This window comes from Pempheris klunzingeri, chromosome 21 (genome assembly GCF_042242105.1).
Source record: "Pempheris klunzingeri isolate RE-2024b chromosome 21, fPemKlu1.hap1, whole genome shotgun sequence".
Taxonomy (NCBI): domain Eukaryota; kingdom Metazoa; phylum Chordata; class Actinopteri; order Acropomatiformes; family Pempheridae; genus Pempheris; species Pempheris klunzingeri.
Window position 1 is genome coordinate 1,211,595 of NC_092032.1, and position 72,089 is coordinate 1,283,683.

General features: G+C 42.1%; 3 protein-coding genes across 4 annotated transcripts in view; 1 reads left to right on the plus strand and 2 right to left on the minus strand.

Annotated features, from left to right (window-relative positions):
• Positions 1–1,891: 1,891 nt before the first annotated feature.
• LOC139221383 (CBY1-interacting BAR domain-containing protein 2-like) lies at positions 1,892–5,499 on the minus strand. The gene is made up of 9 exons (XM_070853321.1): positions 5,480–5,499; positions 5,097–5,331; positions 4,955–5,023; positions 4,644–4,745; positions 4,276–4,281; positions 4,057–4,161; positions 3,849–3,962; positions 2,237–2,443; positions 1,892–2,104 (listed from the first exon to the last, which is right to left on the minus strand). Exons 1-9 carry the CDS (start codon positions 5,497–5,499, stop codon positions 1,892–1,894), a joined length of 1,071 nt encoding a protein of 356 aa, XP_070709422.1.
• Positions 5,500–9,094: 3,595 nt separating this feature from the next.
• frrs1b (ferric-chelate reductase 1b) lies at positions 9,095–27,661 on the plus strand. 2 transcript variants are annotated; one of them, XM_070853269.1, is made up of 16 exons: positions 9,095–9,172; positions 11,565–11,766; positions 11,863–12,014; positions 13,677–13,771; positions 14,170–14,305; positions 15,694–15,882; positions 16,712–16,810; positions 16,892–17,039; positions 17,735–17,848; positions 18,241–18,356; positions 18,539–18,625; positions 22,581–22,678; positions 22,809–22,867; positions 24,049–24,192; positions 26,451–26,518; positions 26,626–27,661. In XM_070853269.1, exons 2-16 carry the CDS (start codon positions 11,574–11,576, stop codon positions 26,716–26,718), a joined length of 1,791 nt encoding a protein of 596 aa, XP_070709370.1. In that variant the 5' UTR covers positions 9,095–9,172; positions 11,565–11,573; the 3' UTR covers positions 26,719–27,661. The 2 variants fall into 2 exon arrangements, with proteins under 2 accessions (XP_070709370.1, XP_070709371.1); XM_070853270.1 differs by lacking the exon at positions 24,049–24,192.
• Positions 27,662–54,559: 26,898 nt separating this feature from the next.
• LOC139221385 (palmdelphin-like) overlaps positions 54,560–72,089 on the minus strand; it is a 22,357-nt gene continuing 4,827 nt past the window's right edge. The window contains exons 2-8 of the mRNA XM_070853322.1: positions 68,334–68,384; positions 65,470–65,550; positions 64,258–64,388; positions 59,899–60,013; positions 58,401–58,425; positions 57,146–57,256; positions 54,560–55,797 (exon numbers count right to left, since the gene is read on the minus strand). Coding sequence (XP_070709423.1) covers positions 54,560–55,797; positions 57,146–57,256; positions 58,401–58,425; positions 59,899–60,013; positions 64,258–64,388; positions 65,470–65,550; positions 68,334–68,378 — 1,746 coding nt within the window. The 5' untranslated portion in view covers positions 68,379–68,384. The remainder of the gene's footprint in view (positions 55,798–57,145; positions 57,257–58,400; positions 58,426–59,898; positions 60,014–64,257; positions 64,389–65,469; positions 65,551–68,333; positions 68,385–72,089) is intronic.

Sequence of the window (72,089 nt, forward strand, 5' to 3'; positions counted from 1 at the left end):
GAGGCAACTTTGATTTACTGTAAATTAGGGGAAAATGCCAAGCAATGACATTTACAGACTAAATCACCACAGAGTAACAAACTGAGAGACTCATATTCTCTCTGGAAACTCCACCACCTCCCAGCTTCCATCAGCTGGTCAACTGGAGCTGAATAACTGAAGGATAACAAGAGAACAGGCTGTTTGATGTGACATAGATGTTCCTCTGTCCATGTTGTGATGCAGACAGGAGATCTTCATACACACCTCAGAAGTAGGCCAGTGGGCCGAGGCCTGACAACTCTTTCATATGAGTTAGATCTGATTTCATTTGCAACACCCAGAAGTAGGTAAGAGTGTGCCCTTCACTGCTGAGCAGCTCCTGATGATGAGCCACTTATGGACTATAGACACAGAAAACAACAAAATACATCTCAACATCTCTTTTATGTCTCCCAGGAAGTCATTCTAATACCTGCTGCATAAGTCAAGCTGTCAGGTGATGTGCAGATAGCATCTGGTGAACAGAAACCTGCTTTTTCTGGTTTCTGTTCACCAGATGTCACAGTTTCTGTGTTTCAGTCATAACTCAGCTCGTGTACTTGAATGGTGTAATTAAATGGGAAATGGCTGAACTTAAATAGTGCTCATTCACCGATTGGAACAGCCAACCTGCTCTATTTCCTGATCCACAGCCACCCTCAGTTTATCACAAGAAGACCTCCACACCTGGGATATGATGTTTGCATTCACAGACATGCTAGAAGGATACACCAAAAGCTATGTGTTCAACTTGCAAGACTACGGAAAAAGGTGGTAGATGCCGTTCACTCTTAACTCAGCTGCAGTTGATATTTTATTTTGTACATCTGCTCTCTATACTTCCACTCCAGACCTGTCCAGTGTGAAACTGAAAGATAAATTACACGAGTAATGCACTTAGCTTTAGTGCCTAAACCCAACCAAACTGCCATTAACCGCATGTTTTTTATTGTTACCATGACAACGAATGTCCAGTATGCCTGAGGCAATATTAGACTGTCAAGGGCATCAGTATTGAAGAAACTGGTCCTGATAAGCTCTTATTGATAACTAACCCTGGAAGATGCTCAGAGCAACTTGTACACGTTGGCACTGAACATAATCCAGGACAGAACAGTGACGTCTGCCAGTATGGCTGTGGAATAAAACATATGAATATAATGTAGAGAAGCACACATTAAATGTCACATACAAGAAAAACATCAGAGAGCTTGCATTCAAATTAAATAATAAATCTACATCTGAGATAGATCATATTTCTGAGTTTGATATTTGGATTTATTTATAACAAGAATCACAAGGGAAACAACACAACATGTGCATTTGGGTACATATATTCACTGTATGTATTGACAAGAAAGGTTTCCATGAAAATATAACTATGCGTTCCTGCCACCATCTTACACAAGGTCTCCTTTTCCAACATATTATAAATCCAGTTTGAGCCTACAGAGGCCTCTCTCAGCTATAGATGATCTTTATGGACTTGAACTCTGCGCCCACTTTGGCTGATCTGTGGACAGTTAATTAAAGCCTCTATCTTTAGCTGCCTCATTCTAACAGATGTGAGTTTTCCGTCACATCTCAAACTTGCAACCTGTGATCTAAAACAGGAAATATCATTAAACAGATTCAGTTGATCCATCTCAGCTTTTTTTCTGCTGAACTGACTCTGTTCTGGCAGCGAGTATAAATCAAACAGAGTAAATACTAGTAAACCTGGACAAAACATCTTTTTCAGTGTGTTAAATGCATTATTAATAGTGTACAAACATACTGAATGAGCATATCTATATCAGCAGTGAGAAAACAACCAACAGTTGCAGCACTATGTTCAAGAAGCTGAGTCTGTGTTTTCATGCACAGCCTGCTACTTTTGCCATCTGTGCATCTGGACATATTGAGCAGCATACGACTGTCTGCTGGTGTGCTGACCCTCCTCTTTCTCTGGTCCATACATCTCCTCCTCCTCCTCCTCCTCCTCTTCCTCCTCCTCCTCCTCTTCTTCTTCTTCATCTTCTTCTTCCCCCTCCTGCTCTTCCTCCTCCTCCATGCCCCTCTGGCGCTGGAAGGTGCCACGAGACTGAAAATGAAATAAGGTGAGTATTCTCACAATGGCAGTTCAAAAATGATCAGAGCATAGCTGAAGTTTCTGTCTTAATATCAGGAGGCACTGTCATTCCATCACTATGGTAACAAAGACAGGGGGGCTCACCCTCCTGGCCGTGTCTGGATACTGGTGGTGTTGCTGACTGTGGTTCTGGCTGGCTGTCCGGGCCAGTGTTGACCTGAGGCTTTGGCCTTTGGGCGAGGCCAGAGGAGGACTGGGGTAGCGGCGCCCAGGGGGAAAAGAGTAGCTGCTGAGTGGGGTGTCCGGACGTCCAACCAGAGAGTCGGACATCTTGATCCGTCCACTGAACAGCTATGGAGTGAGAAAGACAGTCAGACTTTTAAGCTTCATTGCTATCACCTGTGGAGACTAAAACTATGACTCAGGCCTTTCCAGGAATAACTCTGCTATCATACTGTCTATTGTAAATATCAGTGAATCTTCTGGAGACTTGTGATTATGAAACTCTTTCTTGATGAACCACAGTGTGTTCATCCACTCAGGGCTTCTGTGCAGCGTCTCCAGCTGTAGGGTTGATTGCCCCATACAGAGGAGACTTTTGGTCCTGTTTCTGTGACAAGACTTATGGAAGCTGTCATTCACCAAGACATAGGTCCAATGTGTAACCCCCCCTAAAACATTTCTGTTTGTGGACAAAGACCATACAACATGTTAATGAGCACTGGAGGTGTTGGTGGGTGTATTTTTGACCCCAGTTTTCAGTCTTCTTAACGAATAAATGCTGGTCTGAAGACATGCAGGTTAGGTTCCGTGGTACCTGTAGATATGAATGAGAGTGTGAATGGTTGTCTGATGTGGTCTGGTGTGCCCCATCTCTGGCCCTGTCAAGTGGGATTGGTTCCAACCCCCCCGTGTGATAACATTTTACGTATCTGTCCATCTGTGCATTTGTCCCATTCTCGTGAATACAAGGGAATTTCTTCAAAGTTGGCACAAACGTCCTCTTGTACTCAAGGATCAACTGATAAGACTTTGGAGGTCAAAGGTCACTGAGCACATTTTTGGCCATTACATAAACTCAAAGACTAAATATGACAGAATGTTCCAGAAATGTCTAATAGGTCAAATTATGACATGATTACATTTAATATCCAAAAGGTCAGGCCAACCTGACTGTGACAACATACAGTTCTGTAAAAACACTTTTCTGGCTGTTATTCAAAGTCACAGCTGAGGAGCAGACGAGGAGATTGTGACCATATTTCACTTTTGGTTGGATGCTGAACCGCTGCCACTCATCTCGGGTCTGGACAGGCTTGAACGGAAACTGCAGCGTGACTGGTCTGCAGAGGCCAAATGTCTTAATTCTAGTTTCCATTAGTTTGGGTGGGCAGACTGCTGTAAATATAACACCCATGTTGACCTTAATACCTCCATGTCAAGACTTACCTGTTACTCACCTACACTATCAGCTGTGTTTAATTTAACAGATCACAATATTGAAGTGTATTTACTGCAGCACTGATTAATATATAGGTCTTTACGGCCAGCAGAACAAGATGTAAAACACATCACCTCACATATTGACAGCTTATGAGGATGATCTGCCAAATGTGGCAGCAAACAGTTGTCCTTTTAGCTTTTGGCTCTTTCACTGCTAAATACTCCAATGTTGACCAGCCAATCATTAACTTTGTCTGTTGATAGAATACAGTAGTTACATCAGTAATCACACGCTGTTATCGGCTCTATCTACCTCCAGATCCTTTTGGGTGTTCATTGCCTCCAGGTTGTGGTGTGTGTGCGTGTAGATTTCCAGTGCTTTGGAATGGAAGAGCATCTCCACTGTGATGAAGTCTGTGAAAATCCTCTGCCAAAAAACAAAGTAATGGTTGTTGTTAGTGCAGCTTTGATGCTTTGCCCGCTCGAGGTCTGTATGTCTGTACAGCATACGTGAGACTGACTTTGACATCCTCCAGCTTCTGTCTCTGGAAATCTGTCATGATCTCCTCCAGTTGTTTGACGCTGCGCTGGGCATTGCTGGAAGCCTTCTGAGCGTTTACCTCTGCCTGACAATTAACACACAATACAGGACATGGATATCTACCTCACAGTCTGTACGAGCTGCTTTGAAGAGTAATGTGATGATATTTCGGAGATAATCACAAAATAATTTACATTACCTGAGACTAAAAGCTTTTGTCAAGAAAATGTTCTCCAGTGTCATTGGTAACGATTCAGGAATTCAACATTAAGGATTCAAGAATCCCCACATGAGCAGCATCAGATATTATATTAGGAAACAGTGGCAGGAAGAACTCCCCTTTAACAGGAAGAAACCTGGAACAGACCCAGGATCAGAGGGGGGCTTCAGTACTTTAGGTACTTGAGTACCTCTAGTTTATGTTACTTGATACTAATACTATATGACATTACACAAGTCAGATTTGGTGTTTTTGGAAACTTTGGTGTCTGCCTCAGGTTTAATCTAGAAAACAAAATTCTCATGAATCAGGGTGAAAAGAGTCAAATGTCCATATGTGAAGGATACAATGCTTTGCCGGTCTGCTGGATTCCTCAGTCTGATTTTCTCCAGTTTCTGCAGCTCCTTCAGCTCTTTGTTCAGATCAGTGCTGAACTTCTTCAGATCTGTCTGAATGGCAGATACACTGTCAGCCCACACAACACACATGTTTCATGTACTGTTCTATGTGTTACACTGCGCTCACAAGACAGAAGAGGGCACAGCTCAAGGACCGAATACGTAATAGGTAGGGTCATCTTATATTCAGGCCGATGTGGTAATCAGCTAATATTAGCTTCCTGCAGGTAATATCAGCACACATCTGCATCCAAACTCACCCTTTTATTTTTGACTATATCTCCATAGGCTTTTAGAGGAGCCACGACTCTCGTCTCCAGTCTCTCTACCTGTAACAGCACAGCGTTCATTATGACAGCAACCACATGTTAAAAAGACACTGGTGTGTGGAGTGTCTCTGACCTGAGCCTGTCTGTAGTCCTGCACCATGGCCAGGTCTTCAGCAAGGTTTTTCAGGCCAATCTGGAGCTCTGGGTCCTCTGTGCTGGAGAAGTCAAAGAGCTGGACCACCAGCAGGTCTGCCTTGTCTCTGAGCTTGGCTGTCTTCCTGGTGTAGGAGGCCAGCAGGGAGCAGATCACACCCAGGTACTTCTCAGCATGTTTCACCGTCTGCTCCATGCTCTTCACCTGGACATCCCTGCTGGGACAAATCAAATTGACAATATGGTGTGTTTCATTCTAACACCTTGGGAAGAAGACATCTTAACGTTCTGTCCCCCGCTTACAGAGGAGAATGTCAACAAGCCTCTCTGGATGATGTGAAACAGGAAAGCAGTGACTCCTACCTGGAGAAGAGGCTGTTCATGTCTGTCCTGCTGTCCTCCCCGCAGATCTTCTGCTCTGTTGTTTCCTGAGGCTGGTTCTCACCTGCACCAGGTAACAGAAGGCTGTTGCCATGGAGACACCAACAACAGGTGCCTGTGTGACAGCTGTGGTGAGGCTGTAAGTGATGCTCTCTACCACATGATGGCAGCAGAGTATTACTATGGCGTTTATTAAGGAGTCTGTCTGTCCCTGATGACAGAAACGCGACATAATGCAAAGGAAAATGATCTTTTCACCACTCAGTTCATTCTCTGTTCACAAGAGATGACAAGAAACCCAGGGACTGTCCAGGCCTGGAGGCAAAGTAGGTTAGATAAGATAACGTTTGTTGATCCCTCAGTGGGGAAAGTTTGCTGTTACAGCAGCTCAAGGGGACAGACGAAGCACACAGTTAAAGAATAGAAAATTAAATAAACATAATATATACAGAAAAAACCTTATATACACAAAAAGAAACATTATGTACACAGAATACAATAATTACAAAGAAACAACAACAGGGTGGGATGGGATGGAAACATGATGTGGATTATTGCACAGTTGCCCATGATTGGGTAATAATAAAGTGCATTAGGTAGTGGTTCTGCCTGTGACTGGTGTAGCAGGCTATAATGCCGCATTATACAGTCGGACTGCAGTTGGAATGAAAGCCCTTAGGGTGTATCAGTCTGTCACTGAAGGAGCTGCTGAAGGCCCCCACAGTCTGATGCAGAGGGTGGGAGGTGTTGTCCATGATGGAGGACAGTTTGGTCAAGATCCTCCTCTCCCCCACCACCTCTATGGAGTCCACGGGGGGGCCACAGACTGAGCTGGCTCTCTTTATCAGTCCCCCCCCTTCCCAACACACCACTGCATAAGAGACCACAGATGCCACCACAGTCTCATAGAAGGTCCTCAGCAGTGGTCTGCTCACTCAAAGGATCCTAGCCTCTTCAGCAGGTGTAGACGACACTGACCCTGCTTATAAAGAGAGTCAGTGTTGTCTGTCCAGTCCAGTTTGTCGTTTAGGTGAACACCCAGGTACTTATATGTCCTCACTCTGTCGAGTGTCAAGTCCCTGGATGTTCACTGGTGCAGTGATGGAGGGTTTCCTGTGGAAGTTGACCACCATCTCCTTTATTATGTACACTGACTGTCACTAAATGGAGTGGGTTTCATGTGTTTATTTCAATTTTTAATTTTAATTTTTTTCCATTTATTTATGAACATTACATGTCTGAGGTTCACTGTCAATTGTCCAGGTAGTCTGGGCCCCACTGTGCTTCTTTCTTCTTCTCCAAAATACCTCCATGGCTCAGACTGTGTCGAACTGCTTCCATCCTCTGGCAGACCAGGCTGACTCAGCTGAGCCAGCAAGCTCCACATATTCTGCTCTTTCCTCTGACCCAGTCTGACCGTACTGCTCCCCAGATATCTATCTATTCAATTCAATTCAATTTATTTTGTATAGCCCAATATCACAACAGAGTGTCTCACAGTGCTTTACACAGTTCACTGAAATAAACAAGTGTAAGCGAACAAACAATCTAATAAAGAGTCCAGCATCACCTGCCCTTTAAGACCCTCCTTCTTCGGGAAGGAAAAACTCAAAAAACCCCAGTGGGAAAAGAGAAACCTCCGGGAGCACCACAGTGAAGGAGAGATCCAGCTCCCAAGGACGGACAGGCTGTAGCCTTGGACAGACGCACATCCATTGGTTGATGGAGAACCACATCAGCGGGGCCAGGACCAGGATCCATAGGAACCAGGGAACCACATCAGCAGAACCAGGACCAGGATCCACAGGAACCAGGGAACCACATCAGCAGGGCCAGGGCCAGGACCAGGATCCACAGGATCCACAGGAACCTGAGAGATGAGAAAGCACAGAAAGGCTCCGGGGAAGATACCAAGTTAGAGGCAGACATTTGACTGACATGGGACATAATGATGGAGAGGAAGAGGAGGAGAGAGAATAGAGGAGCTCAGTGCACCATAGGAGTCCCCCGGCAGTCTGAGCCTATAGCAGCATAACTAGGGGCTGGTCCAAGGCCTGATCCAGCCCTAAACTATAGGCTTTATCACTAAGGAAGGTTTTTAGTCTACTCTTAAATGTAGAGAGGGTGTCTGCCCCCCGAACCCAAACTGGAAGGAGATTCCACAGGAGAGGAGCCTGATAGCTGAAAGCTCTGGCTCCATCACTACTTTAGAGGACTTTAGGAACCACCAGTAGGCCTGCAGTCTGGGAGCACAGTGCTCTAGTGGGGTAGTACGGTAATATGAGCTCTTTAAGATATGATGGAGCCTGAACATTAAGAACCTTGTAGGTGAGGAGAAGGATTTTAAACTCTATTCTAGATTTTACTGGAAGCCAGTGAAGACATACAGCATGCCAATTATTGGATAACACTAAAAGGTACTTTAAAATATTACAGGCAGTGCTCCACTCTCACCCTGCTGCTTTCATTAAACCATTTTTCTCCAACTGGAGTACTTTTTGAGAGAGTCAGCTGGAATACAGCACAATAGATGTCTAACATCATGGTGATTTTGAGGGAGCACTATGCCTTCCATATAGCAGTGATGTGGTTTGGGACTAGATTAAAGAGGAAACGAACAAACTCCTCTAGTCAGATAGTCACCTTACATCACACTCACACAGCTCTGTGAGCATGCTTACATTACAGCAAAACAACAGTCTTGTTTGTCAGGTCCTCCCTGTCCTAGATCGTTCTACTTGCTCCCTAAGAAACATAAGCTACGTATAGTCAGTATTTGTGGCTCTGAATCTTTCTGTATAACAGAATATATGATTTTGTGAATATAACCAGGTGTGTTCCTAAATATGCATTTGTTTTCAGAATCATGTATCATATATATATATATATATATATATATATATATATATATATATATGGTTAATCATACACCTGACTATGATTGTACAACATCCCTGACTTTGTGTAAGTGTACCTGAAGAACTGATGCTGTTTTGAAGGTGAAGGGTGGTCACACCACATATTGATGTGATTCAGATTTTTCTTCTGTTCGCTCACTTTGCATTTTGTAAATGAAAATAAATGATTACATGTTAGATCTTTGAAAGCACACATACTTTGCAGCATTTCTTCACACAGCCTAAAAACTTTTTTTGTGTGGTTTGGTGGATTGTTCATTTCTCTAATGCCAGAGGTAAACATTTTCCTAGGGTTTGAATATTTGACATGTATTGTTTCTTATTTGATGTTTTTCTTCATATCTTTTTGTATATTAACATTAATTTTTATAAATGTAGTGCAATCACCATATTGTATTTCCCAATCCCAGTATTTTTATCAGTCCATGAAATACTATTACATTGTTTGGATTATTACTTACTCACCTAAATGCAAGGGTAAGTGTTAAATATAAATATAAGTATATAAGTGTTAAAATATAATCTAACATGAATATATCACTCCTTGTGGAAATTTCAAGCGTCACTTACTAGAACAATATGAATCCCTCTTATCTAAACAAAAGGAAGCTGGTGGAAATGGAATTCTTTGACAGAAAATCATATGTCTGATTTTCTTGTGTGGGAAGTGAAGGCAGCAGAAGCACTGCCTCTTGAGGGCCAACACAACGTCCTGCACTCAGAAAGAGGACAGAGACACAGCCAGCACAGAGCAGAGGTAAGCCCAAAAACTCTGATGTAGATGAGATTGAGACTATTTCACCTCTCCCTGCTGTGTGACAACAGAAATGTCACAAGTGTTGGAGGGTCTTTGTTTCACAGGAACATAGTGTGAGCCTATATTCAACTACAAAGTTAACTTATGTACCTGGGAGACAGCCTCCTAAACTTCAACAATGCTGGTAACACAACCTTTGGCTGATTAAGAAATATAAATATATATATATATATTTCTGTCCACAGTATTATGCTACTCATGATAGCAGTGTAGTGACAGTCATCAAAAAATAGAGGATGTGAAGAAGATGCCTGAATACAATAGTCAGTGGATAGCCAAAGAAAAGCTTTAAGCTTCATCTCATTTGATAATATGATGGGACTTTTGACTGAACATTGTTTTCACTTTAAGAAAGCAAAGCAGACGTTGCATTGTTTAAGACCCCCCACCCCCACCCCCCCACCGCGTAAGCTGTCAGTTCGCAGCTTCCTCCCACACAGAAGCTGGACTTGAGGTCTCAGATGAAGCTGGTCTGTTATCTCAGAGAGCCTGTTGAACCCCGCCTGGTCTGGGGGCCACTGATGACAGTGTGCAGCTGATGACAGTGTGTCATCCTCCATCCTGCCTCCCTCTGCTGTCTGTGCAGAGATAATTTCAGCCAGTGACTCAGCTGCACATTGGAGGTGACTTCCCATTTATCCTTGGAGTCTGAAATTCTGAAATCTGTTTTTTCCAAGTCATGCTATATCCCCTTTAACTCTTCACTTCTTTAATCCTCATGTCTCTATAGTGCACACTATATATTGATCTTTTATTAAATCATTCATTGTTTTTCTGCTCTAACTGTTCACTTGATTCTCACATTATATGTACGGCAAGGCAGAACACATGCGCTCTGATAACATGTCAGTTGGGTAGCTGGATATGTGCATGTGGTGGAGAGTAACTAGTACAGCACTTTATTGGAGTATTTGCATTTTATGTTACTTGTTCAAGATTAAATCCACAAACTGTTTTGTCTTGTGATTCCTCACTAAAATAATTGTCTATTTGGGGACATTTCAGATGTCAGAGTACCCTTTTGAGGGGGCCATAGGTTGGGGACCATGTAACTATTTAACGTAACATAATTAAACGTAGATCCACCTTGAACAGCTACAACAGTGAAATGATACTTACACTTTGTTGCATCAGTATTAGTAACCTGATAAAGAAGTATATTATATTACGGCAGGCCTAGAATCTGACTTTCTGCAGAACGAGCTCTTCTACTTCTCATACTTTAAGTAAATGCTGCTAATAATATTTTGTACTTCTATTTAAGTAGAATTTTGAATGCAGGACTTTAAGTTGCAATGGATTATTTTTACATTGTGGTGCTTTAGCTTCAGTTAAGGATCAGAATAATTCTTCCACCGGTGGTGAGGACAATATGCCCAGTTTTTCAATTGCTCGAAGTGATCAAACCATACCCAAGAGTCCCCTAAGGGTGCCATCAACAGTCCCTACAAGAAGGCTGCTGCACACCCACAAACACTGGGCACTGTGTCCTCATCTTTGTGGCAGCAGGCAGCAGCCCACCTAGTGGGACTCCACCTGCCTCTGACACTGTCATCAATAACACAAAGACAAGAAGAGCAAAAATGTAAAATATATATAAATCTGCAAGGTAAGTCCCTCTCCAGCTTAACAAGTGATGTTTGAGCTTCACCGTGCAGAATGATGCATCATGGGTTTGTTTTCACTTCCATCTGCTTAAAGGGGAAAGTTTCTGCATTTGTTCAAATCTCAGGTCAACATGAGCGTAATGATATCACAGCTGGGCTGGAAGCCAATCATGGCTCAGCACACATGTGACGTGGTGATGAGATGAGCACACACTGAGGCCATCCTCACTTCGCAGTGAAGCAGGATTTTACAAAAAGGGAGAGGGAGGAGGTGTCAGTTTATGAATTTTTTAATTAGGTCAAATATATTTCATAACTTGTGGAAAAGCAGAGTACTTTTACATGTCACAAAACATGTCCAGAGGGGGTCTTTCACATATCAAGAACTTATTAATGAAAATAGGTCTAGCTAAGAAAATGATGGTTGGAAATGTAGTCAGGCAAATCCATACATACATACATGCATATTAAAAGCTCTGCTCCTTTATACACATCCTTCATAACACATAACCCAATAAATGTATAAAACATGGAGAGATCTGAGGAATACTACACAAATACACAAAATACAATGGGGTCTTAAAAATGTTCATGTTTAATTGGACGGTGTAAATTGAGCATAACTCATCCCACAAGAAGCTTATTTGAACTTCTAATAATGTGGGGAATAAGTGTATGTGCATGGGTTCAGCCAGTGCTGTATGTCCTCTCTCCTTTTGCTGTAGGCATCAGCGATGTGGCGGTCCTACTCTGTGCTAGCAGTGCTGACAGGGTGTGTCTACACAGTCTTAGGGTACAGTAATGGGAAGGTGAGTGTTGCCTGTGGAGACATGGTGCCTCAGCATGGTTATGAGCCCAGCCAAGACCCTCCTCCATACATCGTCACTGTGGATAAATCCACTTTCAGTCCAGGTGACAACATCACAGGTGGGCTGTCACACTTTAGTTTTGCAGTCCACTATGGAGGCTTGTCGTCTGTCCCGTCAGCTGACAGACCTCTTTCTTCTCTTTCTTCATCCACAGTATCTTTACAAGTGGCCTCCCCTTACCCCACATTCTTCAAGGGATTCCTGCTAGAAGCTTGGGATGCTGGGAAATTGGACTTCCCAGCAATAGGGGTCTTCATCCTGACTGACCCAGATGAGTCCCAGCTGCTACAATGTGCTCACACTCAGGTATGGAGGGGTTTTACCTCCTGAACATCATTTCTCTTAACCCTTGTATGGTGTTTTCAATTTTTTATCAAGAGCAAAATGATACGATTAATTATTTTTTCAAACTCAGATTTATTGGCCTTGGCTCATATTGATTAGTCTGAGTTTGAAAAAATGATGAATCGTATCATTTTTCTTTTGTTAAAGAACATGAAAATGGATTAAATCGGGTCCACAAACCCGAACACCATACAAGGGTTGATGTCTCCATCAAATCTGTCCTGAACTAGCTTCACAGTTAGTAGATCATCTTTTCACACTGTATGCCAGTGTGACACATGCATGGCTGAATGACCAATCGGGCACCTCCCTCAGACCAACGGGGGCCCAAATGTCTCTTCTTGTCTCTACTTGTCTTGCCTGTCATGTATGAGTCCTGTGTGAAAAATGATATGATGCCTATTCCTAAATAAGTAGCTGTTTAACCCTTTAACCTCCTCATCAAGAAAAAAGCAATGAAAAAAGGTATTCTTTATATATTTTATTTCCTTGGGGCACTAATTACAAAAGTCTATGTTTTTTTATGAACAGACCCCACATTTTTTGAAATATTGGCCTCTACCAAACGGTTGAGATGTCGTAAGTAAAACATGTTTTCAATAAGATATAGTGAGTCAAAATGTGCTCTACCATATGGTTAAACAGGTTTCTACAAAGTGGGTCACTTTAGCCTGTAGATGGTTTTTACAGCTGGGCCTTCAGCGGCTCACTCTGGCCGTGCAGGTATATCAGACACTATACATCACTGTTATCCTGCAGACCTATTCCTCTGAGGCCTTTAGTAACCATGGGAGTACTGCAGACACAGGCCTGTGTTGGAGGCAGGCTTTTTATTCCTTATTTTATGTTCCATCCATTTGCTGTAGATACAAACTCAGCTCTTCCTCCACGGTTTCCTGCTGTTTTTCTAAGTTCAGGATAATGCATATTGTCACTGCAGCAGTTCCATCAGGACTGGTGAACTGTCGAGGGTGTACCCCTCCTTGCACCCAGTGCCAGCTGGGATTGCCTCCATTCCCCCCACGACCCTTTACATATAGCATAAGTGACTATATGGATGAATGGATGGTTATTACTGAATTTCATTGATGAAATGAATCAGTATTTCTGTTAAAGAAAGTGTTTTCAGCAGCGTAGTGAGCTCGTCATGACTGAAGTGAACTGATGCTGTGAAAAATCTACCTTATGCTGTATTTACCATGCTAACTATTATAATACCATGAATGAATGTTTTTATCAGTCCTTTATCAGGGATGAGCCCATATTTGTTTGGGCTGGCCATGGCTAGATATTATATGTTTGTACTCGGGCTGCCAGCCATATTGATCACCTACCGACAAACATTCCAGTGGTGCAAGTGGGTACTGAGTAAATATAAGATTTTTGTTAGGGCTGAAACAAAGGTTTCTGTGTACTGTAAATCCCCCTGTGTGCTCACGCAGACAAGTGGAGCCTCTTATTGCACTTAATCATTACTTACCGGTTGTAAGTGTAAGCTGAAGCAGGAGGTAAGAAGCTACCGGGCCCATCATTGATCCTGAGGATGGATGAACATCGCTTACATCACGGCTTGCTGAGGTCACTCTTCCTGTGTGTGGTGCTGTGAATGTGTGTCATTTGAAGGGGTCGGGGGTGAGCCACAGGAGAAGCACCAGAAAGACTCACGTTCAGGCTGTGTGGAAATCTCCAAAAAATCCTCCACAAAGAGTCCAGTTTCTGTGAGTCTGCTGTCCACCTCCGTTTACGTGTGAGGGCGTCTTTGCACTTAAACATACAGCTCCAGACACAGCAGTTATCTGTGATTCCCAACAACAATCATTTAAAACACATGATTGTCTTAGAAAACAGGTTTGTGTAGATGGACAACCTGATGGAATAATCCAGTGATTGTTTGTCATATTGACTTTTGCGCCTTCCTTTGACCCCCTGGGGGAAACTGGGTCAGCTTTCAGTTTCCCATTCAAGAACAGAAATATGTATTAGAAAATAAAATGCAACACATAAGAATATGTATATATGTAAAACTCTAACTAAACTCTAAAAACTAAAAACACTACAGTATTCTGGCCTGTGATGTTTTTGTCAGTTTCTAAGTTAAGCTTATGTGCTGTTGCAGTGTGACCGTGGTGCACGGATATAAGGTGTACTGGGTGAGGATTGCAGGTCCTGTGGTGTCTCTGAGAGGAGCGACTGCTGTTCCATCCACTGCTGTTCCTGCTCAGACCACCAGCTCCACTGCTCTGTCCACACCGGTGAGTGTCTGCCATCACTAGAAATATTAAGAAATAATAACCACACATTCATTTTGAGCCATGAGAATAATTCCCCTGAACAAGGAAACCACAGCTGACAGCTGCTCAGTCTCCCCTAACTCCTACGTGACCTTTTAGTGCAATACAAAAGTCACGGACTGATCCATTGGCCTCATCGACTGCTGGACTCTTTATTAGATTGTTTGTTCGCTTACACTTGTTTATTTCAGTGAACTTTGTAAAGCACTGTGAGACACTCTGTTGTGATATTGGGCTATACAAAATAAATTGAATTGAATTGAATTGAACGTAAGCAGAACGATTCAGTGATATTTTAAAACTCTGTGACACGGTCAGAAAGCTCTTTATTGAACTCTGTGGTCTGTACATGCATTGAAAGCTGTTTTCTAGTACTTTATTCACCTTCATTTAGAGACTGCATAAACCCCTTCCCTTCTTTCTCCCCCTCCAGCCTCAGACCACCCCCCCTTTCTTCTTCCCGTTTCATTGTACAAGAACCAGCAGTCTCCTTCTCTTGATTGCTGTTCTTCAAATGTGCCTGAACTAATCCATGCTGACATGCTGTTTTCAAGCTGAAATGATCATGTGCTAATTAATCAGTATTAGTGAACGCTGCTACACCGTGAGTGAGGGAGGGGCCACAATTTACCCTATTTGATAACATAACTTAATAAAATGAATGAACTATTATTCAGTCTTACTTACTTCTTATATTTTGTTTATATCCTCCATTTTCAGCTATTTTATCAAGTGTACCTGTGGGTTTTTAACTCTTGATTGAAGAAGTGAAAATGTGATAATGACACCGAACAGATCACTGTAGTTTCACAAAACCGTACGTGTTCTCATCTGAAATCATGATATATCTAAGAGAAGGAGTTATTTGTAAATGAAAATGGGTTCATAAATAGAGACTCACCATAAAAACTTGTTTATATACCTGTATTGTTATCAGTGAATCAAATACAGCCCCCCAGAAAAAGAAAAAGAAACCCCCCAAAACATTCAAATGAAGCAGTCTGTGAGGGCTAAAAAGGAAAGTCTATTAGGGGCATCTGCTCAGACACAGAGATTCATTTTTATTTTTCCACGCTTACAGAAATATGTCTCTGAGATTTCTGCCTCTAGCCCAATACCGTGGAGGTGAATGGCATTTAGTTTATGGTGCCATAAAAAAATGGCACAGTAGCATCATATCTTTCCAAAAATGGTGTCCCTGTTGCTCTAGATAAAATCCACCATCAGCATTGTATTTCCTTAGTTCCACAGTTGGAAGCCTGTTGTAGACTGACCAGAGTATCCAGATCATTGTCATTCAGAGTAAGAATGGCAGCCACATGTCTGAACTGTTGTGTTCTCCTCCTCAGTTTAGTTCAGTGGGGTGTGGCCACACTAAATCTTGCCTCAGAGACCCGGTGGACTGCTGCCCAGAGTCAGATCCCAAATGCTTCTTCCTGTCATTCATCACGGATCAGGAAGGACGGAGTGTGATGTTTGAACTCAGTGGGCCCGCAGAGGGCTACATGTCATTCGCCCTGTCTCTGGACAAGTGGATGGTGAGTTTTGTTGGATAATGTAGCCCACTGGCTTCAGCGGTTGACACCACTAAAAAAACCTTAAAACACAGAGAAGTGATGTATCGTATGTGTATCCCTTTGGTTGTACATCTGTCTGGTGAATTTGTGGAAGTGACTTGGCCGATAGCTACCTAAGGAAAGATCACGTCAGACATGCTACATTATTGTAACAGAGAGCTAACAGACAAAAAAAAGACCAAAACTAGTTAGAGCATCCACTGGGGAGAGGTCAGAGGTCATGGAACAGGAGAAACATCTGACACCAGAGACCATGTCTGACAGGGACAGGGACAGGAGGGGGCCCCGCAGTCTGATCAGGAGGGCCGGCTCTGTCCTGGACTGGCTGCTGGAGGTGGGTGAGAGGAGCGGGTGAGTTTGCCAAGCTGACATCCATCATGGACAACACCTCTCCCTCCCTGCATGAGACTGTGGGGGCCCCGAGCAGCTCCTCCAGCAGCAGACTGAGACACCCCCGGCCGTTCATCCCCTCTGCCATCAGGCTGTTTAACAGCAGCAGCGTTACATAAACCTCCAACTATGACAACATCACAGCACCACCTGCACTTTGTCTTGTGCTCTGCATACAAGTGAATACAAAGTCTGTCTTGACTTGTGATTGACAACCTGAGTTCTCTGAGAAAAATACAGCTCTTTGGTTTTGACAGATGATCTTGATTTTCTTGTGATGTGAAGCTCAGAGGGATCTTCTGGTGTGCCATCATTGGAGCCTTGTTTGCTGTGAATTGTTCAGTGTCAGAACAGTGTAAGAGCTGTAATTACATGTGTGTGAATGTTTCCACCACTGTAGGGTAATGATGACATCTATCTGTGTGTGAATGATGGAGGGACAGTTACCGTCAGTGCTGCGTATGCCTCTGGACGAACTCACCCTGAGCTGGCGACAGAGGTACACACTCAGACACACACTGATCCTGGTGGCTGCCTGTCGTACAGATAAAGTCTTCCCTGTTGACCTCTGTGTGTCCAGGAGGCTCTGTGGGGTCAGGCCTGGAGGTTGGCCGACGGGATCATCCAGTGCCGTTTCCAAAGAAACATCTTCCTCCCTCGGCTGGAAAACAGGTTCAACTTGAACCAGAGCTACTTCCTGTTTCTTGCACATGGCAGATATCACCAGGGTAAGGCCGTAGTGACTTTACATGTTTGCATGATGCTTAGACTGATATTTGAGTTTGTCGTAGCTGCAAGAAAATCTCGTACACATCAGGCTTCAGCATCAGCTGATCTAATTCAGTTTTTTAGGCTGTTTGCTGTAAAACAAGGGGGGAGTGAGAATCGTCTGCAGCCACAGAGCGGGGGCCTGTTCACGATTTGCAAATTCACTGTCTGTAAGCGTTTATTTAGCAGCTCTTTATTGAAAATGAGAGCAGCTGTATTTTCACCTGTTGTTTGAGATCAGATCCAGGATCAGGGTGTTATCAGTGTGAAGGGTCCAGTTCAAATGTAGCTAAGACTCGGGAGTGTTTCACTTATTTATAAGACTAAAGAATTACAGCCCCCTGCCCCCTCCCCACCCCAATAATTCATTGGGATCAGTCAGTGAGAGTGACTGACTCAGTTGTATTCAGGAAGACACTCTGAACGAGGCTTTGGCTGTTCACACCTTAGGTCATGTGGATTTCAGTCGACTAGTGACTGAGAATACTGTGAGTGAGTCACAGAGCTGAGAATAGCACACACGGCTTCCTCTTCAAGAACTGCTAGAAAACAATGAACTTAAACATGAACAGTCTTGTGTTAAACTGCTTGTATGTGTGAAGTTACATTCTGTGTAACTTCTGTGCAGAGCCCATGTTGTCTTTGCTCTACGCAGGTTTAATCCACAGACATGATCGCCAACCTCTCATCTCCACCAACCAGAAGATGATCACCGGACGTCCAGAAAATCTACGTGGCTCCCGCTCCCCCCTGCTGATCAAGTTCCACGGTTGGTTGACAAAGATTTACTGATATATGGGTCCAGGTTCTGTAGATTAACAAGACTAACTGCCTAAAACTCTATTACTCTAAACACTAAAGCCTTTTTTGTTAAATCCAAAGTTAAAATTGGCACCCCTATTTATGTTACACTGTTTTTTGTTTTTATGGTTGTAGAATTTATTTTGTTATCTAAATCTAAAAGACAAAACTGGTAGATTTAACTTTTGCTTTGAACTCAGGACAAACATATTATCATTCTATACAGGAGATTATGACATGGTCACAGATAGATCTAATTACACTCACGCTTCTGTTCTATACGAACTAAATCACAAAATTCAGATGTTGGCACAAAATATCTACAGACCAGGTGAAAGCACCTGTGTCCCGTCCTCTCAGGTGTGTTAATGCTGACTGCCTGGATGTGGACGGTGAGCACAGCTGTCGTCATTGCTCGCCATTACAAACACATGTGGCCTGACACGACTCTGCTGGGACAAAGGCTGTGGTTTCAGGTGAGAGCCCTAACACATCTGTTGGCCATGACTTTCAGAAACATGGGGTATGCTCTCAAATGTCTCTATTAACAGAAGAATCCACATTCTGCCTGTGCTCCCCTCTTGGATATAACACAATAGTAATCCGGTCCTCACCAAGTATTTAAATAGTCCACCTCCTGCTCTCCCTCTCTCTGTAGCTCCATCGAGCCATGATGCTCTTGGCTGTGATCCTAACTGGTGTGGCCTTCACCCTGCCTTTCATATACAGGAGAGGATGGAGCAAGGTATGTGTGTGTGTGTGTGTGTGTGTGTGTGTGTGTGCACGCGCCTGTACCCCCTCCATGCTGGTCCACCTGTCTCTCCATCTGTCTTACTGGCTCTAGGCATCTCTAAATCTATTGGCGTGTTCCAGTCCCACACACATATCTCCACGACAACTAATTGTGTCATCATGCCTTGTTCTTTTGTGGGTGGGCCTCAGACTGTGTGTGTGTGTGTGTGTACCAGCCATGTGCACTACAGTCCAATAGAATAGCGTTCTTTGTAAGTTATTCCTTATTATGAATTTTACAAACGTTCCTCTTTAAGAGAGGCAGCTAACAAACAGAAACAAGCCTGAGAGCGTCCATCCATGCTAGCAGCTTTGTGAGGTTGTACTTAGGCACAGCAGTGCTTTGAGCTGAATCAGCATGCACACACTGCTAACTCTAACATGCTATGGAGCAGATATAATGATCGTCATCTTAGTTCAGTATACTAGCATGCAAACATTGGATAATCCTGCTGGGAATGTCTGTAGTTCATCCTGGGGGGAACTTGAATGTCTGTATCAAATCCCATGGCAATCCTTGGCAATGATGAGGCTCTTCTGGCTGGACCGACGTGGTGTCTGTGTTAAATCACCTGACCTTATTCATGCTTATTGCTCAGTCACATGCTGCTCTGTGGTCCGAGCGACACTTAGGTGAATCCAGCCGAGGGACGAGTTATCGGTTCACATCTCAGGTAGCGGTTCCTACTGACATATTGATATCGTCATCATGAAAAGGCCCTGCGGCTTCCAGGAAGTGGAGAAAAGAGGAGGTGGAAAAGAGGTCCCAGTGTAGAGATATGTCGTCTTTTCCAACATTAAAAAATGCTGTTTGACTTTTCATCTGTACAGCTAGAGGCCAGCTAAGTTGAAATAAAGCAAAGTTGCCTAATAATGCTGCTGTAGATGCTGCAGCTACTGTGTAACTATAGAATTCTGGTGCAACCTCTTTAATTTTACTAATGCATCCTCACAACTAGATAATGATTCATGTTCTGTTGAACACATCAGTAGTCTGTCTGCTGCAGCTCCATGTTTTGCTTGTACTGTACATTCTAGTTTGCACATTCTGCTTCTATAAGGCCCTTTGTTACCAAGTACAAGTACAAAGTGTTCACTGACCGTAGCACCATCTCCATTTATGTTGTTGAAAGAAAAAAGGAAAAAATATTTGCCGTCACTGGGACTGACTTTGAGGTTTTTTTTGTATTCTGGTTTTATATTATATTGCACTGTTTTGTATTGTTTGAACATAGCATCTTTTTATCATTCATATTGTGGGAGCTGTCAGGACTTTCTAAATATTTGCACAAAACCTGAACAGGAACTCTGGTTTTATTTCATTTCATTATTTTTTATTGTTCTTTTATGTTATTTTAGTGTGTGTTTGTTTGTGTGTTTGATTAACAATTAAATCTTTAAGGTCTGTCATATGGCTGTTGTCCATTAATGACTGGGGTGGTGTGTGCGCGTGGAGGGGTGGGGGGCGCCAAACCATAATCTCACCTAGGGCACCAAAATGGCTAGAGCTCTGCAGCCGAGCGTTTGTTTCTCCTGACACCACAAGAACAGATCTGCAGGTTTTTCTGCTGGCTGAACTGCAGATCAGTGTGTCAGGCGATGAGAGGGTGTGAGCTATGGAGGTCTGTGGTGCTTCCTGTGAATGTGGCGGCTGTCCTGAAGGTGGACAGAGGAGCAGAAACACTGACAGCATGAATACTGACTTTGAAGACTCCCAGTTCTGAAGGTAGTCACACAGAGGGCTCGGGTCCAGTTGAATTCAACTGGGAGATTTGAGCTTTAGGTTTCTGTCTGGGTAGGCTGTAGTATTATAATATTGAATATTTTACTGCTTTATGTGTCTTGTGATGTTTAGAATTCAGTAAGTATCACCGAGGCAAAAATGCATGCCCCAAATCGTTAACCCATCAGATGTTTAAGTAAGGGTTCCAGTGTTTTTTATGGCTGCAGCATGGTCTGACAGTAATATATCTTATCTACCAATATCTAATCTAGCTTGTGATTCATCTCATGACTTATAAGTAGTTATATTGCATCAGCAACAGAACAGAAAACAGAAATTTGATTAAAATTGTAGTAAATTGGCTGACATGGACACAAACTAGAAATTCTCCTTTTGGTAGATGAGGTACATTAAAAACCCTATCCAAAGGAGAATTCAGTGTTCCAACAAGGCACACAACAGCAGCTTTATTCTTGTTTTAAGATAACAGCTTAAATAACAGAAGGAAGCAGCTCCTCTTTTTTCTTCAGCTAAGGCGCTGCTTCATGATCACTATTGTAATGTAACTTTCAAAACATGTCTTAGAGGGTCTCACCTCTGTTTCTGTGTTGCAGCCATCAAGGACCTGGGTTTTTAAACAGAAGTTTGATTAATAGCTTTCTGTGCGTGGGAGTAAAAGTGGCCGTGCTCTAGGATTTAGATAGCGTCCATACTCTGGAACAGAGATGCTGTTCTTGTTTTCAGCTCCTTGACACTGACAAATGCATCCTTCTGTTCCTGAACAGTGTTTTGAAGTGGCCTCTAGGTGTCTGTCTTTCCCCATCACATAGCATCAGAGCATCCAGGCTTGTTCAGCACCAATGAACCACGAGCTGCCACTACAGCAGGTTCAGTTCTTGGAGAGAAACTACACGTGTTATCTGCTAGATTCTTTTGCTCTGATGAATGCAAACACATCCAATGTAAAAATGTCTGCTGATTTCTTGTGCTCACCAACACTACCTAAGCAGCCACACAGTGTGCTGCAGTGGGGCCGAACTTGGTTAAAGATGTCATCACACTGTCCTGCTGTCTCTCAGACCTCCGGCTGGAACACTTGACTATATTACTTTAAACGTGTGTATCATGTCAGAGTGTTTCAGACATGAAGCGGACCGTTGCTTTGTGCTAACTGGCACTGCTTGTGTGCTTGTGACCGCACGAGTGTGGACCGAGGCAGATTTACTGACTTCCCTCAAACTCTGTCTTCTCTCTCTGATTGTGATGTGACATTGTTCACATACCACCTGCTGTGTGTCCTCCTGCTGCGAAATACTAATCACAGCTCGAACAAACTTTTCCTTTCATACACACACACACACACACACACACACATCATATATACACACACCACACCATCACATAATATCATATAGTATGTATATATGAGAAGAAAATGCTGTTAAGTAAGAATGCTTTCAAAAGTAGAACATTTTATTGTTTATTTTTATCAGTGAGCGAACAAAAAAAAAATCTAAATCAAATCAATACTTGGTGTGACCTCCCTGTGAAGGAAGTCAGCAGGAAGGTTGTTCCAAACATGTTGGAGAACTAACCACAGATCTTCTGAGGGGGGGGGGGGGGGGGGGGGGGCACACCATCACTTCCAGGACTCCTCGTTCTTCTCTATGCTGAAGATAGTTCCTGATGACATTATCTGTGTGTTTGGGCTCGTTGTCCTGCTGCAGAATCAATCTGGGGCCAATCAGACACCTCCCTGATGGTGTTGATGATGGATCAGTATCTGTCTGTATTTCCCAGCAGTGAGGACACCATTAACTCTGACCAAACCCCCAACTCCATCTGCAGCTTCACTGTTGCCTGCAGACACTCACCACTGTACCGCTCTCCAGCCCTTCAGTGAACAAACTGCCTCCTGCTGCAGCCAAATATTTCAGATTTTGACTCATCAGCCCAGAGCACCTGCTGCCATTTTTCTGCTCCCCATCTATCTATCTATCCATCTATCTATCTATCTATCTATCCATCTATCTATCTATCTATCTATCTATCTATCTATCTATCTATCTATCTATCTATCTATCTATCTATAGAGATGAATGTAGCAGCAGCTCCAGTAAAAGTGTTTGTTGGTATTTTCCACACTTAAAGCTTCTTCCTCTGTGTTTCCCTTCCTTCCTTGCAGCGTGCAGGCTCACACCCTTACGTAGGCTGCACTGTCATGGCTCTGTCTGTCATCCAACCAATTATGGCAGTTCTCAGACCAGCTCCGGAGTCCCCCAGGTATGACCTCAAACCAAATTTTAATAGCTCCTCGAATAAGTGATTTTAGTCTTGTTCAGTCCTGTGTGACGCAGCGTCTGGATTTTTAAACGTAGCCACATTAGCTGAGTTCTTATCTTATCATCTGCAGGAGGATCCTCTTCAGCTGGATGCACTTCACAGCAGGCTCTGTTGGCCAGATACTTGCTGGTAAGTATTTTCTGGAAAAAGTGCATGTGATTGATACAGGCTGCTGCTGCTGCTCAGAGTGTGGATGATGACACGAAGGCTTGTTTGCCATGATCGGGTACAAATTCACGGAGCACATGGTGGTAGCATTTGGTGGTAGATTTACTGTAGACGTTTTGGCCAGTGAGGTCCAGCTTTTTCAACAATTTCCATGAAAAGATCAAATAGTTTCTGAATTCCCTGCCCTGCTTGTGTGCCTCAGCTCCAAGCCCACTGGTTCCCAAGTTCTCAAGACATAAATCTTTAAAAACAGCTCCTAGATACATCGTTTCATTTTTTCTAAAGGCTCAACACTTTCCTAAAATCGCTGCTCACTGTAGTTTTTATCAAACAGGAGGAAATTGTGCATTTGTTAGGGATTATTTTCAGTGACGGATTAATCTACATTTGGTGAGAATTTAATGTGAGTGGGATTGAGGTAAAATAAACTACAGTGTGTGTGTGTGTGTGTGTGTTCATGGTAATGAGGGAACAGTGTGACTCACTGATGTGTTTCTGATAGTTTAGATAACAATGGAGGCTTTGGCCACACACACACACACACACACACATTCTTAGCAGATACATTCATTGTTGGTTCGGCTCTGCACTTGAGATTTGCTGACTATATGAAAATAGACAGTCTATTATGAAAGTATGAAGGTCATCTATTCATTTTTTACAACACAAGATGGCATCATTAAATGGAAGTTGTTGTCCCTTCATGCCACTCACACATTCTGCACAAATAATTACACAATGAATAGAATGAAGTGAAATAATTACATAAACATGGTTCAAATGCATGAAAAAATGAAACAACAACAAAATGTACAATTATTGAAGGAAACCATTCTGTAGAGCATTTTTAACGTAAACAGCAACAACAAGACAGAGCTGATCATGTGGTCTTCATCTATTCATTAGAGTCGAGCATCTGAAAACACTGTCCATCAGCTTTGTCTGCATCTGAGCACCAAGCTTCATTAATGTGGGCAGGCAACCCACCTGTCGACTCCAGTAGCACGGCACAGGATGTCCTCCGATGTCCCATTGCTGTTCCGTCCATTTCATTTTGCTGCCATGATCTAAATGTTTTTCTATACCCTGCCTGAGATTAGAATTCCAGACCAAATACTGACGGGTCCCCTGTCCCCCCCCAGTGGTGTGTGTGTTCCTGGGTGCTGCTCAGCAGGCGCTGCTGCTACCCAGCCCCTGGTCTCCTGCAGTGCTGATTGGATGGCTGCTGTGGATTATTCTGACAGACCTGCTGCTACTGACCTTGTCCTACAGACTCAGCAGTAGAGGTACTACCCCCCAGTACTGCTGTATGATGTCAGACTGAAAAATAGAGTCCAAAAATGTCAGCTTGTCAGACAGAGAGGCATTTTGACAAAGTTCATCTAAGTTGAGCTCAAGGTGACGGAGCAAGGTGACGACTTACTTGAACCCACCCCCAGATGAATCGCTCATCGTGGTGAGTGCATTGATAAGAAGTGATGTTTCACATGTGGCTGAGACTGGACTGCTGTAGTCACTAGTGCAGCAGCGTGATCCTCCAGTGGCTGTCCACCCTTGAACACTGCCAAATGGGTTCGTCAAATGCACCCATGCCACCTGTGCACTCTGTAAATGCTTTTAACTTCCTCTCCTGTTGGTTGTGGATTAGTTCTTAATGAATGGAGTAAACAGTTGGTTTTACTTGTTTGTTTCAATTAGCGATAAGAGCTGCTGCTGCCTGCAGCATCCAAATGACATTGTTCGGTCCTGACAAAACCAAAAGGATCATTTGTGTGTAGTGTGTGTGTGTGTGTGTATGTGTGTGTGTGTGTGTGTGTGTGTGTGTGTGTGTAGTGTGTGTGTGTGTGTGTGTGTGTGTGTGTGTGTGTGTATGTAGTGTGTGTGTGTGTGTGTGTGTGTGTGTGTGTGTGTGTGTGTGTGTAGTGTGTGTGTGTGTGTGTGTGTGTGTGTGTGTGTATGTAGTGTGTGTGTGTGTGTGTGTGAGAGAGAGAGAGTGGTGGGTATATTTATGTGTGTATATGTGTGTGTGGTGTATTTATGTGTGTGTGTGTGTATGTAGTGTGTGTGTGTGTGTGTGTGTGTGGTGTATTTATGTGTGTGTGTGTGTGTATGTGTATGTAGTGTGTGTGTGTGTGTGTGTGTGTGTGTGTGTGTGTGTGTGTGTGGTGTATTTATGTGTGTGTGTGTGTGTATGTGTATGTAGTGTGTGTGTATATGTGTGTGGGGTGTATTTATGTGTGTGTGTGTGTGTGTATATGTGTGTGTGGTGTATTTATGTGTGTGTGTGTGTGTGTGTGTATGTAGTGTGTGTGTATATGTGTGTGGTGTATTTATGTGGGTGTGTGTGTGTGTGTAGTGTGTGTGTATATGTGTGTGTGTGTGTGTGTGTGTGTGTGTGTGTGTAGTGTGTGTGTATCTGTGTGTGTGGTGTAATTATGTGTGTGTGTGTGTGTGTGTGTGTAGTGTGTGTGTATATGTGTGTGTGGTGTATTTATGTGTGTGTGTGTGTGTGTGTGTGTGTGTATGTAGTGTGTGTGTATATGTGTGTGTGGTGTATTTATGTGGGTGTGTGTGTGTGTAGTGTGTGTGTATATGTGTGTGTGGTGTATTTATGTGGGTGTGTGTGTGTGTAGTGTGTGTGTGTATATGTGTGTGTGGTGTAATTATGTGGGTGTGTGTGACTGTGAATTGTAAACATGTTGGAAATGTCTCCCCTGAATACGAGGCTTTTACTGACAGACCTAATGTGAACTCTTAAGAGCAGAGCAGAGGGAAGAGTGTCCTCTCACTATGCAGCGATGCTACAATGTTCCTGAAATACATTTGCATCAAAACCACATCTACCATTTAGCATTTCCCCAATCTCTACTCAACCACCATGTGTGACCTAATAAATTGATTATGGGCTGTGATTTTAAAGAAGATAAACAGTTGAACTCAGTAATCAAATCTAGCTTTTTTATACATCCCTTTATCTTGGTGTCAGCCAGACGTCTCTCACGCTTGCAGTTGGTCCGGAATGCAGCTGCTTGCCTTTTAACGTGAAGCGTGAGCACATTCCTCCTGTCCTGGCATCCCTTCACTGAGTCTGTGTACATGTTAGGATTGATTGTCAGATTTGCTTTGACCGTATGCTCACACAGCACTGAATGGGCCAGCTCTGACCTGTCCCTCCGACCTCTTTCAACCACACATCCCACTCAGAGCTGCTTCTGGTTGTTCCAGGATCACAGTTGAAGCACAGAAGAGGTCACGCTTTTACTGCTGTAGCCCCTAAACTGTGGAATGAGCTGCCTCTGCGTGTTAGGCTGGACCCTAAGCCTTTTTAAAACCCATCTATAAACACTTTTTTACTCCTGGGCTTTTGAATCAGTATGAAAGATTTTATTCTTCTTGTTGTCCTTCGTCCTTTAAATTGTTGAACTCATGGTGTTTCTATTGTGTAGTTTCTTGCTCTACTGATTGTGCAGCACTTTGGGTCAACTGCTGTTGCTTTTCGATGTGCTTTACTGGATGGGATAATATTGCATATGTATCTCCACAGGAAATGGCAACAGTGACGACAAAGAGAACATTTTGTCTGCTCAGTTAGAGAGGCGGCAGCATGGGGAGGTGAGATTGAAACCACAGTTTCTATTTTTGCTGCTTTATTAATTGTGGTGTTTAGTTTTTTCCATCTCTTCCTGTCTTAACTGATTCTTCAGAGCGATGTCTTTCAGATTTCCAAAGCAAAGAAGATGGTGTTAATGGTGTTTCTATCAGGAAACACGGGGTTCCTGACAGCATTTATAAAAGATATTGTAAGTTTATAATTACCACAAATGATCATCTATGATTATGTGTTGTCATTGTTCTAAATATATTTCTGCTATTCAAGGCATTTTTCACTGTTCACATTACTTCTGCAAATAGATTTAAAAATAATGACCTTTTCTGCCCTGGTGAATCACACTATAGTGTGTGTGTAGTGATAATATCCAACCTACTTACCTTAGTTGTGGCTTCAACTGACCCAGTGAAAGAATAATTCTGGTTTCAGGGAAATTGGTTTTGTAGTTTTGTTCATCTTTCCTATGAATAATAACTGTGAGGTCTGACATGGTGTCAGTGTGTTTGACACACTGAAATGATGTTCAACGGGGCAAAAACCAATCGTATGAGAAAGTATCACTGTAACAGTTTACAATAAGTCAGCTGAGCATGCACAACTTTCTAATGCATATCATTCAACATACATGGAGAACAGTTGAACACATGTTTACATGGAGCAGTTATTTCCTAATAATTCCTCATGAAATCAGTCGCTTTCTAAAAACAAAATGCAACACAATCAATCAGACTAGAATAATATAGGGGGAGTACATTGTTCTCTCCAGGAAACATTCAGAAATGACCAGGAAATTATTGGTGAGAATAAAAATAATGTTTGTAACCCCTTGACTTTTCATCCAGCACCACCATCAGGTCTAACCTTTCACTCTTCACACACTGGTCCATGACCACGTGTTTAAAATGTAATGGCCAGAAGATGGTCTCTTTTGGGTCTCTTTGAGGATATTCTGATCTTTTCTCTGGCACCACTGTTAAGTCTAAAGTTGCACATTTATGCTCCCCAGAGGATGAGCCATTTCCATTTTGGATAATCCAGCAACTTTCCTCTCGTGCCATCCTCAGGCTAAAATGTCATCTTTACACACGAGTAATCTCATCATTCCTTTATGCAGCCAAACAAATAAAGCTCGCAAATATTCTTCATATACATCTTTTATTGTTGCACGCACTAATCTCTTCAATACTTGCTTGAGGAATACAAAGTGAAAAGCCCCTGCACATCTAGTCATAACGAACCCAGTAAGCCCCAACAAGCCACGGCAGGGGCTTTTCACAGAATGTTTAAACATCACCAAGCAGTCCTTGAGATTTGTAAGCTACACTTTAACAATGAAGCATACAAACATGAAATGTAAAACAATGCTATTTAAGTCAGTTAATCTAAGGTCAAGAAAGTACCAAGCTCTTAGAAGCTGCTTTTCAGAGTAGCTGGAAATATCAAGGCTTTGTAAATATCGATAAACATTTATTTATAATTAAAATCATTTTATCAAAGTCAGCAGATACCAGTAAAAATCCCTTTTGGAGATGTCTTATATGTGGTCATGAAATTTACAATAAAGGGAAAGAAAAGTGCTGTGAAATAAATACTGGCCTACAAATACCCTGACACATAAAAATTGAAAGGATTGTTGGAAAATAAAGTCAGAATTTGAAAGAGCTTCACTCTATATAATTTCATTCATTTATAGTGTCATTATATAAAGAATAAAATACTTTCATTTGTGGAAACCTATTTCATTATTTGAAATTTCCAATGCACTGATGTGAGTTTTCAGACAATGGACATCCGCTTTCCACACAGAGTCACTCGATATGTAGTTTCGAGCACTGTGACAGCACCATTCACAAATACCTGCACTCACTAGATTGTCTTACGATCAGGCATACAGAATAATGTGGAACTAGTCCAGGCTGAATGGTTGAAATGGGTCTGTGTCCTCACGTATCACTCAGGGATTGAAACAACTGAAAAATGGAATCCATCCATCAGCTTATCCTTAGGAGGGTCGCAGGGGGCTGGAGCTGATCCCAGCTTACCCTGGGGCCTGGATTGGTAGCTAGTCAGTCACAGGGCTGATAGGACAACCATCCACACTCACATTCACGCCATTGCACGATTCTGAAGTTGACAATTTAGATAACCTGCATTGTCTTTGCACTGAGGCGAAGATGCAAACATGCAACACAGATCCACTGTGCCCAAAAAATGAGCTGTTTTTAGATGTATTCTGGCTTAAATCTTGACATTTACTTGTGCATAAGGAATGCAGTTACTTGTGCATTGTCTGAGTAAACTACATTTTTCAATTGAGAAGTATAATGTGTTTTGTATATTTTGCTGATCTACGCCCATCCAGCTCACCCTGAAATATCATTTACAGCAAGAAGCAGAGTATGAAAATACAATTAATATACACTGAGCAATGTATCATTTGCTTCATCAAGACAAACAATAACACCAAAATATGTTTTCAAATCTGATTAACATTTATAATGTCAAGAAAAGTTTAGCAAAGAGTGGACTCAACATGTGTCTAACATTCAAGCGTTCAGCAAGACATCTGTCTTACAAATACTTCCAGCTTACAGTCAGCAAGTTATCATCTTTTGTATAAAGGAGATGTTCGGAGTTTGTCAGGTGTATCTTTAATACAACAGCCATGAATGTTGAAAGAGATATTGGTTGCTGTAATCATTCCTCCTGTCTATACTGGCCATTAAGAATCTTCCCATAGCAAAGGACTGGATCCAAAAACACAGTCCTGTAAAAGTGCTTTATAATGTTCAGCTGAAGCTAAAATGAGACTAATTTCCTCTGGTGTGTTTCCCCGCTGAACTGCATCAGAAGGGTACATGTGAAGTCTGTAGGTGCAGGCAGCTTTGGTTTTGTTTTTGGTGCTAATTTGTAGTTCCCCTTACCTAAAAACTGCATGAACAGTTCTAAAATATTTCTAGAATAATTACGATGGATAAAATGACTATGTGTGATATGAAAGGTGTCACTCATAGTGAGGAACAAACAGGAATTTATCTCCATTTCAGAAGTTAAAATCCCCTGTACACTACCTGCCCAGCAACAAACAGCACACAGAGACAGTTAACGACTAGCTGGCGAGCATAGTAGAGTGCCAAATATTATTCATCAATAAGATGAAACACTGGAATTTAGATGGACAGTAACACCGAATACTAACTCCAAATGGATGATGATGTTGCTCTCTTTCAACTGGATGTGTAAATAGGTGAAAACCCCCAAAAATCTAAATGCAGTTTTAATCTCAACCTCCAATCCAACAATTCATCTTTGTGCCATCAACCCATAACAGCAGAGGGCAGCGCTGCAGATAATACTAATCAAAGGGAAAACATACTTCAACACAAGACAAATACAACACCACAGGCAGTACTATATTAGTAATAAACCTACACTCAACGGCCTCTCGTTATGTCTGACTCACACTGCTGAAGCATGTCGTGTGCATGTTGCCGAAAAAAATAGCCAAGTCCTGCTGCTCACGTGGGCTTTGTGTCTCCTCTAACCTGTTGATGTGGCTCCCTGGCATTATCACCTTCAGCTGAACTTTCTGATTATAGCAACCAGTCACTCTTTCAACGAACATATGGCATGTGAGTACTCTATTAAAATATTAACATGAAGTCTTATCATTTTTTAGAAGCCTAATAAATAAGGCCAAATCAGAAATCAGAGAATAATACTTTTGAAAACACAAATTTTTTTTGGATTATGTGCTTCTAGATTGGACCTTTTTAACAGTTTTTCAACAGGCAAGGTGTACAAGATGTCATGCAGCCATTGAAAATGATTGCATGACACATACACTGATAATGCGGGCTTGCCTCTGTAGAGTATCTTATTTCTGACACCTGCACGGAGCAGAGGGGATTGTCTTAGTCACACTATCGGCACTCGCCATAGTTCAAAATACTAGTATTGTTTGGTTTAAATAGAAAGTGTGTGTTGGCACTGTCTTTGTCATTCTTGTAATAAACATTACTTCACCACTATAAGTAGTAGAGGCTGTAGCCTAGTAAGAGCTGAAACCAGCAGCCTTCCAGCTATGAGGTTTTATTCTGAGGTGATTAGGACATTTCAGAAATGTGTGGTTTCTGAAAATCATTATCATGGCCAGAATCAAGTGTTATCTGCATCCATGGTACATTATAATCAGGTATGCATTAGTACATTGCATTTGTAGATTTCTTTTCAAACTACTGTGGCCACAAACATTCTCATTGTTTTGCTAATTTTACTGAAAGCATCACAGAAGCAGAGAGTTTAAGTTATGTCACAACATGAAACAAACAATTGCAACACTGCATCTAACTTGAATGAGTATAACACTGACAAGCGACGCCTTTTTATGGCAAACTGTTGACTTGTTCCTCTTCACTCGTTTTTTGTAAACTCGCCCGCCTCCCAGCGCAGAGCCATGGCACTCTTACGTCTTCCTCCTGCGTAGACTTCTGGAAACTGAGACAGAGAGCTGATTGTTTGTCGGTTTTTTAGGCACCTCCTCCACCACCTCCTTCACTTCCACTTTCTCTTTCAAGTTATTGAAAGTGGAATAAGCAAATCAGGTTTGGTAATATTACAGTGGCCCTGAGAGCCCAATGCAACTCAATGTGAGAAAATACATGTAAATAGACAAAACACAGGGAAATTAAGAAAACATTTTCATTTGACAACATTTGACAAGCTACATGCAGCATTTAGAAAACACTGCAAATACAGACAACACAACACATTACTGAGCTGTGTCTGAGCACCTATCTGTTATTGTGTTGTGTTGTCTGTATTTCAATCAATCAATCAATCAATCAATCTTTATTTATATAGCGCCAATTCATAACAGCATTATCTCAAGACTCTTTCCATAAAGAGCAGGTCTAGACCAAACTCTTTAATTAGAGAGAGACCCAACGATTCAGGAATTCAACATTAAGGATTCAAGAATCCCCACATGAGCAGCATCAGATATTATAGTAGACAACAGTGGCAGGAAGAACTTCCCTTTAACAGGAAGAAACCTGGAACAGAACCAGGCTCAGAGGGGGGCCTTTGGGTTTTGTCTATTTGCGTGTGCTTTCTTATGTTGCACAGCCACTGTATGATATTGAGTTGGGAAGCTACATTTTGCCACAATCCTTTCTTTTATTGAGAATTAGGACAAGGTACACTCTCAACATAGATGCATACAAATTTAAATGATAATTATGTGTAATGCTAATATTTCATTGGCAACACAAAATATAAAGCACATAAAACAATTTTTATTGTTATGTCTGTAAAATGGGATAGCAGAACTCACTCTGTGATCACAGGATAAAGCAGAACGATCCATCCTGTAGGCTGTTTTCATTGGTGATGATGGAGAGGACTTGCACTTCAGGGGTACATCAACTAATAACAAAGACCAAAGATCAACACAAGATTGATATTATATACACAAAAAGTAGAAAATGTATGTGTACAGAGTGTTGTAAATAATGTTGTTGTAAATAATCTTCTGCGGTCAGTATTTTTTGTTCATACCTGAATTGTCAAATGCCAAAGTGTCCATGTGATTTGACAGCATTTTTTCTGTATTAAACCTGTCTTTGCCATACAGATTCGCTCTCTCTTTCCTCAGCTCTTCCTCCCTATGCTTCACCACCTGAATCTCTTCATCCACCAGTGACATGGTACTTCTTGAACGCAGCTTGAAAAACGGATTGTTCAGGAACATTTTTTCCTGGGGCTGCTCATAGGCTTTGTTGAGGGAGAACTCAGAGGCACTGCGAATAATCAGATTGGATGTCTCTAGGATGACGAGATTGGAGCTGTTGTCCTCGGATCGCCACTCGCCAGCACGAGCTGCCACATTGTCATGTCTGGGGTTAGAGGTGAAATCATTGCTAGGGTCCAGAATGATAATGTTGTTTGCTGATACATCATGTTTCAGTGGTTCCTTGGTGGGTGAGGAGGTGATGATGAATGATGGTGTAAGTGGAGTGCTTATAGATCTGGGGATACTTCGTGATGGAGCACAATCAGTTGATTTGCCCATCCTGGAGAAGCCCCTCTCTCTCCTGAAGGTTTCCTCCCTCTCCATTGATATGCGAATTTCCCTTTCAACTGGTGTTTCTGGGTCATCGTAAGGGGACCTGTAACTGGAATCATCCAGGCCGGAATCCTCAGAGCAAGGACTGAATTGGGTATGAGGATAATTTCCAACCAGATTCAAGTTCTCCAGATCATGTACTTTCTTCTGGGGTCTTTCAATGTTGCGTACTGGTGTGTACATGAAGCTGTGGCTGCCATGGAAGCTGGGCTGCTTGGTTGTAGGTAAGACAATCTTGTTCATGGTTTGTTCTTCCATCTCCCTCCACTGTTTACGAGCAAGCTGGAAGTCCACATGCTCTGTGCTAACATTCTCGCTCTTGGTCTCCTGTATCACACAGAAGTCTTTAGGTAGCTTCTTGTTTGGATCTGCACTGATGTGCTGTTGGTGGCTGACATGGTTATGATTTCCATCCCTTCCATTTTCACTCTCATCTTCAGAGATTTTGGACAAACCTTGGATGCTTAAAGGGTTATATTTAACCTCTTGTGGAGGGTTGGGAAAAGACATTATATCCTCAGGTTGTTCCAGAACTTCTTCCACCTGTGGAACTTCAAAACTGACTTCTTCAAAGTTATTGTTGTCTTGTTCTTCAAAGTCTGTCGCCTCAACCTTCTGCACAAAGAGCTCCTGGGCACTCAACTGCAGACTGTCTAAATATGAGTCATCATCTTCTTTATTGATTGAAGAGGAGAATATTGTTCTCCATTTTTCGTCAGTGTCACTATCTGAAGAAGCTGCTGCAATCTCAACTCTCAGGCATTCGTCAGGGTCAAGGTCATGACAGGACTCATTGGACACATCTGACATCACCTCTTCTCTAATGCACTGTTCTAATATCGACTCCTCTGTAATTGGTGGTTCAAATAGGATGTCATGAACCTCTGGGTCTTCCTCTGTATCAATTGCCAGATTCTGATAGCCATCATCTTCTGGATTTAGGTCATTATTTTCAGCCTCAGGCTCTGGCTCAGGGTATAACTCTAAATCAGGGTACTGGTCTGGCTCAAGATCCTGTTCTGGCTCAGGGTAGTGCCCCAGCTCAAGCTCTTCCTCTGGCTCTGGGTATTGCTCTGGTTCAGGATCTCGTTCTGCTTCAGGGTATTGCTCGGGTTCAGAGTCTTGTTCTGCCTCAGGGTATTGCTCTGGGTCAGGGTTTTGTTCTGGTTCAGGGTATTGCTGTGGTTGAGAGTCTTGTTCTGGCTCAGGGAATTGCTCTGGTTCAGTGTCTTGCTCTTGCTCAGGATACTGCTCTGGCTCAGAGACTTGTCCTTGCTCAGGATCTTGTTCTGGTATGTCCTGCCTCTTACGATGGGCCTCATTCTCATAAACACTATCAGCACTGGAGAGTGTGGACACAGACGAGGTGATTGACTCATTCCTGTTGAGCTCTTCATGCCCTGGTTCCAATACCAAAGCTTCCTTTTGATCCTGATTAGGCATTTCAGGGCAAACACTAGTCTCAGAGCAATCAAGCTTGTCAATTTCACTTCTGTCAGTTGGCAGATTGGTTAATAATTTGTCAAGCATCGCCTTTTCCCCTGGGGAATCTGATGAGTCTGCCCCTAAACAAACTTGCTCATTTCCACTGAAATCCTTCCCCTGCTCAGGTGAAACTGCCATAGCGACCTTCACTTCACAATCCATCGCCAGCTCTGATTGTTCAGTGGTTTCCATGGTGACACAGAAAGAGTTGTGATTCTCAGTTGTGCTGCAACCTTCGTTCAGTTCTCTTCCATCTGCCTCTCTATCCACCGAGGTAGCTTTCTGAGAAAAGAGAGAATAAAGAAGAGAGACATTCATTTTCTAGGTTTGAGAAAAGGGAATTGTTAGTTTGTACCTTTGTTAAATGTATAATTGAGGTGGGCTCTTCTGCGAATAGGAATCAATAGCAGCAGTTTCACAATGTCCTTACTTCCCTCCTTGTTTTATCAATCAAATCTCTTCAACCTTATCTTCCTCCACTGTATCCCTGTATTTGAAATGTATTTTAATTTCCCTAATGATAAGTTTAGTCTTTGAATTTGCAATGTGTTGCATCCTCCAAAACAGAGCACACTAGAGGAATCAATGTATCATAGCTTGATATTTTTTGTCAATACAGAATTCATCACAGTAATCATTGTCATTGTCATCGACACAACAGACAAGACTGGACCAACTCAGTAGTACCAACTCAATAATCAAAATGACTCTGGCAAATCCTCCTGTCTTGAAGTGCAATAAGCACAGTCAAGTTGTCAGTGGACGGTGCATAAATGTTCTGTGTTAGGCAATGAAACGTTTTCAGAGGTGTGTGTGTGAGAGAGAGCTTGTTGTTGCTGTGCCCCCTAAGTGGGTTATGTGCTGTAAGAGAGGAAGCACATCAAAAGCAGCTGAATTAGATGGCATTATATCTGTTCTTATGTAAGACTGCGGGGCTGGGTCTGCCTCCCACACTCTGTTGGAGTGTCCCTGCAAGATGATTAGCTGAGCCCCACCGTCCCTGTGCTCACACATGCACACACATACTCAGAGACATTTAAATTACTGTAAGTAGTCAGTCTGATTCAGTTCCTTGACTTTTAAATTTTAACATACTGTCACTAAATGCCACTAATTCTTCCCAGCTCACTGTAGGTAACTGTGGTTACATAAATATAGAATTCAGCAAGATCTGAATTCATTAAGAATTTTATACACACACACCTTTAGATGTACTCATCTGTCACCTGCATACACCATGATGTACAAAACATCATCAATATCAATGGTTATGGATAAATAAACTTTTAGACTTTCCCTTATCCCACAATGATCTCTCAAGGGGATGAGGTAGAACTTTATATATTGACATACATGGAGTCATGTTGCTCAATAATTGAAATCAAACGCTGTACATACACAACTAAAATATCAAAATGATGAATAAATAAATGAATAAAATAACAAATATGTAAATTCATAAATGAAGATGTTCTGGTCAATATTCTATAGCTATTAAAATTCTCCATTATTTTGTAATTTATTGGAAGCTTGTGATAAATTTACAAAAATGAAATCCTAATCATTTATGCAAGCAAACCCAAACTCTGATAAAGTCTTCTTACTTCAGAGGATACTGCTTATTTAATGATCTTCATCAGAGATTGTCCTCAGTGTAGAAATATAAAATAATAAATAATCATTTTCACACTTGCACACATCCAAGGCGGGTCTTGGAAGGACTTGGTACGGTCTCCCAAGGAGGGAACTAAGAGCCTCCAGACAAAGAGCCAATAAAAAACCCCTGTATGAAGTGGAGCCAGGAGATTCAATTTCTGCGTTCATTCACTCTGGTTAGGGAAACCAGGGCGTCTGGTGGCCGGGCCTGGATCCACGGGTCTGGCTGGGCCTAACCTGAAGAAATAATATGGAGCCACTGCCCTGTGGGCTCACCACCCAATTTGTTGTTTTAGGAGTCAGGTGCGCAGCGAACTAGGCGACATGCTGAGCCAGGGTCAAGGGTGTGCAGACCACCGGCAGGGATAGGAGGGACATGGAACATTATCTCTCTAGTGGTGAAGAAGACGAAGCTGATGACTGAAGCTGGAGGAGCAGAGCTGTTAACCGATCACCACTTGGTGGTGAGTTGGATCAGGTTACAGGGAATGCTGCCGGACAGACCTGGTCAACCCAAATGTGTAGTGAGGGTGAACTGGAATCTTCTGGCAAACTGTTTGGCAGCTCAGGAAGGGAAAGCAGGGCTGGGCTCAGGCTGTGTTCAGCTGTGGAGGTGAACTGCTGACCTGGACTGGGGTTATCATCAGGCGGAGGAAAGAGTGCTTTGAAGAACTCCTGAACCCCACCAGCATGTCCTCTGTGGAGGAGGCAGAGTCTGAAGATATCCCTGGCAAAGGTCTCAGAGGTAGTTAAGAAGCTCCTTAGTGGCAAGGCACCAGGGGTGGAGATTCACCCTGAGATGCTGAAGGCTCTGGACATTGTTGGGCTGTTGTAGTTGACGTAAATCTTTAATGTCATGTGGAGGTCAGGGACAGCACCTGTGGATTGGCAAACCGGGGTGATGTGCTCAAATTATTGGGGTATCCATCCACTGCTCAACTCCCTGTGAAAGTCTACTCCAGGGTGCTGGAAAGCAGGCTCTGCCAATTGCCAAATCTCAGATTCAGGAGAAATAATGCGGATTCAGTCCTCGAACAGTGGACCAGCTTTTTACCCTTGTGGGGGTTGTTGGAGGGGTCATGGGAGTTCACCCATCTAGTCAACATGTGTTTTGTGGACTTGGAGAAGGCCTATGACTGTGTCCCTTGGCAAATCCAGTGGGGGGATACTGCAAGAGTATGAATTACCGGGTTCGTTACTATGAGCCATCCAGTCCCTGTATAACCAAAGTCTGGTTTTGGAACCTCAAAACTGTGTCTCTGATGTGCTGACAACGTGGTTCTGTTGGCTTCCTCGGCCCGTGACCTCCAGCATGCACTGGGACGGTTTGCAGCTGAGTGTGAAGCAGCTGCAATGATAGTCAGCACCTCTAGGTCTGAGGCCATGGTTCTCTTCTGGAAAAAAGTTGCTGCCCCAAGTGAGGGAGTTCAAGTATCTCTCAAGTATTTGAGATGGTGCGGGCATCTGGTCATGATGCCTCTTGGGTGCCTCCCCTTGGAGTTCTTCTGGGCATGTCCAACAGGAAGGAGACCCCGGAGCAGACCCAGAATGTATTATATCTCATCTGGCCAGGGAACATCACAGGATGCCCCAGAAGGGGCTGGAAAGTGTTGCTAGGGAGATGGATGTCTGGAGTGCCCTGGTTGACCTGTTGCCACAGCGACCCAACCCTGGATAAATGGAAGAAAATGAATGGATGACACTTGCACACGGAGTGTGGATTAGTGCCTCTGTTTTCCTCTGAGTAGAATGTCTCAGATATACAATGAAATAAAAAACAGGAGAATGATTACAGCAGAGCAGCACTCACTACATGCATTTATATTCAAGCTGCCAGTTTGCTGCCAGAACACCTTCTGAAGTTATTTAATTTGCTATCCTTTCCTACAGAAGCATAGTCTTAAGGCCTTCACTCATTATTATTATAGACATTCAAATATTGAATGAATAATGAACCATATGCTTGTATGTATCTATGTGGATTATATGGTCCATTCAAAGAATATTTCATCTGTGACCAATGAACTTAGAGGTCACATATCGCCACCATAACGTAACAATTATTCATGCAATCAACACAAAACATGATGTTCAAGAACAACAATAAGCAAGATGGCAATGGAATTTTGAATGCAATCAGTCAGAAGCACCACAAAGGCGTTTAACTGTTGAAAAGGTGAAATAGTGCAATCACTGCCTGGTTTTCCATATTAAGTATATGACCATGTAATAGTCAAAGTACAAAGTTTGTGCAAGATGGCTGTAGTCACTTTAACACATTAAGTCCTACACAGATACTAAGTGGACATTTAATGATTTTGATGTGCAGCATGTGATGCCACTTTTGCACACTGCACATGAAAAATTCTCCATAGAAGGACTTGTGAATGTAACTTTAGGTACCTTTGCTTGGTAACTTGGTCATTTTTGCATAATTCCAAAATTGTTCTTTTGAAACAAACTTTTTGTTCAGTTTGCCTTTAGCATTTTTAATGAACACGAGTGCTTGGTACCATGTGTGATACCTGATATGGTCTATAGTCTATGTCAAGAATCACTGAATGCAGATGTAGCAGATTTACCTAAATATATTCTGCAGTTTGTCAGCCACCTTGTCTCCTAGAAAGTAGATAATATATTGTACATTCAATATTATAAGTATTACTTCTAAATTGTTTTTCCAATCATGTTGTGCTGAAAAACATAATTGCTGCCAAGATTATGCTTCGAGTCAACTATTTCCTGAGTGAATGAAGCGCCACATTTAGGGTTGTATGGAGATAGTTACAGTGAGGGGGGGAGGGGTGAATGACAGGCATGCACAGAGTCAATCCAACGTCTGGGTTCAGTTTGTGGTTAGCTTTCAAGAACAAAAGCATTTTAGCTAAGGAAAAATCTAGGTTTAGGTTAAATGTTAATAAACACATTGTGTCTCCAGTCACTGCAGACTTGTATTAAACCATACCATGATGTTTCCCTGACCCTAAACATAACCATTACAATGTTCAGTGATGCTGTAGTGACTATCAGAGGATATTGTGTTGCAAATTTGGATATTTTGGTGGAAAACATTTTACTGAAATTATTACATTAAGTATCAACATTCTTGAAGGACATGCTAATTAACATTTCCTGTGCTGGCCCTGCCATGGCCCATCTGGCAATTCTTGGTGGCTGCACCTGTATACAGCTTTTGGTATATAGTGACAGTGCTTATGGTGTCAGCAAACCATAGTAGTGGCAGTGGAAGGTTCTGAAGACAAAATACTAAAGCTTGTTTGCAATGTGCTGAGATCCCAACATTAATTATATGAAAAGTGTGTGTTGCCATGTGTAATAGATAATGTGGTCAGAGACAGGAAAGTAGACATACTTTCTCAATCATGAACACACATACAGTACACACTTGTCTGTATGCCCATAGTGTTAAAATCAGATGTAGAAATGCTTTCATCCAGAGAGAGCTAAATCATGTTCTTGTTTGCACTCTAAGTGTCTGATCGACAATTCTGAGGTAAATACTGAATATCCTTTGATCAACAACAATAACTGGGTTTCAGTATTTTGTGTCTTTGTTTTTATCACTGTCCCGTTTGGAAAGCTCTGGTTGAATCCACCTCACCCTGCAGTTGATGTCATGTGCTCCTGCTGCCAAGTGTCGGGCCAGCAGCTCACCAGGGCCTGTGGGCTCTTTTCACGCCAAAGCTCAGAGTACTTAACAGGATACCCGCGGCTGCTGACTCCAAACATCAAATACTGCCAGCGCCCATCCACTCTCCACCAAGTTTCTAATCCTTTCGCCTTCCTCTTTTTCCTCATTTCTCTTTGGAACAGTCACAGTAGGCACATTCTTTTCATCATGCCTGCTCCTGCATAATGTGACCACGTTTACTCTAACCAGTCTAACCAGAGACTGGCATCAGACTTTGAGCTGCAGTGGCTGTTGTGACAATGGTTGAATTACTCACAAATCAATATAATCTTTTATTGTGTGAATTACTGCTGCAGGATGAACCAGTGTAGAGCGCTCTCTGCACAGACTAACTTGGCAGCTTTACAGCAGCACCAGGCACTATTTAAATGTAAGAAAACACCCGTCGTTAGCAACATCTCATTCTCTGCTAATTACAATACTGCAGATTCACTTTATGCTCTCACACATCATTCTGTAGTGAGGGTGGGTACTGGTGCAGTATTTGCACAGAGGACATTATGGATCAAGAAGGAAAAAAAAGCAAATTCCGACTAAACAAGATGAAGAAGAAATGCATAGAATATTCATATTCCAACCATGTCTCATTTTTTTCAAGTATCTGCAGATAAGTTGCCACAAAAAAGGAAAACAGATTGTAAACAAAGCAACTCAGATACGAAAAATGACAAATGACTTTTTCTTTTATTTATTTATCAAAAGCAAAACATACAATAGCCAAGTTTTTGAAATCAGACCAAGCTTACAAAAGTGGCTTCTATGTCTTGCTCTTGAAAACCTCACAATTATTATTATTAATATTATCATTAATTATGATTAAAGGAAAAGATATGGGGACCTTTTATGGAGATCTAGACAGGAAGAAGTGTGTTTGCCTTAGACCTACTGTCACTTACTAATCTCTGTAGACCTGTTCTGTTGTATTGCCCTGTCAAAGCCGAGTACAGTATTTGTTTGCTCATTTAAGTGTTTTTGGAGTAACCTGAAAGTCCAATTATTACATTTGTGAAAAAGTCACAGTGCTCTTTGCAAGAGTGCACTTTGATTTATTGTTTAAATTTTGAAAAAATGAACGCTTCCTCTCCTTTGCTGGAAGGCAGTGGGCCTCGTGCAAGGTTTCGTACCACTTCTCCTACTCAGATTTAGCAAACTCTCTTTATGGGACTTAAATAAATCACTTGCTTTAGTCTGCCACCTGTTCAGGAGGGTTGTTTGTGAGATTTCCTCAGATTTTACCATCACCACTAAACGTGCCATACAAGGTAGTTTTAGTGGTAAAAAAAAAATCCTTGTCTTCTCTTTACATGGGAAGGTTTCATCCAAAATAATTGTGACAAAAGATTAAAAAGAAGAATTTTTCACTGAGCTTCAGGAAGCAACTGAAACATTTAGACTATATTAATAAGATTACAGCAGAACAGAGCTGTACTGTGGCAGAAATAAAGAAGGAATGATTCGACATAATGCCTCAACTACACTAAAAAACAACTCTAACAACAGTGAAACAGTCAGTGACTAATATGAGAAGCGCTGAAGGGCTCTGATAGTTTCAGAGAGAATATAATAGCCGACAGTACATTGTGTGCTGCAACAGAGGACGATCCTGGACAGAAACCTGCAGAAAGACCCAGAGACTGAGGTGAGACAGTTTTCTTCCTAACTACTGAAACTGATATGCAGAAAAAAAATAAATGATGAAATGATGTAATAATATGGTGAAAAAGTGTGTTTCCCCGTGGAGAAAGGCGGACTAGCTGCACATGACTCATAAACTGTGTTTGCACCTACAGTAAGAGAAAACTCTTGAAAATGTGAAAATTCTCTTAGATATCTGTGGTAGCTGAATGACTTCATCAATATTTCATCAAGCCAACCATCCTTTCCTAACCAGGTGGTTCCCAAATGGAGGGTCACATGACCAGGGGAAGAACTTTTCCACATCACACATTAGAATTTTTTTACCCGCAGGTGTAACTTGTTCTTTGCTGCAGTTTGTAGAAAAGTACTAAGACACCTCTGGGGCTTTCACCAGAGACAGTGTTTTATCAAAGATATCTTTAAAGGGCACATACCTGACATTTCACACATGTTTTACTCTGGACATATCCACTCACTGATTTAGCTTGGCTTGATTCAAACCAACAAATGAGTGAACACTTTGACAGTAACATGTCTTGCTGCCTCTCAGAACCTTATAAAGAAATATTAAAGCCATGTGTCATGGATTTACAATGAAAATCTCAACCTGGCCTTTTTTTCACCTAACACGTATTCAGAAACTGATTTTGGTTGATGAATGAACATGGCATTCATTCTGGAAACATTTTTTTCCAGCTCAGGTTGAGGCAGGTTCATGGTTAAATCCAGCTGATGTGTTCATGGCTTTGTCAGACCACACAATGGTGTGTGTTGCTTGCTCACTTTAAGAGCACCAGTAAAATGATTTTCTCCTTTTCATCCACCACTGGCCAGCCACACTCCCTTGTTTGTCAGTGGAAGATTTCAGTAACATACACACATACACACACGCCTACAAGGACACGTGCATGCGACAGACTGGGCACCATGGTAACCATCAACAGGCCTGACACTTAGTGCACCGCTCAGCTGTCGCCTCCTCCACCTCCCCCTCACCACCTCATCAGCAGACTGCTAGATGTGACGGGGAGCAGTGCTGTGTTCATGTCGTATGGGAAATGTGGTAAATACACTACTACTAAAAATGTTCTTCTTGTCATATTGGAAACATTAGACGAATCTCAGTCATGTGTTTAACACACTGGAATTACCACATCAACGAGATGCACAAGCACAACTAACACAGTCTAAAGGTCCTCAGGTTGGGTCATGAGTTAATGCACTGTGCAAGTTCATTCTTTTAAGTTTAAGTTCTTCCAAAAGGCTGAGAGCAGAAAAAGTACATGATGCGGTTTTGATATTTTGTCATAAGAAAGGATGTTAAATGAGTCTGAGTGAATGTCCTTGTGTGGTCTTGATTATTAGCTTCAATACTGCCGTCCAAGCTTTTCATCATCATTCTCTCATCTTATTCAATGTCTGTCTCGTGCTTTTGGAGCTAGTTTATGAAAAATGCTTTGAATGCATCGCTGTGAGCGCTCAGTGCCGACTACAGCCTCTTCAGAAAATGAAGTGAAATTAAGTGCACCGTACATCAGTGTGCTAGTATACTGAGAGAACGCTACAAGCCAGCATTAGATCTTTGTTTGCACAATTGTTGAACTGATTCATTGAGTCTAATCCAACAGCACCCCCAGTCCCTACATTTCCTCCAAAACTCAACACATGAATTACTTTTATTTTAAGTTATTTAACATTTAAAAGGTTTTAAAATGTATCAAATTCATTAAATATTCAGTAGTTATCACTAGCACAGTGACATGTTCACTACAAGATGAATTCAGTAGACAGTAACATTTAGTCACATCATTTACTGAATTTACTGAAACATATGTCTCATGTACAGTACTGTGTTATCCATTATGCAATACCAGCAGGGAGGCCTGGCAGAGACCTTCCTGCTGCAGTAGAACCACCTGGTGTCTTGTTGCTGTGTTCAGTCTGAACATCATCAAGCTGTCTTCACCAACCTCACCTTGGTGGTAGAGTTTGGCTGTTCCTCACCCAGTTTTAATCCTCCTACAGCTCTTTCTGTTTCACTTAGTGACTGTTTCAACCTACATATGAAACTGAGGATCATCAGCACCTGTTTGGTATAACTGGTTAATAATACACCTGAATATGATTTTGACTTTGTGTAAGTGTACCTGAAGAACTGATGCTGTTTTGAAGGTGAAGGGTGGTCACACCAAATATTGATATGATTCAGATTTGTCTTCTGTTTTTTTTTTTTACATTTTTTTAGGCATTCTTACTTTAGCATTTGCCAAAAACCTGCCAAACCAAAGACTTTTGCACAGTACTGTACATTTGCATTTTGTAGTTTCAACTTTCTTTGTAATTGATTTTAAAGAAGTGTGGTGATGTGTATTTTACTCCAAGCATGTATCCTACCAACATTTATCATGTGTGTATCCAAAGCCTGATGTATTTTATGCCTCTGTGTCATAGAGCTACAATGTTGTCCAGAAACAATGAAGCCACACTGGGGGACATGTTCCTTCATTAAAATCAACATTAGAGTATCAAACGTGGATTAGTCTGCTGCTGAAAATAGCTCCCCACAGATGCAGTATTTCCTTTGTTTGAGTAACGTCGACAGTGACCATTTGTTTTAGGAGTCTTTTAAAAAAACTAAAACAATGACGATGATTTTAAATGAAGGGCTGGGAGCTTAGCCACAGACAGGATCAGAAGTCAGACAGCACTGAGAGACAGACCGTCACATTGTTTCATGGGATTTGTGGCAAATAAGAAAAAATAACCCAAACTTCTGAATGTTTTGAAGCTGGCCTTATCTTATCTAATTATCTAATCTGACTTTGAGTGGATGTCCTTTTTTACTATTTTAAACCTGATTTCAGTCCCCTGAAGGTGCATACAGCATGCTACATATAATGAAGCTCTTTTAGGTACAGGCGAACTGTAGAGGAGCAGCAGTTAACTGGTAGATGCCGTCACCCATAGCAATGATTCAGCTCAGAAATCATTCATATTTGATTTCTGTGATATTCATCTTAAGAATTATAGTTTTCAAATTAAATAAGAAGAGAGGTTAAAGTTCTATAGAATCTTAATTCAAGTACATGGCTGTACTTGTCAAGCCATTTTATTTCATCTGGTTAAAGCCAGACTATTCTATCATTGCTCCTCTACCCAACACAGCATAGAGCCAAGCTATACATACCGTCAACATGTAGTAGATCATCCACACAGAAATCATGTCCAGAGAACAGCATCCAAATACACACAGATAGAAACAAGCTACACTGCTGCTGTACGCCGTCCATATGGTGACACTTCGCCAGAGTGGTAACAGAGTGAAATCAAATGGGGCTTGTGTGTGGACAGTTGTGTTAAACCAACTAAAACAGACACAGGAGTATTGGCAGAACTGTCATTAAGATGAGGCAGAGAGTGGAGATGAGGCTCCCTGAGGCTCTTTCCTAATGACAGACCCACACGTTGTGTGTCAATCCCCATCAAAAGTGTGTGTCCAATAAGAGGTGTTGAGCCTGCTAATTGACTTTTGCGCCCCTTTTGCACATTTTCTGTCGGTCTGCAACTGTCCCAACGTGGCTTCAAGGAATAACTGGTGTGGTGGTAAAACAGTGTAAACATGCAGTGCATTAAATGCTATGAGGTAGGCAGGTTACAACCTGCTCTCTGCAGTAAGCTCATTTCTTAAATGTCATGTACACCAGAGCCCTGGGTTCTGTAATTAGGAAGGGGTTCTGGGAAACCTGAAATAAGGAAAGGGATGAGGGGCAAATATGGTAACAGCCCTGCTGCATGTATCCACAGATTCACGGTAATCAGATTACTACAATGCATACAAAGGAGTTCTCACTGCACAGCTTCCATCATTCTGTAAAAGCCCTGCTGACTGTGTACTCATTTTCAAAATGATACACTCTGGAGACTGTCCTGCAAAAACACCCTGTTGCTGGGCGAGAAAAGCGTTGGAGGAGGGAGGGCTGAGACGGAGACAAAAAGATGTGTTTCAAAATTTCACTGCATTCCTTCCAGACAAGTTTGTCACATCATGGCTGATAAAAACGACTCATTTCGACGTGGTTAATTGTGGCTACATGGTTACACGACAACAGTGTTGACTAGTGTCAAAGACTGACTGATTCATTCGTGGTGCTGATATCAGTGATGCAGCTCGTCGTGCTTGTTCCCAACACACAACATTCATTATTTACATGAGTACTAGAAAGTGGAAACATACTGTAAGTTGAGTTTGAACAAACAGCCAGTGCAGTTGTTTTTGTGGTGAGGAACATGACTTCAAGCGATATAAAAAGCCACCGTTTACTGTCGGTGACTGTATTACTACAGCCTGTTGGGTCAGTGCATAAACCAAGTGAAAAATCAGAATGTAAAATTAGAAAAGAAACAAAGAATCTTGTGAATTATGACTTGAATCGAATGTCTGAACTGAATATCTAAGGTCAGTGGTCAGTTGAAACATTTAGCTCTTCATAAAATGTCACGTTGAAGTTCTGAGACTTGACACATGCAGGCATTATAAACAGGCTTTAATCCTCCAAATCCAAGGACTGACATCTTTATGAAATGGTGAGTGATTGGTTTGGATCCTAGAATGAAAAGGACATTGAAGTGCCTCTTGTATCAGTGGTATGGAATTTATGTAACAGCAGTGGGAGCTTGAAATGTGCGACATGTTGAATTACACATGGTGTGTTTTTCTATCTACTGCACATGAAAAATCTCTCTCTAGTGATGTGCAGGGAAAATAAAGTACTGTCCAGTCTGTGATTATCGTGAGGTAGAAGGCGTCCAAACAGGACTAATGTTATTCTATTAAGATCTAGATAGGTCTACACAAAATTAAAAATAATGAATTCATTGAAGGTGTTTACCCTCCATTAAACATTGCCTGATTTCTTCTAAATATATTTCAACCTGTCAGCACTGACGGAATAGGTGAGGGCTATCGGGGCTTTCTTTGTCTTCAAAGCAGCAGAAAGTGAGAAAGAAAAAATCATTTCATTATAATCCTCTCACCCACCTACACACCTACACACACACACACACACACACACACACTGCATTCACTTGTATGCAAAGCTTCAGGTTAACAGATGAGACAAATGAGGCAGAGGCATCAGTGGAAGTTCACTCAGAGGGAAACAGGACTTTCAAAGGTATATAGATGATTTGTGTGTGCACAAGTGTGCGTGTGTGTGTGTGTGTGTGTGTGTTTGCACACATGCAAGTCTTTGTTGCAGCTCCACACATGCATGTGTAAGAGTTTTCATTTTGTGGTTGTGAAAGCCTTGAAAACACTCCGCGCTAAGAATCCACATGCAATCATTGCAGCAGACTGTGCAGGACAGCTGCAGACCAACCTGCAAATATAGTACCTTCATTTATGTTTTATCTATGAAACGCCACTGAGATGGCATTTATTCCTTCACGTTCATTAAGTATTAAAAGGTAAGGGTGTCAATGATTCCTGTTGTCCTCTCCCTTGTTGTCCAAAGCTCTAACAACCACATCAGTGGGCCACACTGTTGCACCAGCCGACATGTTCCCTCCTGACCACGAACACACACACTGTAGTTTATTTTCATCAGAGCATTTCACACTGAAAAAAGTACCAAACCAAAGCATTATTTCATTCTCTCTACAGTAAGCAGCTGTTTTAGGAAATGACTGCGTCTTTAACCCTAGAACACCAACCTCACAGTTAGCAACACCATCACTAACGTCGGGCATATTTTACCTGATAAAAAAATACTTCTCATCAAAATATATTAAAGTACAATTGAAATACTTTCAATTCTTTTATTTTCCCCTATACAACGTCTCATAATACGAATAAAAGGTATCATGGGGGGACCCTAGAAAAGGACTATACTATAAAAGAGAATCATTAACGAAAAATTCCTTAAAAAAAAGACACACAATGAAAATCTCGTGACCACAATCGTGTGGGTGAAAACCAGCCGACGTTCGTGCTCTAGGGTTAAAAGTGAAACTGTAAATCTGTGAGCTGTTCTCAAGGTTCACGTCTTCAGTGGGAATCAGTGGGCTTACTGGAGCCACAGACGGGGCAGGGAAGTCAGACAGTAACAGGAGACTGTGGTGTTTGAAATGAAAAAAGGAACATTAGTGTTACAGTTTAGAACTGGGTGCAACTGACTGATTGATTGGTTGGTTGACATGTTGCACTACACTACATGAATGGGCTTACAGATCTCACTGAAGACACTAGAAGGCAACAACCAAGATGATCATGTAACAGTTAATGGTGATGATGATGTGGAGGATGATGATGTACAGTTTTACTAATGCATCACAAAGATACCTGGGAATCTGTATGAGCTTTTGTACAGACAAACACCTCCTTATTAACAAGCCTCCACACAACTACAACTCATCAGGATTCTCCAACTTCTCTTTTCAGCTCACTGGACATTATCAGCACTAAAGACCACAAGCACACATGAATGCTGCTCATCAGGAATTCCTCTGTGTCTCCATAGACTGGTCATACTTGACAAAATGCTTGTTCGGTACAGAATGTTGTCTACATGCAAATGACAAAATAAACAAATCTTAAAGGCTCATTTCACAAATTACAAAAATATATTTTCTCTGCCTCTGGAGGCAAAAATGAGACCTGGATCTGGACAAATCCAGTCAAAGCAATCCGTATGGATTACCAGATACCACTAGTAGAATAAAATGTTTGAATTAGGCTTAAAATGTATTTATTCAACCAGCTAACAGCAGCTTCTCAAGTCAAATTTGGAAATATTATCTCATCAAAAAAGCATTTATGTACTCCTGACAAGGACAGTTTATCCTCACCGCTTCTTCACAGCCCACGTACAAGCACACACACACACACACACACACACACACACACACACACACAGACTACTGCAGCTAGTCGATACACAGCATATTATCAACCCAATAACTCTGCTCTGCTGGGAGGTTTGCAGCATCCCTCCGTCCACATCAATACCAAACACATGACGTGATTTCCATTTCAGCAGCTGCAGCACATAATGCAGTGTGAATCTATACCACAAAGGAAAATCTTTGCAAACTTTTGGATGCGTGTGTGTTTGCATGTGTGTGTGTGTGTTAATGGACCTACCTGAGACAGTGTGGCGGGCTAATGCAGAGGACTCTGCTCTGTTTCTGAGTGCAGCCTCAGACTAGCAGCTCTGCCGGCTGCTGCTGCCTCTGATTGGATGGCTGATGGAAGGGGGGGTGTACTGGAGACAGCCAATACTTGAGCTTTCTGTGATGAACACACTCTCAGGCAGAGAGGAGCTCATCTTGTGATCATACATGCATTCTATCCCATAGTGGGACTGATTTGACCCGCCTGCTTCTTCCTCCCTGCTCGGAGCGAGATCAGCGGGGGTTTTTTTTTTCTGAAGCTGCTCCAACATGTACATACTGGGTTGAAGAGTTTGGGTTACAGGTAATACTCGTCTTGTGTTTCGATATTGCTGTTTTCGTGCTGCTTATGAAACAGAACATCCACATAGATGTAGTGTCTGTCTCATGAAAGAGCCCGTGTGAAAGCGCCTGTACAATAATGTAGAAATCATTTCGTGTTACAATCATGTGTTTGGAGATTTGGTGGTGGATCACAGCCCTGCTTTAGTTTGGATCACAGATTTTTTCACATCTCACAATTTTTTTCCGATCAGTAAAAGACATTTCTCTAAATCATATCAGATGCACAACTGTAACCACAACCCCACAGCATTACAACGCTTATTCTCTTTTTTAACGAGGAAGGCAGGGATGTTACATGAAAAACACCAGCAGCAAAAGGCGATCGCTGCCATAACAATCAAATAATAATAATAATAATAATAATAATGAAAACATGAATAAAACCTAGACATCACAAGCACAACAACATATCACAAAAGCATAAAACAAACTAAATCAGCCTTTACAGTGGTCTGGGCCTATTGGATGGGACAGATTCAGATGAAACGCAGTGCCACAGGCCAATACAGATATCTCCACCCACACCCCACCACCACATAAAAAATAGTCAGAGCCAGTTTTTCCCCTATTTCATTTTGCTCAACAAAATTGAAAAATGGTCCCAAACCTCTTTAAACATATTTAGTTTACCTTGAACCATCTGATAGCTTTTCCATTGTTAGTTAAGACATTTCCCAAAGCCACAGGGCACACTGGTCACACTTTTCCAGGTGGGAGCTGGAACACTTGTCTATAAGTGTTTGTGCTGTGCTCTTTAGATGTGGACAGGTTGGGTAAAATGCCCAGGAGGGGGATGGAGAGTGCAAAGTTATGGACATTATTTGGAATATCATATTTATTCCTTCCAAAAATCTTTGTCCCACAGATAATGAAACAGAGTTACTGCACTTGTAGTATTTATGTGGATTAATACTAGTAAACTTGTTTAACTTTGCAGGAGTTACATCATCAGCCAACTGTAAAAGCAGGTTATTCACAGTATGTGTATGTGCCGCAGTATAATGCTACTCCATCATCCAATGATATATCCTCCTGAGTATCGTCCTTCCAAGAGGTCAGATATATCAATTATTTAAGAAAAATGTCATATCTTACTATGGGTTCTTCAGATATCATTCAAATCTTCATACAAGTCTAGAACTTTCCTTAATCCCCTGTTTGCTCCAAGTTGGTAACCCATATCATCTCTCTCAGGAGTAATATTTAGGATTCCCCATATAGGACTAAAGGCTGAAGTCTACGCTCCATACCAAATGTTGATCACGTTCAAAATAAAAAGATTTTTTTGACCTTTTGATAAAAAAGGGGGGAAAAAGCATTGACTAATTGTGTGTTCGTAGTGTTGCAGACAAATCCATCTATTATCTACACAGCTTCTCAATCAGGGGGAGCTGGAGCCAATCCCAGCTGACTTTGGGGCAAGAGGGGAGGTCACCCTGGACTGGTCAGCAGCCAATCACAGGGCCGACACACAGAGACAGACAAACACCCACATTCACACTTACGTGCAATTTAGAGTCACCAATTAACCTGCATGTCTTTGGGTTGTGGGAGGAAGTCGGAGAACCGGAGAAAACCCACACAAGCACGGGGAGAAAATGAGAACTCCACACAGAAAGACCCCAGCTTCAAACCTGGAACCTTGTTGCTGTGAGGCAACAGTGCTAACCACCTGCCCTGTATGAGAACTAATGCATTTTAAATGTGTTTTCATTCATTCATTTAGCATAAACAAGTTCACTTCTTAACTGCATGGATTGTGCCTCCTAACAGTAAGTGTCATGAATCAGAATCAGAAAAAAGCTTTTTTTGCAGACTAATTCCAAATGTACAAAATTCTACTAATGCAATACATGTACATACTTGTATGGGAGAGAGACAGATATGGAAATACAACAGTGCCTGGCAACCACAAGTACTCATCCACATCACACCCTCTGTCCTGTCCAGCAAAACACCTGAGGAAGAATCTCTCTGATCCAGCGCTGGCAAGAAGATATGTTAGGACATCCATTCATTGCATCCACGATAGACATCTAATCACGTCAGAAACCCTCCACTGCCATTAGGAAAGTCATTTCTCTAAGGGGTTGAGGGTTGGAGTGTAAAGTGCTCCCTTTCCTCACAAGTGTCCCTTAGAGGTCATCACAGAATGTAAATAATGTGCTCAGTGTCCCAGTTTGGGACAAAAGTAGTTTTGCTGGTTGAGTTTGAGTGAGAAGACAGTTCATGCAAAGACTTAACTGATCTTAATTGTAAAAAAAAAACTGTAAGTGTTCAACTTAAACCTTCACTAACAGCAGTGGAACCACGTTGTGAACGTAACAATGATGCTGTATCATCACATCTTTAGTTGATATGGTAAAACTTGCTCATGTACACATCCAACAGAGCAACATGAGCATTCATTTGGAGTTGTGTTCACCTGATGAATGGAATTCACTCTCTTTTAGCTCTGTTTTTGGTCTCCACTGACTCCTCAGGGAAGCATCGGCTCCGTGACTGCTAAATGCTCCACTGTGTTAAATTCCATCTGTGTCTGTCGGATGTTTGGGGACGAGCAGGTAGTGTGCAGTGAGTTTCTAGAGCTTTTCCTCCAACAACAGCTGCCTGAGAGTGACAGACTGGTTTGCTGTAAGGGTGGCAAGCCAGAGACATGAGAAGTGATCTTTAACCCTTTCAGCTCTTCAAAAGCTGCTTTCTTGTATATGCATGAGTTTTGATGGCATAGTTGCACATCAGCCACTACAGGCAAGTAACATCTAAGGAGTTGTGCAATTGCAAAATTTTCCAAGTATTGATTTTATCTTAGGAGGAAATTATGGTTAATCACATGTCCACTGAATTGTACATCATGCATCATGGATATCATAATTCATGCATGAAAGGGTTAAAAACATACTGTGCTTTATGAGGGTATCAAATGTTTTTTTCATGTAAAATCTAATGAGCAAGGTAAACTGACACTGTCAAACAGATGCAGTGTATTGCTACTATTGTCTGCAGTATGTAGCCTATGAATGCATTTTGCTGCCATGTCCACAGGCGGTAATGTTTGGACTGAGACCATACTGAGAAAGACAGTAGTGTGTTTCTGTCTGCCTGTTGTAGGGACAGGCCCTGCTGTAGAGAAGACCTGGCGATGTGGTTGACACGATGCAGTTTGTGGCAGATTTGAAAGACAAAGCAAAGCTGAACCAAAAAGCAAGTTTTATGTAAAACTTTTTAGCATCAATGTTTCTGTGAAAAAACAGACAACAAACTAATCCATTGCAGTAGCTCCTGTCCCCCATGGTTGACGTCATTACTTCTAGTGTTTTTCCAAATTAAGAACACATTCCAAAATGAGCCAACCATTCACCGAATGACTGCCACCCCTCCGTCCCTTCACCGAGCGGGATCCTGGGACTCCTGACTACAGTCAAAGCTGATTTCTTTTAAACATGAATACGATCTTTTCCTAACCTTAACCAAGTTGTTTTGTGCCTAAACCTACCCAAACTTTTACCAAACTGTAATCACAGGTTCTAATCAGAAAATTACTTATTGTCATTTAGTCTGGAGGATCAGCATCCTGCCTATGCAGTGGAGAGCAACCCATTTTTGCATGTGCTGCTCACGGTGTTGAAACAACACATGTAAAAAATGTCAACACCTCTGAAACAATGTGCTCATGACTGGATAATCTACAGCTGTGCTCCAAACGACCACAGAGCTTGAGGTCATGCTTTCTCCTGTATGTTTCTGTTTAGGAAGGAAATGCCAACCGCATCCACAATGTGTTACTGACATTAATCAGTCCATGATGAGAGGAATATCAGCCATCTTATCAATCCAGAAAATGCAGGTGCTTTCCTGTTGGATGAAGACAGTTGAATATATTCACACAGGGTTAAAGTACTCTCCAATCAAATGAGAAGACAGACAGACAGAAAATATTGAATTTCAGTGACAGTAATAACAACGGATGGCCCTGGGTTTTTGTCTTACATAAGAAGTTGCTGTTATATAACCGTATCCTTTAAGCAGGATGTCTAAAGTGCCACCTCGTTTTTTCCCACCCTCCTCCATGTTTTTCATAATGCCACAGAGAGACACAGAGAGGAAGAGACAGCAACCAAGGACAAGTGTTTCACATGAGGAGCAGAAAAACAACATTCGATTCACTGTTGGTCAGTCGTGCACACACACAGGACTCAGGGCAAACCTGCTGTCCTGGGTTAATGCACAGGAGCTTAGACACACTTGTTTATACACACAATCATGTGTCCTTCAATTAAATATCATCTATTTGATTTTAAATCATTCCCAGGTGGGATTTTTCATTCTTGTAATTGAACTGGTTTTAATGGTGAAAGTAGATCACTGCTATCGAACAGACCTCCGTTTAAATGACAGCAGTTAGTTTTATTAGCATAAAGGGAAGTCTTTTTTTGATGGACAGAATAAAATAATGAAATTAACAGTCAGGTAGCGCTGCGAAAAAAATACACTGTCGCCATTATTGATGAGGAAATCTTTTTAATCACAAAGGAATGAACAGCACACAGGACAGCTGGTTTACACAGTTACAGTAGACATTCAAACAAAACCACGTCTTGTTCACTGTGACATGATTTACAAATTCGTTTGGAATAAGGCACCTCTTTAGGAAAGAGGAATGTTTTAAAGACGTTTCAAATGGCTTTATTAATTATTATTATTATTATTATTAATGGTAAATAAATAATTACTGATGCTTTTTTAACTATATGACAAAGTATTTGAACACCTGACTGTTCCTATGTCAGGTGTTGTGACACCAAGGGCGTTTATGTGCTGTTACAGCATTAAACAGTCTAGCACTCTTTTTGATTCGGCCTGTCTATTAGGTGATGGAACTTGGCTGCAGAGATTTTCTCCAGTTCAGCCACAACAGCATGAATGAGGCTCAACACTGATGTTGGTGATCAGCTGTGCCTCACACTTGGTACTCCAGTTCATTCCAGAGGTGTTAGGTGGGGTTGAGGTCAGGACTGTGTAGGCCTCGGAAGCCATTTCTTTACAGTCACTGTATGCTATAGTGTTAAGCTTTCCCTCCATTTGAACCAAAGGGCCTAGAATAAACCATGATTGCCGGATTGTTAAACTCAGTAACGAGGCATTAATGAAGATGATGTTTGCTTTGCCAGGTTGCAGCATAACTGTCTCCCATAACTCCCTCATCTCTGCAAAGTGCTGCTGCTGTCAACCAGTTTCTTAACATCTACGATTTCAGAATTGATGATGAAGTAAGTAAGAATTAAGAAGTCAGTCAGCCATCAATAATTATGAATTTGACCATAAGGTTTACATTTTTAAGGTCATGGTTTATTCAACTTATATCAGGCGGCTGCCATGTACCTTTGTATGTTATTAATAAAAGCTTCCTCCACCACAATAAGTGGTCTAGCTTCTACCAAAGACATCAAAAATGCACCTGCCACTTGACTTTGACAAGCTCAGTGGCCACGTTAATGTGTGTAATAAACCTAATTTGCCAGGAGGTGGCAATAAAGCTTTCTGAATCACCTAGGCACCAGAACTGATGGGCACAATGTGTTTAGCTTCAGCTGCTCCCCAGAATCAGGACAACGCACAGCCATGTCACAATATAGCTTTTTGAAACAAATGGCACAGGGGGGAAAGTTGTCGCAGACCTATTGCATGTGAAATGCATCCAGAATAAAGCTGAGGAGCGCTGCAGGTTGAATTGGCAACAGGTTATGCATTTACACACAAGATATGTTCAAACCTATAAACCATGGACAAACATGGTGAGGGACTAGAGAAAAAAGAAAGGCAGAAAGAATGAATCACCGATAACAGTAAATCATTTGATACATTCTTTCTTCAGGGATCGAATTTCTTAGAAGCAGCTGAAGCTCCATCTTATCTTCCAGTTGAACAGAGCTTCATCTTCTCCATATTGATGCTGCCCGTGTTTGCAGACGCGTCCATCCCCTGTCCCTGTTGGTAGGAACTGTGTTTTCCAGGCTTGTGGATGAACGTCGGCTTGAGGAGCCCTAAATCATCCCAGTTAGTGAACGTATCTTCAATGTCTCTGCAGCCTGTGATCTTGGCTATACCCACTTTGGGTTGGAAGACTTTGCTCTTGTACCCCTCTGGGTGGTAAGAGAGGAACTCCTCTTCGTCACTTTCATTTTTAACATATTGGTCCTCGCCATTTTCATCATCACTGTTACCTATGATTACCAGCTCAGCCTGGATGTCTTCTTCCTCCTCATCCTCAGCTTTCTCATAGCCCATGAAGATCATGGTGATGGGCTCTGATTCAAACTCTTCTGGCAGGGTGTTGATGAGGTTCAAAGAGGCGACACTCTCTGCACAGAAAGGTGAGAGTCTATCAGAATCACCTGAGCCTTCTATCGAGGCACCGGGATCAACTTTGGGTTTATGGCTGGCTAGTGAAGGTCTATGGCTATCTACTGCCCTGTAGACCGGCTGTGTGGGTACTGGCATTCCTTCAGACCTGGCTTTGACTGACACAAGAGCTGCTGCATTTGGACTGCCCACATCCGCCTTGCTGTTGGTGAGTCCTCGTGGAGTTCTGGCTTCAAAATGAGGCTGTGGAATTAGATGCCTGTTGGTGTTGGATTGTGCAGGAACACGGACGTGGGGCAGCTTGGTTTCTTCTCCAGGTCTTTGGACTCTAGACATGGAGTCTTGATCGAGGCCAGGGCTAGGTGTTTTGCTTAGAGTTTTCTCTCCCTCCAGGTCTTGGCTTCTCTGGTTTTCCTCTTTGAGATTTGGGCTGGGTGTTGGGGTTTGCCTGGGTGTTTTAGTCGGTGTCCTGGGTGTTGAGGGCCTGCTGGTGCCTGTGTAGGGCACAGAGTAGACGGGCTGATGGTACTGCACCTCAGTGGGCACGTTCTTATCTGTGGCCTGATGCAGCAGCTCTTCTACGTCTGTGCACGTCATCTCTCCAACTGCTCCAGTACAGATTTGGCCTCCGTCTGGGTGCAGTGCATATACAGACTTGCGCCCATCATCGTATACCTTTAACCCCCTCTCCTGGATGGTTTCGGCAGTGATGGTTGCTGTAGAGACCACCTGACTTTTGCCTGTTCTCTTGTCATGCTCCACACTAATTTCCATTGCAAACGATGCTGGAATGAAGAAAAGACTTAGATGAAGGACTCTGGACAAGGACAAGGAAAGGAATACGGTTGAATGATTTCATCTCACTTTTTATGTTAGATTCCCATTTGAAACAATGTAAAACAAGGCTAAAACAATCTTATTCTAATTAAGATCGCATGAGACAGTTTTCTATCAAATAAGCATGTCTGTCTTGACCAGCATCAAAACTCCTGCTGAAATGTGGTTCACTGTGCATCTTCCAGCAATGTGCTGCTGAGATAAACTCAGGTGCTTTTTAGACAGCAAAGTTTAAAGGGGGAATGAATATTTTCTTGACACTATTTTGCTTTCATCAGATTCAAAATGTAGAGATATAGTGAACCCTAAAAAATATGTATATGTTTGTCTTTGGATAGTAGGCTCAGCAGAGCCTCATATCTATAGGATAATAATTCTTAATAAATAGTGGGACAAACTAAATAAGATGTGTATATCTGAACACAACACTGCAACACTCACAAAAAACGTGGCTTATGCTAAAAACTTCTGCAGCTATGCTAAGAGTATGTCCACAATAGGAGGGCTCCAGAGCGGCCTACAGAGCATAAATCTTGAAATGTTTCAGTGTGCACAGGATATACACACCATACCTTCTGTGAATGACACAAAATGTAAATGACGGCTCAGCGACAGACTGATGAGCTACCAGCAGGGAGCCGAAGGACAACGGCGAGCAGCTGCTGACAGGCTGTCGTTTAGAGGTTCAGCCTCTGAGCCCTCTGAGCTGAAGCTAACATTAGCCTAGCTTTAGCCTTTAAGGTGTGACTATAGTGAGTTGTGGCTATTGGTTTGGCCAACTCCTACACTTGGTTCCATTCCCCCACAGATTTGAAATCCTGTTGCACTTGCTCTCATATGACTGATGTACACCTGTGGTGGTTGTTTGCGTTAAGCCTGTTTGCACGATTGAAGGTGGAAAAATTGATCAATGTGTTCCAACAATTTTTACGTCTGATAAAAAACATTCTCAGATGAAAGTTCCAAAATGGCAGACATGGGAATGCTCTGTTCTCCTCACAGTGAAATATAATTGCTTCCTAATTTACATCCTGGTAAAATTACAGCTTTTAAAATAGCATAATGGAACCAGGAGGCGTTTTCAGTCAGAGTAGCTAGTTTTAAGCAGACAGCTATGACTAAGGGGCACAAAATGGATGTCTGCATTACCACAGAGCTGTGAATTGCTGGTAAACATCTAAAATATGTCTCCAGTTGAATTATACTTATTTTCTATCCCATGATTATCAATGAATGAATAAATCAGCAAACTGGAAACTGTTTTCAGCATATGCACTAGTTAGATGATGTCTGTACCTTTCTTTGGTTCTTCACTACCAGGCTCATGTATAGGAGGGGTTTTTGCTGGTGTCAGTGGGATGAATGTTGGGATATCATGGACCGGCGAGTTGACATGATGTGTTAAATCTGAGGAGAAATATGTAACTAGTGAAATACAAGAAATCACTTTAAAAGCCAAGAGCATCTGTGTTTGATAACATCTTTTAGATCACCAGGACATGACATGCTGTACATTTATCCCAAGATAACAAATGATGCTCATGTATTGTTTTAACAACATTATTCCAAGACAATACTTTAAGGGGATAATTCAAGATGTTTGAATAATATGGTTATTCACTGTCCTTCTGAGAGTGAGATGAAGAAATGAACCAGTGTCATGTCTGCATACTGAACAAACTACACCTACCAACACCTCTGATGAACACATTTTATCTTATTGATGCAACATGTTCATCAGTGAGCTTTAGAGGTGTGAGCAGGTGTATTATCAAACTCTGGACAGAGGTAGTCAAGCAGTTAGCAGTTTCTTCATGTTAAGCTTGGCTAACCATGTCTTGACTCTGTTAACACACAGACATGAACTTTGACAGCCAGTTAAACATCTCATTCAGAAAAAAGAAAGCAAAATGGGTGTGTTTTTTTTCCAGAATATTGAACTATTCCTTTAATTAGTGCAGTAGTTGTACATTAATTACTACAGAAATGTGACAAACGGTTTTGTGGTCAACTGCACTTTACGATCTATCTTGGAATGTGTCCTTTATGGTCTGTCAAAGTCAGGCTCAGTGAAGAACAAAAGGTTACAGGGAAGAATGCTCTTGGCTTAACATTGTAGCACAATTTGTTTTATCCTGTTGAGTCCTGATCTGTAATTGAGTTATTTAATGATCTTAAAGATGATTCAATATTTCAGTAATTATCTTGTTATAACATTCTGGAAAGATGAAAACACCAGAGATTCATTACTTATTCATTACTTTTCAGATGTGATAATGGCTGGCAGAAATTGTTAACATACAAAAATAAGCAACCAGTCATTGCTGTGTGTGTCTGAATGATAAGAAATAAAGGTTATTAAAAGGGTTAGTGTATCAAAAACAGATTCAATATAATGAACTAACTTGTCAGGAAACAATATCTGATCTATTCATGTGTTTATACAGCCTCGTCTGACATATTCCTTCAGTTTTAAACACTAGTAGAGAATGTATAGAAAGCAAACTGATTAACCAGTCACAACACACCAAAATGCCACAAAAGTGTTTACCTGCCAGGAACTCTGCGTTTAGCTCCTACATGTGAAGACAGAGTAGTTGAGGGTCAAAGTGGTGAGAGAAGCAGGAAGTCAACATCACAGCAGTGCTACAGATTAATAGAGTTCTGCATCAGTAATCCACGACTCTGTCGCACTAAAATCACAGTTATTTCACTGTGTCTTTAAGACTAAAGACTAAAGACAGCAACCAGAAAGCAAATCATGCATATTAGTCCTTATACGCTGCACGCCCACCAAGTGAGAAATCCATTTACCTGCCACCTTATTCACTCAAAGCAGCCTCTTGTGAACCGAATCACACCCACACAGTCCTCAGTGAATGCATCATGTTAGAAACAAGCAGATATTAGAAGGCCAGCAAGCAGTCAGCATGGAGAGAGTAGAAAACAGTGGTATTTGAATTCATTGTTTTATAATCACAGGAAGCACTGACTGAGTTTGAGTTCTACCTCTTATATCCCACACATCTGACAGTCAGAACTTCCTATAACCTCCAGGAACATTGTGGAATCGAAGCCACGTGTGCAGTGGGCTATAAGTGGGTTTGGTTAGGCCTGGAGGTTATACGCATGTTGCTGAGGTGATATCATACCGGGGTTTCAACCACTAGCATACCACTAGAGGTGAATTCATCATTTTTATGATGTGTGATTTTTAAGTTTATTGGTTTAAAGAACAAATGGACACAAGGGATGGCCTGAATGAAGACATGACTTTATTTGGTGTTGTGTCCCAATTCCATATTACATGTTATTTACATACTAATAGATGCACACACAATTCTACAAACACAATAACACTGACAGATATAGATTCACATTTGATAAACTTGTGGGTGCACTGTGATGCAGCCTTAACCTGCACTGGCCAAACACACATTCCAAAATACTTTGTAAACACCATGATTCTGCCTCTTTGGGGTAGGGCGATCATGAAAATGGAAAATAAAATGACTGACCCATATCAAGGCATTCTGCAGTGTTATGGCATCTCATAAGCCTTCATACTATTCCATTGTCTTGGTGTCTAATGCACCAGCACAGCCAGTCTGACTGCTCAGCAACGCCTACAGATGGACGACCGTTCACTCTCACATTTACACCTACAAGCCATTTAGTCACCACTTCCAGGACTATTGATGATTAGGGAGTTACATCTACATCATTTCAAGGTGAAAAGTGAAACCACTGGAGATCAGATTAAAAACTGGTTGGTTGTGAGATCGTGTGACAAGAGAACAGATGTCGCAGCAACATGAGACCTTTAACACATCTGTTAGGAGTAATGTTACAGACGCACTTGATTCTCACAGCAGGAATCAGCAAATGATGTTTGTTAAAAGCTAATGGATTATTAGATCTCATCACGCTTCAGTGCCTCAAGGTGAAAAGTTGCACACTGTAGCAGAATTAATCAGAAAGCAACACACAGCATCAGAACCATTAAAGCAAGCAGACTGTTGAGAGGCAGCCAGTTTATTTGAGCCTACCTTAATAATGTCCTCAGCCGTCCTCTCCACCTCTTTCAACCGCTTCAGAACGACTTCTTCATTGGCAGAAATGTTGAGCTCCTGTGTTTCCAAGGCCTCAATCTCCTTCTCTATTCTGTACAAGAGAGCAATGAACTGTGTTGATTACTGGAACAAGCATTTTCAGCAGTTTGTAGCTACCAGCAGTAGCTGGGGAGTACGTGCATGGATTTTAATAAAGCAAGCGGTGCAGTGTTGTCCAAACGTGTTATTCTGGGTAGTACTGCTGCCTTAGCTTCTACTGTGTTTCCAGTTTTCCAGTCTAAAGCAAGTCAAGTATTGCACATAGGTAATGTAATGTGTCACCACATTTGGTGGGTTTGTCCCCTGTAACTCAAATCTTTTTATTATTTAGATTTTTACCTTGTAGCTGTTTGAAATCTGTGTAAATCTCCTTTACACCTGTTTAGAAACACATGGGAATGATAGATTTCTTCCTTTTCTCTAAAGCAGTGCTCGTCCTGCCTCGGGGCCTTTAACTATTTTTTTCGTCAATCGCAGAGGGGTCAGACTCTTTTAGAGCCCATCCTGAGTGCTCACGGTGTGTTCGAGGCACGGATTTTGTCCACATGTTGCCTGTGTGAGTTTGGTCAGCCAGCTTTGATCCAGCTCAGCAGACAGGGCTCCCACGATGCAGCACTGAGGGCTCGTCCAACAAGCTGAGTTGAGTTCAGTCCTCCTCGAACATGATCAGATAGGAGACGGGAGTCCATTTGCTCTGCCTCAGAGAGCAGTTTGATTCAGACGGGGTAGTAGTTCTCACTTTAAACATGTATCTGATGTACCTGCTCCACATGAGTGAAATGAGACAGCGTCGTGTGTGCATTGGTTACTGTTCATACTTCACCAATCCAGAGATGAACTGAGAAGAGTTTAACACGAAGACAAAAGAAAGACTTGAGTCACACGTTGTGCTCCTCACTCACAGAGCTGCTCCAGGCCAGTCCGCTCAACATCGCTCCCTGCTGCAGTCACATTCCACCCTGCTCCAATCAAATTGGTCATTGCTCATTCAGCAAAAATAAAAAAAGCTGCATGGTGCTGTTCAGTTTAGTAGCTAAACACTAGCCTGCAGACTTTTTTCATCCACCTTCATCCACGTCTTAGCATTCCAGCCAACCCTGCAGTAGTAATCGTAATAATAGTAGTAATAGTAACAGTAATAATGCATTTCATCCCAGTTTCATTTATGCATGTCTGCTTGACACACTTTACACAGACACTGAAATATATGTAATACTTTGGACCTACTCATGATCATCTTTTATGTCTTTTCATTTCACTCCTACAAAAACCAGCAAGAAAAGAGCAGGAGCAGCATGTCACAGTCGTTTTTCTGCCTCTCACAGTTCTCTCTCTGCCTTCAAATACATGTCCATGTCCTGAGATGATGATATGAGAGATGATACCGGATCCACTGAGGTATGAGACGTGTGTTCGCACACAGACCATGGTATATTATCTAAATGTTGAAATGTGAAATAATCCTTTATACACAAGCCACCCGCAAAGATCTTTGGTCGACTGGAGTTCAGTCACCGGGATGAAGAGACACATTTTATTTAATGTTGTACACACTCAGGAGAAAAACAGGCTCTGTGTTACTGTAGAGGAATTTAAGAAACATCTCTTATCATCCCTACAGTGTCTTCTTACAGCTAAAGCCTCTAGCTTATATACTGAAAGACTCTGACAGAGCAAACTTCAGGATGTGGCAAAATACTAAATCATCCGTCACATGATCATTTGTATGACACATGAGACGTTTTCGTAGCTCTGGTCAGTGTCGCATGCAGCCAAGTTAAGCAAATCACACTTGTATGGGCTCAGAGAAAATCACTGTGTTAGTCTCATCCTGGTTCTTCCCAACAACAGACAAAGACGCTCTTCTTTTTCCTGTCATGAGCTCACCTCTTAGTCTGCATCTTTCTCAGGAACACGTCTACAATTGACAACCATGTCTTGTAGAATTTAGAGAAATAGTCAAGAAATGCAATGTATTGATTTGTGTCCGCAGACGAATTTAATTTTTTTCAGCATGATTTTGCACCTGCACCTGCTTGTCAATTTGAAATAAGCAATATTATTCAAATGATGATCACAAAAGATAGCTTGTTATGCTGTGATCACAAAATAATGACTAAAGATCTCTTCAGCCTCCCTTAGAGAGTTAGATGGAGTTAAAAGTTTCAAAGTTTCAAAGAAGAAAGCCAGAAATGGATCCCATTTGAAAGTGCAGTAGTCTGCATGCATGTAGAGGCTGTGAGGCTTGCGTGAGTTGGTGTTGTCTCCAGACACTAAGCCATGGCTCAGTAGTTCTGTTATGTAATGTAGAGAAGGTTAACAGTCTGCCTGACACACATGCTGCTGACAGCAAGTTCAGGTGAAACAGTCTGGTCCTAATCCCTCACAGCTTCCCACCGTCGACCACATACGCACAGACACATGCACTGTGCTCACCTCGAGGCTGTGCAAATAAGCCTATTAGTGGGGGCGGGGGGGGCTGTCGTGTCCAGTGCTCCCAAACACACCTGCGATAGTATTACTGATGGTAGATCAACAACTATCCACTGATGAGGAAAAGCTCTGACAACTGCAAGAGGAGCTGCCAAGTGCAATATTTCAATCTACCGCTGTTAAGAGTAGAATTAAACATATACAACAAACACCAATCTTTTCCATTTGCTTTCATATTATTGATTAAAAGTAACATAAGAATACAGGGAAGGTGTATCTCAGTCTGTGCAGTGCAGCAGCTTCCAACTTGAGGGTCAGACCCCCCCCCCAGCCCTGTGTAATAAGCAGCAGTGGGTTGCGGATGGTTTTATCCACCCACAGTTATGGAGGACAGTCTAAGCCATGACTGTAGGCATAGAGTCGTCCACCAGTTTGGAGATAGAACCAACCTCTGTACACGTGTTGGCGTCTTCAGATCTGGTTTGGAGTTTGTACCAGTCCACGGCACTCGTGCAGCGTAGCTTCAGCCCAGTGTCTGCAGGACTCTCTGGGAGGTGGGAGATAACCCTGAGGACTGGGAGTAATAGCCTTCATGAGGTTCGCCTTTTTAAAGCCTCCAGCCTCAAGGAGGCCTGCGCCTGGATGAATGGTCTGATTCCTGCTTAAAACCTCCTGCAGTTCAGACTGTACAGAGCTGTTGTCCGAATGTAAGCAGCCAAGATGATGACCGAGGGGGGGGCATCCATACTGCCCCTGCAGTGGATGGAGAAGGACTTGGCTGGCAGACAACCAGTGTGGTACAGAGAAGGTTAGGTTGATGTTCCTCTGAGGCCTGATCCTGGACTTGATGTCATCCATCTTATTATCCAAAGGTTGGACTTTAGCTACTAGTTTACTGGACAAGGTGTCCAGTGTGCCCCAGCCCTGTTCCACACTCCAGCACATCTCCCCTGATTTCTCTTTCTCTTTGTGGGGTCGAGCTTCCTTTGTTTTGGCCATCGTTGTTTGTCTCACTCGGCCAAGACGATTCAAAACATACAGCAAGTGACTTTTAGCCAGAACATGTATTTCAGACCGGCAGTTGTAGCTAGTGTTAGCCTGGGTGGGCTAAAAAACAGACAATGAGTAGTTGAGCAAGATAAACTGGAGATGGCAGCCTGTATTAGCAGTGCCATCTTGGTATGGGTGTGGCATGGCAAGAGGCTTGTTACGTATGTTGACATGACCTGACTGTGGTTACTTCATTATCATTATGACTGTTATACCTGGCTGGTATCAGCTGCCAGGCCAAGTATAAAAAGTGGCTAACCATGAACACTGGTTCACCATAGTCCCAGTATGCCTCTCACACAGACCGTGTGTGTCGTATATGAAGGAGGGATTCATTCCTGCTCTGTGGCGGGACACACATGGGTGTGACAACGTTTAGATTCAGAGCATGAAGAGATGTTTAGTGGTGGTGAACAGTAGTGTTAGCTGGAAACACTGTGACTCTCTCAGTGGGTGAGAGATGTGCTCCTGGTGGCTGTCAAAGCTCTGCTGGCCTCCTGTTCTTCCAGACACAGAGATGTAATCTCCCCTCAGTCCTCATGTCTATCAGGTCAGCCGTTATAAAACTGTTATTATGGAGAGCACACAAACACATTTAATTGTAATTCCTTATCTGCCAAACTGATGTAGGCGTGTGTAAATACAGAGATCACTTTTTTAACCACTGTATTTGTTTGCTTATGTATTCATTTTCATTGAAGTTACACTCAGTCTTTACGTGCTTCAGTGCCCCTGAAATGAACGTAAACGCCCTCAGCCACCTGTGCTGAGGGGTTTACTGCAGTTTCCAGCTGCTGTCAGGATTCAGTTTACCTGAGGATGTTGCTCTGCAGCTGATCACTCTGCTGCTGTTCGTCCTGAGCCTGGAGCCTCATGGCCTCCTGTTCCTCCTCCGACTGCTGACTCAGACCATCCATAAGCCACTGCTCCCTCAGGGCTTTCTTCTGTCAGTCAAACACACCAACGCACACGAGTGTCAGTTTAGCTGCCAACAGTATTTAGGGTTCTATTCATAGTTTAAATTTTATTTATCTTATTCTTGTCACAGTGACAGCTGCTGTCTTCCCTTTTTCCCCTCTCAGCCTCACTGCCTCTCTGTTCCCCTCAGGTCTGCATCTTTCCTCGCCTCTCTTACTGCTCTGCACTCTAATGGGCAGATTTTGTAAAATCTTCATGTTAATTTCAGTCAATATGCTTTACAGATGTTAGAAGTGAAGATCTGTGTAACGTATGCCAGTAAAGGACTGAATTCTTCTTTAGTAAAGATACAAATACAGTATTAATCTATAATTATGAGCAGGAGTTTGATTTGCATTAGTTTTGTCAACAATTTCCAAAATGTTCATATCGTGTCAACTACCACTCAAAGCCTGATAACTTATTTCATTATAAGGTTTCCTAGAATGATATCATATAGAAATGCAAAATGAAGCATTCACACTATTGTTAAAGAACCTCTGACTTCATGTATGTTACGTGATGACGTCTGTCGTTTCACACACCTTCCCACAGCCAGACCTTCAATTATGAGAATGGGTACCACAAAAACTAGAACAACCTTTCAATCTAAAGCACCAGGGGCTACGAAGTCAGAGCCTTTTACTGGCGGCTAGTGATCATAACCCCCCCCCATCTCATGAAAATAGTTCAAATCGCTGAAAATTGTAGTACTTACAAACAGGGATTTGGGGCCAGGAGATGTTGAGTAACACGAGTGAAAATGCTTTCAACAGTTTCATTTGTGCTGGAGAGAAAAATAGCTTTAGGTAGGATTAGAGCTAAATTAGGAGTTATATAATGCTACCGCTCAGGGACTCCAGTTAATGTTTGTGAAATTAAGCTCTGGCCTCAGTTTGTGATATAGAGAGGGCTGCAGTTTTATTAGCTTTGAAACAGCAAATAAAATGTGTTCAGTGTATTTCATCTCCACCCTGTAATGTTTCTTTATCCGATGGAATACGTTATTACAGCGTTATGACACATCAGGAGTGGAGCCTTTGCTCCTGGATAAACAATAAAATGTACCTTTATGTACTGGAGTTTTAATTTCTCCTCTTCAATCTGCCTCCTTTTCATGGCAATGTTCTCTTGGATTCTTCTTTTGTCCTGTGAGGGGAAATCAAACACACATTTGCATGGAAACTATTCCACCTGTTGTCCTCTCATGCTGACACTTCAACCTTGAGCTGACAGCTGGACACCAACAGCCATAAATAGCTAAAAAAAAGTAACTCAACCTTCATGACCAGACCTAACCTACCTGTTGTGTGTGTGTGTGTGTGTGTGTGTTTTCACTACCACCTCCACAGCTTTCCCTGCTAATAAGCACCTCCGGTAGAAAGTTTGTTTGTTAGCTGGTAATTCAATAATGGACACATACGTACTTTTCCTGCCTGTATAATCACAGACTTGTGCTGCTTAATGGCTTTAATCATTAACTCACCATCAAAACACAAGCCCTGTGTTCCTGGATGTCACTGAGGGGGGGGGTCACTGTGGGATAAAATTAGCTGTGGGATCTTGAATCAGTGTGGCACTAAGCCCCAGTGAAAGGGGATCTCCCTGATGACGTCTGCTGGTATTTATAGCCCCGTCTCTGTCTGCGTCTGACTGTCAAACTCTATTTTGTCACTTTGTGCATGGACTATAAAAACTCTCCCAGAGACAACTGGCACATGATTACCTCATGACATAGGTTGGCATGTTCCACAGCCAACCTCTGATTGGCTGTGAGAGTTTAAATGTGACTAGTGTTTGGTTTGCCGCCCTTAAACGGATCATATTTTGCCTTTCTCGTGCACAGTTGTCTCCCATGGGACCAAAATTCCACTGTGTTAAACTTTGTAACTTTGTAACACAGTTCACAGTTGATTTGGGGGGTGGGGTTGAAGATTTCATGAAGATCCCATTAGTGCTGTCTAAGACATTGGATGTGATGGAAGATAGAGTGAATCACAGTGATCCCCACACACACATACAGCTGGGAGAGAAAGAGACAAGTCTGCTGCTCTCCTGGGTGGATGATAATCACTTCACAGCTCCACAGCCACGTGTTAAATGACCACCAGCTTGTCTTTGTTTCTAGAACAGTGTGAACATCTTTCTACACCAGGTATACCCGTGCTGCCTCCCTGCACTGACCTGCACATCTACAAGAGCTGTGAAGGTTTTCCCCTACAGCCCTGTCATCCTGCAGCTACGCACCCACACCTTTTATTTTCAGACTCTGCTTGGAAAACGACTCCTGCATAACAGCATCCTGCTCAGACTAAATATCACAGCACTGAATCACTGTTCGTTATACTGCAAGAAACAAAGACGCATTTCAAATAAGAAACTGATTGCAGACATTCCATGATGGCACTTCAGAGGAACATGGATGAGAAACACATCGTTTATATCTCTGTCTCTATGGACACATACACTGCATCACTAAATGATATCTACAGACACACAAAGGTCAAAATAAATCCCAATCTTCCAGCAGTGCTGTAGTTACTACGTGGATGCTGTATTGCGAGATCAGCTATTTTGACGGAAAACAAAAGAAATACATAGTCAGAGAACATTTTACTGATATGTTCCGTAAGCATTATGTTTCCTTCACTATGTATTTGCTGTCGCAAATGTTGAATATAAATGTCACTTCTAGTAGGCAGGGTTGTCTGTCCAATCTGATTTCAATGTTCTATAATATAAGGCTTCAACAGTTATTTCAGGTAGAGGATGACTCCAGAAGTTTTAAACCAGGGCCCTATTTTTACACATTATTGTTCTCGAAATGACTGGAACGTACAAAAAACCTATGGAATTGGTCTAGTAGGTCGACTCAGCTGGCAGCCAAGTACGGGTTTTGAATGTGAAACGTGACCCTTTAAGACAAGTGCACCTGATCACAGTAGGTCCACTAAAAGCTTGTTTGATCCACTGACAGGCTCAGAGTGTTATTCTAAGTGTGTGACAGCATCATGGAAAGGATCCCTACAGAGAGAGACCTGGAAGATCCTTTTGGTTTAACCACAAACAGCCGTTATATCGCCCTCTGCACACACACCAGACTCATATGGTGCTCTCGGATGCTGGAGGGGGCGATCGACTGGGCTATCTCCAAAGGTTTTTGGACCTACCAGTCATTTTGAACCCAAAATATGTTAAAGAATAAAAAGGGCTCAGGTTTAAAATAACCTTTAAGACAGGATCTTGCAACGACAGGATTTGTTGAACAAAATTCCATATTACGAAACAAAGTCAATAACTGTGGCGGATCCCTGCTGGATTTGTGTGACTCAGACTTGTGAAGCATCTAATGAACTTTAGCTGAACTAAAGACGGTATTACACAGAGAGAGGACTGCCGATTTGGTCTGCTGTCTCTGACATTTATATAATATCAGGAAAAACGTATCTTTACAGCCTGTGTGATGGCAAAGGACACTAACGGTGACCAGTAAGTCTTTCACTGTGCATGTGGTATGTCAGTGCTGTATTAAAACACACCTGAAAAAGTGAACTTAATCTTTAAAAGACTGGGAGAATACATCCCTGGACTGGTCACCAGCCAATCAAAGGCCCAACACACTAATAGCTAGTAACTAATTAGCCTGCATGTCTTTGGACTGTGGGGGGAAGCCGAGTACCCCCAGAGAACCAACACAAACACGGGGAGAACATGAGAACTCCACACAGAAAGGTTCAAGGCTCAAACTGCCAACCTGTCGGCCAGTGGATTTGAACCTGGCAACAGTGCTAACCACCGCACCACTGTGCTGCCCCTAATGAGATATATGATCCCCCAAAATAAAACAGAGAGTAGTTTAAGCATGTGACAACAACATTATTCATGTTCTGGCTTTCTCAGCTTCCTAGCTAACGTACAGGACTGGTCCTTACCGTGATGGCCTGGAGCCTTTCCTTCAGCAGGTCAGCCTCCTCCATGGTGGCCTACAGGACAGACAGAGCACAGTGACATGGACTTTTTCATTGTTCTTACTCATTTGTCATTGTTGGTAATACATTTGAAGAATCTTTCACATATCCAAAGAACCCTTCACGTAACGGTAAGTCTGGAAAAACACGTTAGATTGTGGGATGTTAGTGAGAAAATGTGTTCTGTGTTTCATCAAGTTCCATCGTCTGTACACCATGAATCACTGTTTATATGTATATGTCCATGCACGTATGAGTGTGTGTTAGACATGGCCAATAATGATCATTTGAAAAACAATTCCATCAAATGAGTCGGCAACAACACGACAGCAACCTCAACATACGTCAAACATAAATGCAATTAACACTTAAGACATTATTTTGAGTAATGTGAAGGTTGTGTAATTATGTTTCTGCCATACACATCCCTGGCTGTTTGTTCAAGGTTAGAAAAGAGAGCACATGCACACATAACACATTTTTGTTATCTCTGGTTTTAATTGTGGGCGTGCATTTTTAATCAGCATTGGTTTGCTTAAGATAGAAGCACTGCAATGTCCATGATTTTAGAATGAACTAATGGAACTCTGAATATTCATCATCTAAAAGCTGAGGTGAACTGTGGTTCAAGAGTACAACTCCTACTGCCAATAATAACTCATGATAAACCACAGGATCTCTTCGCTGGCCTTTTGAAACATTAGTTTAGCTCTAGCAGGACTTGTGAGGCCAAGTGAGTGAGTACACACCTCCCCTGTGTCCCTGTAAGAGTCCCTGCAGGACCTTCAGCACTGCAGGACAAACAGGGACAAACTGAGGACGCTACAGGAAAGTCTGTATTCCAAAGACTTACAAGCCACAGACAGGCAGTGGATGTCTGCAGCAGATAGGTAATGACTGGGATTCATATCACTTTCAAATGACAAGCTGCTGGAAAGACATACTGCAGGAGGTAACATGATCCTCTGATAAATTAGCAGGGACATGTGCTGCTCGTTTTCACACTGATAGTAGCATGTGAGATGGGCAATGTCATCCTGTCCGTGTTCATTACTGCTTGCTTCCTCCATGTGTCAGAGGGGACGCATGGGTTCATGTCCAGTACAACTAAAAGGTGGTAAAGTTCATACCCGTCAAAGGTGTTACGTGTGGCATTTTCAACATCTTCTTGTCGAGGTAATTATGGTGTATGAAGCTGTGTCAGCTTCTGCCTCACAGCAGTGCTGTGGTTGGCTGGGGTGTACACACACACACACACACACACACACACACACACGGTGTATTTGTGTTTGTATGAGTCAGTGCACTTAAAATCGACTATTAAACAATGAAATGTAACTTTTTTAATGCAACCAGCTGCCACTTTCACACCAGGGCTCATTATTGTAACAGTGCCCTGAAGCCAGTCCAGATACTTCAGTTTTCAGAGCTTCTCGTCTGCACATGAACACACCAGTCAGATGAGTTTACTCTTCCTCAGGATTTGTGCCACTTTCCTAATGCAGTCGTACAAACTTTAATGCAAACACAACACATGGATTTGACTTAATAAACTCACAAGTGTCATTTTACCTGGAAGAAAGCTGTCTTCTCTCTTTTACATCTAGTTTGTCCATTTCATGATGCTTTATAGTTCTACTCCACAATAACACCCTGCCTGAACACCTGAACACTTTTAAAAAGCAGGCTGAAAACCTCACAGTACTTCTCACTACAGTCTGACCAAGTTCTTTGTGTGTGCGTTGAATATTGTGAGATGTGTGATCTGCACTAATTCTTTGTAGAACTACACAAACAGCTGTTGATATGCATGTTTATATTTTGGACTTGCACTTGTATTTGATTGTATTGTTACTTTATGCAAAGTACACTGTGGCCCCGCGTATGAAACATGATAAATACATAAAGTCTGACTATATTTCAGAGGGGAATGTGGTGTTTACAACAGCGCTCATCAGCCGTTCTCATCAACATCACACCTTATTACCTCTCTTGCAACACCGGATAAAGAATCTTCCTGATGCCTGAACTATATCTGGAAATCCGGACATCCAGCTTTCACTGCTTCGGATAATATGATCATGTCATAAACTTTCCACTGGCACGAGGAGAATTCCTCTGACAGGCTGAGGGATGGAGAGTGAGGTGGAGGGAAAAGTGACACCATCCTGGGATGGGCTGTAAACCACTCTGGGACTGAAGGCAAATGGTGAAATGCCACAACGTCCCACACAATTACAAAATAGATTCTGCACTCTGCATCATCTGGCATGGGTCTCTAATAGAGGTCATCAAGCAATGAAAACAAGCAATCAGTGTCCCAGTTAGAAATGCATGCTTTTTCTATTTCTTTTGTTCGGTTCTGGAGATCAAGAAGTCTATGTAAATGTCTGAAATGGAGTATAAATACACAAAGGGTTAAACTTGAATAAGAAAACAGTTCAGGAAATATGAAAGATGCGGTCACTGAATGCATTTTGTGTAAGAGCAATAAAAAGAGATCCACAGTTTAGTCCCCACTGGTTTCCACTGTGCTGACCAAGAGTTTTGAAAAAGTGAACTGCTGTGGAGAAATGAGACCATAGTAAAGAGCTGTAATCTGGTGACTTGTTGGAGTTTGGAAACCACTGGACCAAACTAGATATCATATATATATATATATATACATATATATATATATATATATATAGATATACTGTATATAAAGTCTCCACGTCAACAGCTACAACAGTAGGAAAATCTACTTGCTCAAGTTTAGGGAAATGCAGGTCATGGTTTATAAACACTGTTTTGTGTCCACATCACCTATCCATCCACCTATCCACCCACCTATCCACCCACCTATCCATCCACCTATCCATCCACCTATCCACCCACCTATCCACCCACCTATCCATCCACCTATCCACCCACCTATCCATCCACCTATCCATCCACCTATCCACCCACCTATCCATCCACCTATCCATCCACCTATCCACCCACCTATCCACCCACCTATCCACCCACCTATCCATCCACCTATCCATCCACCTATCCACCCACCTATCCATCCACCTATCCATCCACCTATCCACCCACCTATCCACCCACCTATCCATCCACCTATCCATCCACCTATCCACCCACCTATCCACCCACCTATCCACCCACCTATCCACCCACCTATCCATCCACCCCTGACTTCTGGACCTACATCAGAAACACCTCCTATTTACAATCCTACATACAAATGTTACAGCCATTAATGAGTCCAATTGAATCCATTAAGGAATCTGTTTACATGTTCAAGGAAAGAGAAAAGAACTATTATTCTGCAGACTGGATCAATGCAAATGTCCTTGGCAGTCCACAGAGTCCACACTGTTGTTAGCTGAGGTGGGAGGGATCACATGATTCCCCGTCATGTCAGCACAAGTCTGTTCTAAATGCCATGTTGTACGTGAGTACTGTGGGTGCTTATGTTTTTACACATTCATGCTCAGTCCCCTCACACATAGCGACTCAAACCAGCCTTTCACCCACACATGGCTCCCCTCATGCACAGTGTTCAAGTCACACAGGAAACAAGGTTGATGTTTATTTGTCAGCTGTCACTGTCGCACACGAGAAGAGGCTTTGTGCCGCTGTAATAAAATCATACTACAGTACGTCCTCCTCTGCTCCTGACATAGAAGAGTCATAATTCAAACAGCCACTAAAGGTCCTTGTCAGTAACAT

Bases quoted from the DNA above. Each gene is read 5' to 3' on its own strand.
- LOC139221383 (XM_070853321.1), bottom strand. From the start codon at position 5,499: ATGAACAGCCTCTTCTCCAG. The intron at 5,024-5,096 runs GTCAGAGACACT...GTGCTGTTACAG, and splicing joins AGGACTACAGACAGGCTCAG to GTAGAGAGACTGGAGACGAG. The intron at 4,746-4,954 runs GTGAGTTTGGAT...TCTGCCATTCAG, and splicing joins ATATAGTCAAAAATAAAAGG to ACAGATCTGAAGAAGTTCAG.
- frrs1b (XM_070853269.1), top strand. From the start codon at position 11,574: ATGTGGCGGTCCTACTCTGTGCTAGCAGTGCTGACAGGGTGTGTCTAC. The intron at 16,811-16,891 runs GTACACACTCAG...CTGTGTGTCCAG, and splicing joins ACCCTGAGCTGGCGACAGAG to GAGGCTCTGTGGGGTCAGGC. The intron at 17,040-17,734 runs GTAAGGCCGTAG...TGCTCTACGCAG, and splicing joins ACATGGCAGATATCACCAGG to GTTTAATCCACAGACATGAT.